General features: G+C 32.6%; 1 protein-coding gene across 1 annotated transcript; it reads right to left on the minus strand.

The window, feature by feature from the left end:
- Window positions 1-7,692: 7,692 nt before the first annotated feature.
- LOC145239848 (exosome complex component RRP4-like) lies at window positions 7,693-48,182 on the minus strand. Its single transcript, XM_080103400.1, has 9 exons — window positions 48,018-48,182; window positions 42,707-42,808; window positions 41,724-41,859; window positions 39,775-39,840; window positions 36,550-36,618; window positions 34,739-34,921; window positions 19,077-19,205; window positions 13,228-13,314; window positions 7,693-7,775 (listed from the first exon to the last, which is right to left on the minus strand). Exons 1-8 carry the CDS (start codon window positions 48,137-48,139, stop codon window positions 13,234-13,236), a joined length of 888 nt encoding a protein of 295 aa, XP_079959526.1. The 5' UTR covers window positions 48,140-48,182; the 3' UTR covers window positions 7,693-7,775; window positions 13,228-13,233.
- Between the last annotated feature and the right edge of the window lie 12,766 nt (window positions 48,183-60,948).

A 60,948-nucleotide genomic window follows, 5' to 3' on the forward strand; every position in this document is an offset into this window, starting at 1 on the left:
TGTATTCTCTGTCATTGAACATTTGATAAAGCAATAAATAATGTAAATCTTTTATCCGTCATCAGTTAATTTTCTTTGTTTATTAATGCTCTATCTAGAATATTGAGCATCCTTTTCAGATAGAATCTATTTGATATGCATATATATATATATATATATATATATATATAGTAGTTATCCACAGACAGACTGTTTCACTGTATAACTGCTCTTCAATGTGATTAAACTAGCACCCATCCCAAACCAGAGTTCGAACCTACAACTATCAAGTTGATAGTCGGCAGTTCCACCCTCTGGATCAATGCCCACAAACGACCTCCTCAAATGTACATTTATTTAAGCATTTGACCGCCGCTATTTACAGTATTCCATTTGTTTGTTTCTTTACGCAAGCAAGTAGCAAGTGAGAATACACCTCTCTGTCTGTGTGTATGTCTGTCTCTGTAAACGAAGGCATATTAGAGAGTTACCTTTAATATAAGTGTATTCACATAATTTGCATGTAGACATAATGGAAATAGTTCTGTGTTTCCAGTTAGTCCTTAAATGAGCTAAATACACTTTTCTAACATAATGAAATTAATCTATTTATAAGCGTTAGATTAAGAGTGTTAATATACATATGTGAATAGCTGAATGGGTAAGATATCTGACAGGATCAAAGTTGCTGTTAAAGTAAACTCTTCTTAATACAATGACGCATATGATACTATTCCACATTCTAAACCAGGCAATGCCAAGTAATATTGCTAGTTATGTATATATAAAGTTAAGTATCTGTATATGTTTATGTATTTGTATGCAAATGATTCATTCCTAAACTAATTAACCAATCATTATGAACATTGGAACAGAGCTGCTAGTTCTAAGCGTCTAAATGTGAACTATGTTTAATTTAATTTAAATTATGCAAAGAAAATTTAAAAAAAGGGAGCAGGGGACCCCTTTGTAAAAACTCCACTACCCCCACTTTTTGTAATATTTTAACAATAGGTATCAGATAGTAATTACTATTCCCCAAATTTCAGGTTCTTTGGGGCACTTGAAAGTGGTTTTAGGAAGGATAATATGAGGGCAACCTCCAATTTGAAAATTCAAATATTTCAGACTTGCCTTGAATTCGATCCATCAATCAAGCAAGATTCCTAGAATTTTAATTTTGTTGTAAGCTTAAGCCTTATATTTTAGATATTTTCTAGAATCAAAATTAGAATAAGGATTCTAGACATAAGTTTTAGTATCATTATATTTTAGTTTTATCTTCATAAGGGGACATAAAATTGGTACAAATCTGTTCTGTTCAGTAATTAATTTTACCCGTGCTTGGCATATATTCTTCTAGTATATAAATAATTAAATATTTATATCCACAGACATCCAGGTAATCACTTGTATTATATAATTGTTTTCATTAATGAAATATGCTGTATGTAAACGTTCTGTATATTAAAATTAAGAAAACTGAATTTACCAAATCGACAAAGAATGTTTCAAATTCAAACCTTTTTTCACATATTAAGTGGACTAAAATTATTAGAAATACAACAAGATATATTTTGCTAATTTGTTTTGTAGTCTATTTCCTTTTTAATTTTTATAATGGATGAATAGTATTCGTTCACCATTATAATTATAATAGATATTGCATCTGACTCCAATAGACACCATTGGTGTTTACATGGAAATATCTTTTATTTGGCTGAGCTGAAAAGAAATTAAAAACAGCTAAGATACAATTTTAACAAAGGGCATCACCCACCTTGGTAGATTTATTATCATATTGTTGGCAAGTTGAAGAAGTAAACGAAATACGTGTTGCCCAGCGTTTTAGTTCAAACTGCTCAGGAGGAAAAACCAGATTGTGTAGGTGCTGTTATTCCAATAATTTCTGTATTCCTACGCTAGGACCTTGGATTTTGCTGGTAGATTAATTACTCAACAGTACCTCTATTTACAGCAAAGGAAAATAGTGCATGAAAATATGTGATCACTACACTTTCTTTTCCAATTACTGACGCACTGGTCACTTTTTAGTTGATAGGATTTAGATCATATATTTTAGAACCCATAAAAACAAATAAGAAACATCTTCACACACTTAAAAAAAATAGGTACAAAAACTAGTAATGTTTTGTGAAAACAAAGGCTCCAGAAAATAAAACATTATTGGAAAAAACGGGTCATGTGTAGGTCTTTCAACAAGATCTGTCCAATTGACCTGTGAACTGATATCAACACATACAGGAACAAAAAAAAAAATACCCTCACTTGTAGTCATACAAATATTTGTCCCTAATGCATTCAGTACATGCTTCCATTTCCATATGTTCATTACGAATCAGACAAGGCCAGACAACAAGCATCCCTAGTCATCAACTAAAAATAATTCATTATGCTTAAAATATTAAGATGGCAATGCTGGCATACAATTTCATTTCACAGGCGTCGATTTTATAATTTGTTAAGTTTTGAGACATTAGTGTTGAACAAGATGGCGGCTTAGTTCAGATCAGTAACCAAGATGGCGACCAAGAATCAAATGCAGTCCGTCGCGTAGTTAACCTCTTAAGTTAAGTTTGCCAAGTGTCATAAATCAAGAGAAAGGTTATTCATATGAACCCAGGTTATCTGCCCTTACAAATTTTTTAAATCTCTTTCCACAACATAGGGGGCGTACTAGTAGAATCACTTCTTTTTCAATGATTCTTTATTGACTTGACATTTATTGATGCATTAATAAATGATACATGGATTTGGCTCAGTAGAAATAGTTTACACTGGTAAGGCGGAGGGGATAATGTTAAGCTAAATGTTTGAGCATTGAAAGAATGGAAACTAGTGTTTATTCGCATCAAAAATTACAGGAAAAATATTATAGCTCAATAGTGTTCACACTAATGTATTAAAGTAGTAGTAGTAGTGTGTGTGTGTGTGTGTGTGTGTGTGTGTGTGTATGTGCAACTCTCCTACAGCCCGAACCACTAGATCGATCATGACAAAACCTGGCATGATGATGCTTCCTGCCACCTAGGGATGGTGCACACCATTTACCAAGGTAAAGATCAAAAGTCATAACCTATATATATATACTCACCTACAGCCCACACCACTGAAGCGATCATGACCAAGCCTGATATGATGATGGTCTTCAACCTAGAGATGGTGCACACCATTTTTCAAGGTCAATGTCAAAAGTTAAAGTCGGGACTTTGCTGTATGCTTGGGTACCTACAGCAAAGTCCTGTGCAATTACAGGTATTTTTGCTAGTATTTATATAAAATCATAGAATTTCATCAGTTGAAATTGAATTGTTCATATATAATTCATCATTTCATCAGTTGAAATTGAATTGTTCATATATAAATTATCATTTTTGATGGTCTAAAGAAATAAAACACACACTGTTGATCTATTTTATTTAAATTGAAATGAATTTGAAAAGAAATCATTGACTCGTTATTTGTTTTTTGTTTCTTCTCAACAATTGAAATGGTTTCATTTGGAGGCTAGAAAAGGATGTTTTTTACTTGATAACTTTTGTATAACAAGATGAATATATATTTATTTATATTAAAATATACAAATAAATACACATTGGTCTTTATTATAGAGCAGAGATTTTTATTTTTTCGCTCAGAACAAGGCATATTGCCAATTGGACATAAATGGTTATTTTTGGGATCGTGTTTAACAGGGTACTGCAAGGAGTTGAGTAGCAAGGTATCTGTTCACAGTACGCTTAAGCTTTGTAAGTTAGTACAGTAAAGGAAGCAAGAAACAGGGAGGGAATTTCAAAGTTTAGCAGTCTAATGGAAGAAACTATCAGAGTAGAAGGCTTTCTATACAGTGAAGGAGTGGGATTTTGTTGCTAATCAGGTTGGAAGTATGTGCATTGAGGTGACACAATTACTATGAGTTTATCAAAACACATTCCATTAAAATACTTGTAAAACAGGCAAAGTGATGCAACATTGTGGCGATGGGATAGAAGTTGGAGCTGAACCGATGGCGCAGGATCTATTAGATTTGAGCCTCTTTTTTTTATCCTGCCTAAGAGTAAGGGATTATCAGGAGATGCACTAGTCCAGATGTGGCAACAGTACTCATGCCTGGGCGAATTATGGCTTTGAATCATCAGTCTCTTTATTGTTCTTGCACATAAACAAAAGAAGTAAACAAGTGAACTAAAAAAACACACTCAAAAAAATATATATTTATGTTTACACATAATATATGGAAGCAGATGTCTAAAACTTGCTAATGTATGGAAATGTAGGAACGATGGATATACCGATATGTGTAGAGGCACATGAAACATAACAGATATGGATATGACAAACAAGTGATCTTGTCTCGAACACACCTCAACAGAACATATCCAGTGATGAGGAAACCACTGCATGCCCTAAAGCAGAAAAGTAAGAAAAGAGAAAGGGATTTGGAGAAGCATCTTACTTTTCAGCAGTCAGCTCAAAACGGTAGGAAAAGAAAGCATGGCCGCTAAATTATACTTTTTTATATGGCTATGTTTTAGATTTCACCAAGCCATGGAAATTGAGATTAAAAATGTCAAAATTAAAAAATAAATAAACATTGTGAAGAGAAAAACACTCAACCTAAGAATTGCAACACTAAAATCTAATTAGTAGTTAAAATTAAATTAAATTAAATTATGGTGCCATTGCTGTCTGACAATGATAGATTAGCAATTTTTTATTGACCGAGATGACAAAGAGGTTAATAAACGAAACATTTAAACTGCAAACATTTTGGAGAGGCATAAACAACCAAAGAGCTAACGCAAAAAAAAAAATCAGTATATTAAGGAAATAATTAAATTAAAGCCTGAAAAGACTAATGAGTTAATTCCATAAGCAAGACAAGATGAGTGCAAGTCACTTAGCTTTATTATTGAATTGTCTAAGTATCAACGGGATGGGGGAGGGTGACATGAGAAATATTAATTACTGGAATAAATCTCAATCGGATTCAAGAATGAAGCACATTTTTTTTTTTTAATTTAGTTTTCATTATCTCTCTTCTCTCAAATCCATCCTTTTCACTTCTTCCATGTTTTTTCCTGCATATTTACTGTTCTCTCAAATGTTCTAATTCTTTTAATGTGACTATACCTACAAAGTCTCCTGTTTTATATCCAGATTTAATCTTCCTCTTAGATCATGAGATCTAAAAGTCTTTAAAATGTACATTAGACATCCATCATATAATTTTCATAACATTTCTCCTCATGCAACGCATATCCTCAATATTCATTGGCCAAGTTTTCCTTCCATACATCATCACACTGCATACGTCTGATAGACTCCCACTTTGGTCTACAATTTTGTTGAACTTACTCCATCCATTCGTAACTCTATCACACCAGCATCAACGATATCACTAAGCTAACAAAACTTATGAACAAACTCAATCGTCATTCAAATACACTTTCTTGCTCATCTATCTCCATTACACTTCTTGCTAATAAACTGGTTGTCAGCTCTTAACCAACTTGTAATTCTACTGCAATTCTTGTGTACTCTACAAGTATTTCAAAAAATTGAATTTCTTCCAACTTTCTTTCCCACAAAACTGAGCAGAGCGGGGGGAGGGGGGTAGTTCTTACCCACTGCAAGAACTATGACACCAGGGTCAGAAAGTGGGATTGAGAAGTCAGCACCCCAGAAGAGGAGCACTCTGACCTAAAAAAAATGCCTGGGTAACTCTGTCGACATTCCCCAGTAAAGGCACCTCAGGCAATAAACTAACCCTTTCTCAAAGAAGCCTGGGAGGGTGAACCTCCTAGAATGGCAGAGAGCAAGCATTACACAGCAATCAACGGGGACCAGATCATTACAGGTATGATCTAATCTGTTGATTTGGGGGGGGGGGGTAAAAATTTTTAAGTGAGCAGAGAGACTTTCCTCTTTTTCGGAGTCTTTCCAACTATGGACCTTTACTTTCCATAGCTTTCTTCCAAGTCTTTAATAAGTAGAATCTTCCGTTGTTTCATTATTTAAGCATTAAGAAATCAGTATGAAACATCTTTTTTAAGAATATATAATTAACTAACCTTGTTTAAAAGGGAACATTTTTTAAATTGTTTGTGTTCAAACTAGAGTTGAATATTTATCACAGTTTTTAATGGAAATGACATTGCCCATTTTTATGATGTGAATATCTTTCCACTACACATTACTAATATAATCGCATTTTGTCTGTAGAATTGAAGGGATTTGTTTCTCATTTTCTAAACTTCACTCCCATCGCACACATCAATCACCACAATTGCTCCTAAAGTATGAAAAAACAGATGGCCTTCCATCGATGTGCAGAGAATGGTGATGCAACATTAATGAGTTAGCATATCAAAGCATATGATGCAATATGTTAAAACATAAAAATAACTTTTTAATGACTTCAGTGTATTACTTTTTATAAATTTTAATTCCCTTTATATGCAATGTTTCAACCTCCTATTAATATTATTTCACTTATTTATAAATTGTCTTAATCCACTAATTATACTTTGAACAAATTATTTTCTTTTTCTATTAAATTATGTTATGATGTTATAAATAATTTAATGCATGCATCTGCATATGTGCTTAGAGCAAATTCACTGAATAAATTTGCAGTGCAATAAAAAGAACTAGCAATCGGTTATATTCAACTAATTCAGAAATTGAACATACAAACTTCTTTATCCAGTTTTGGTAGTTGCAAGTGTCCTGAACTGAGATGGGTAACACCAAGCAACATCTTGATAATGGCTGACAGGAAATAAAAATCTGATTTTTGGTGCAAGATATAATGGATTTACTTAAGGTGTTTCAAGTTATTGTACAAAGCATTTTAAAGACAATGCTGGAATATCACAAAACTTCCTGAACACTCAAATGGATCCATCTGGATTTTAACTGTTTGTTGATTGTTCACATTCACAAATTTTATGCCACTCCTGCAGATGTTGGATAGTGAGAGAATGTAAGATGCAGAAGATTCTGTTTGGGTGAAAAAGATCATGTACCAAAAGAGAGGGCACATTAGAAATAGTTAAAGATAATCAACTGGTGTTTACCAGTGATGGCTGTCATCTGTGGACATGTTTCTGTTCGCAAAGTTGCCTACAAAAGAAAAAGGTCAATGAAAAGTTTCTCAGCATCTTATACAATTAACCATCTGATTACAAAAAGTTGCAGGATGTTGTCAATATTCAGCATCTGCTTTCATTTGCCAAAAGATAGCTTTCAAACTACAATTAAACGCAAGACGGCTATACAGTAATATGTGGAATGCAAATAGTTATGAAAAAGTATTGAAGCCACTTTACTCTAACCTCTATCTGCTCAGATGTGGTCAAAATCTTAAAAACTGTAAAAATATAGTACTGGGCAAAGGAGGGGTGGGGGAAGAACACACAACGAGTAACATTTTTTTGAGTTTTCCTTCTCCCAGACTACTTAATAAGACTTGTAATTTAGTCAACTCTACTATTTAATCTGACATATGGATTCACACGTTTTCTAAAGGTATTAAGTGAAAGTGATACAGCAACTCCGATTGAACTCAAACACAACACACAAAGTTCAAACAGGTAAACCAATGCTCAACTTCCTTTCAATAGAAATGAGAATTAAAGTGAGAATCAAACGCAATGGTTTTAAAAAAAAATGTGGAATACAAAACAATTATTCATTTTAAAAAAAGTTTTTTATTTTTGTTTTAGTTCTTTTATCCAAACTTCTTTTATCCTCTTCCTGACCAAAAATATCTGAAAAATAAGAACAGTTAAACAATTTAGAAAGCCAAAAAATTTCTATGAAATGTTTAAAGAAAAAAAACATAAACGCAAGCAAGAGAAAGAATGGATACATTTTTAAGATGCATTCATCCAGTCTGTGCGTTTATCGACAAAAATGTTATTTCTTCATTGGCTTTTTGGCTAGGAGGAATGTGTAGTACATGTTCTGATACTACATTTCCTCAATTCAGACAATATTTTGTGAGCTTGGTTTTCTCTATATTAAAAGCCAATCTCATGAGCAGGCAAGTCAGGAGGGACAAAAATGCGATTTCAAACTTAAAAGACCAACACACAGAAATAACTAATAGAGATGCGATAATGCATCTAAAAATAGTACAAATTAAAAACTTAATTAAAATGAAGATCAGAACAAAAGAGATTTCTTTGAAGATTAAATTAATTATACATAATCACATTCCAGGAATTATATATATATATATATATATATATAAATATATATAGTTTTTCTGATGTTTATATAATTATATATAAATCAAATATGATAAATCTAAATATAGATTTGAAAGGAAATGGTTGTCATTGTTTGTCTCAAAGAGTGAAGATTTATAGTTAATTTCAATGAAAGCACAAATTTTAATGGTATCTTCTAAAATTAGATTTATCTCAAAGCACAAATTGCTTTTTTGACAGCCTTTACGAAATGCCTTCCTCCTTCAAAATATTTTTTTCTTCATAGTGAAGAATGTATGACATGAATGATGATCACGTAAAACATGTAATATTTATTGTGCCAATTTATTAATTACCAGCTGGGTTTGGCGTTGCTTCATAATTTCCTAGAATTCCTAAATGACAAAGGAACAGCAACCTACAATGTCTTTTGTTTCTTACTAAATCAACTATTACTTACTTAATCAACTATTTTAAATTACACTTTCTTTAATCTTGCTTGGGGAAATCAAAGCCTTAAGTATCCTGCCCCCACCTTACAATCTAACGCTTAACAAGTTTGGCAAAATAGAAATTGATTTCCTAAATTCAGTTTGGGTCCATAACTATTTTTTCATCCACATTTCTAATTAAACTTATATTGTAAAAAGCATTTGTGGTCTTTAAAAAACTCATCTTCTCTTATATATTACTGAACGGGAGGGGAGAGGGTAACATGCTTTTAAAGTTAAGTGTAGAGTTATTGCAATGTTATGTAGCATTACTTAATTGTTTGTAACATTCAGTGAGGGAATCTGTTTGACCAAATTAGATTAGCTGTAATCTTCTCATTGACACATTGTAATAGTGACATCTACTTGTAAAGTAACAATATAAGTTTGTGTCTCTCTGTTTCCTTTGGTTCTATAATGAAGTAAGAAATAATTTTAAAAAAAAAAAACATGAACAATATAGTTGTTCAATGGCTCATGATTTTTGATGCTTTATTCTTTTACTGCATGTAAAATTATAGATAATGAAAGCTTCCCATTGTCTGTTCCCCAAAAAGGAGGAGAACAAAGACAGAATTTTATAAAATAGTCCGAACCTAATTAGTCCACCTGCTAAAGAGATAGACTTTGCTATCCTCTTTGTCACACTTAACTTTGAAGTTCATTTTGCAGAAATTTAAATGTAATTTGTACAAATGTCCATCTGCCCAATTGCCTAGCACACTTGCTCACTATAAATCTGGCCCTTATCACAGCAAAAAAAAAAGAAAAAACTTTTTTAACTATCCAAACAACAGCATCACTTTGGCTCATAAGAAGGGGAAGTGAACATTATAGCTATGATTGGCTATACAACACTCATCACAGAAACACGTAGAAGTGTTGCATGCGATAACAGCTTTCATGGCAATGATAAGCCAGAACGGACTAGAAGTTGTATTTATTTGATCATATGCTGTGTAATTTGAAAGTTGAAATAAAAAGATCTGTAGCTTATTTCCTAACCTTGTGCATCACTGCATTGATTCTATTAACTTTTGATCATCAAACTAATCGCAAATGTTTTTTTTATGTTTTCAAATCATAAAATTTTTATAGAATCTTTGTTTTGAAAACAAAAATTTGAAAAGAAAAACATTATTAGTGATGGGACGATTTCAATAGTTTTCTCCCCAGTTCCAATACAGTTACTGATTTTGATTCCATTAACAAAAACAGCCAGAAGAACACAAACACAGTATAAAAGTAATACAAATTCCCTGACCCCTATCAAAAGAATTCATTAAATGAGGTGGATTTAAGTTAATTTTTAAAAATTGGCTAATAATTTGTTTAAGCAAGTTATATATATATATAATTTTGCGCTTGAACAAATTGTATAAAAAAATGGATATGTTTAGTTTTTTTGTTTCTCAGTGATAATTTATAAAAAAACAAAAAAAAGAACAAACAAATACACAGTGAGAAATTTCCTTTCATGTGATAGACAACAAAACAAAAAGATGATCAGAAAACAAATATATAACAATTGTTACCAAAGGCAAGATAAGTTACTCTCCTACCTACTTCGATAAGTTTTTGTGTTTTATCTTATTTTAAAGCATTCATTTACTTTGAAACACAATTGGTGTTAAGTTTTGAATTAGAACAAGAAAAAAAATGGCTGATATTAGACAGTCCAATGGGAAATCTCGATAATAAATCAAAAATCGAAAATTAAACATAATATTGGTAGAATGTTACATTTTTGTGCAATTAGTGACATACATTTATTAGGTAAATTTCTACCAGCATTTTCTTTTAGATTTTAGCAAATAAATAATTCAAAGTGTAGTGTTTGTTCTGGTACAACACTTTATTTTTTCTGTCCTCAGTCAGTGAAGAAGAAATCCTTCTAGACTGAGGTAATTTTTATTTTTCTCCCAATCTAGAATACTGCTTCTTGGAAAACTAGATTTTGTACATTAAAAAACAATTTTGTGTCTAAATCGGCTTCTGTGGAGAGACAAATAAGTAGGATAATGAATTAATAATATTCTTAACTAAATCACTACCCTCCAAAATTAGATTCCATTTTTTAGGTGATTATGTATGAACACTCTGAAAAACTTGGCAGAAAAGAAAAAAGAAAAATAATTATTTTAGAATTTAGACAAATTTTGTGTATAAATTTAATTATTTTCCCACTCACTAGAAAAATATAAATCGCTTAAAAGGTTGGTACTCCCCCCACCCTCAAAAAATGTACAGAATTTATCTCCGATAACTATTCCAAAACACGAGAATGACTCAGAAATAGGGGCCTCAGTTAAATTTACACATGAAACTCTAGATTTTTCAGAGTTTCCACACATAATCACCTAAAAAAAGTAGAATCTAACTTTTGTTTAGGGAAGAATTCCGCTGATGACTTTCGTCTACAACAAGTTTTTAGTAAAAGAATCTACAAGGGGTGTGCAATTAGTAATGCCCCTGATCCACTTCCCATAGCAGTAGAGAAACGAAACTTGGCACAGTTATTAGTCTTTCTCTACATAGGAACCAGAGTTATGCATTTCTCCCATCGTTTGATGCAGCTCTGGAGACCGTTTTTGTAGAACACCCCAAGTTGGTTCTCCAACCACAACGTGACTTCAGAAATCAAGGCTGTATTATCTGGGAAACGCTTTCCTTTCAAAAAAAACTTCATGGCTGGGAAGAGGTGAAAGTCAGAGGGTGCAAGGTCAGGAGAGTAGGGAGGATGGGGAAGGATTTCATAACCACACGCCCGTGCTTCTGATCTGGCGACATGCGAGTTGTGGACCGGAACGTTGTCCTGCAGGAGGAGGGTACTTTTTGCTGATCTTTCCCCGCCTTTTGATTTTCATAGCGTCCCTTAATTTCCTCAAAAGTGAAGCATAATAGACTCCTGTAATTGTGATACCCTTTACCAGGAAATCTGTCATCACTACTCCGTCCTGGTCCCAGAAGACTGTGAGCATGACCTTGCCAGCAGAGAGCTGCACCCTTGCCTTCTTTGGAGGTGGTGAGTCCAAGTGCTTCCACTGCATTGACTGGACTTTGGTATCTGGATCATAGTGATGGACCCAGGTTTCATTCTGTGTAATCAGTCTTTTGAAAAACTTTGACTCATCTTCTTGGCACATCTCCAAGCGTTCTCGCTTCTGGAATGGTGTGAGCAACCTGGGAATCAATCTGGCAGACACCTTATACATATGCAAATGGTCATGAATGATAGTTTCCATAGACCCTGGACTAATCTTGACATTTTGGGCTATTTGGCGAATATTAATGCGCCGATCTTCCAAAATGGCAGCCTCAACTTGACGGACAGATGCCTCATCAATGGCAGAAGGGGGGGCGACCAGGTCTGGGAGCTGTTTCCACAGACTTCCAGCCATGTTTGAATTCACGATGCCAGCGTTTTACAAGGTCATATGATGGGGCATTATCACCATAAGTTTCTTTCATTTCATCAAAAGTCTCCTGTGGTGTGCATCCTTTCAAATACAAAAACCGGATCACTGCTCGACATTCAACAGGCTCCATTTCACACCTGACTCAGTTCAAACACCTGTAAAACAGAAACCACAATTGGTTCAGAGCTGTAATTTGCCACATAACCCGTAGAGATATAAATCATTGCACATGCAAAATTTCAGCTAGATCAGACAACTGGAAGTGGGTCAGGGGCATTACTTATTGCACGCCCCTCGTATTTCTACATTTATATGAAAATATAAAACATGTTAATAATTAACTTTTAATTCATAAAACACATTTTTAATTGCTTTTAGATAGTTTTTTTTTAATACATACTTATATTTTTATGTTGACAGGCCATTTTTCAGTCTTTCACACATTTGTGTATTTGTGTCTTGTCAGTGGAAAGAATATAAACTATCAAAACTGTTTCAATAATATTAATAACCAAGAATTATTTTGATTATTCATTTTTATTACCTTTTATTTTCACCGCATCCACTTGTTATATATTTAGAACTTATTTTTTAAACCAGTAAATAGTAATCATACTAAATACTACTAATACTACTAAATAACAGGAAACTCAAAATCAAAAAAAAACCTGATGCCAAAGTGTGTTTCTCATAAAGGCATGAAAATCACTTTTCATACTTTGTAGCCACCTTTTGACTGGTTTGTCAATGCTGAATGTTTTTTTGTTCTAAGTAAAATAATTTATATTGTACTTTTGTTATTATGATGTATCAATATTAATTTTATTGGTAGATTCAAAACTATAAATATTCATCATTTTATCATCAGTACCAGCAATGGAAAATTATTAAGTTTAATATATTTTTAAAGAAACGTTTCTGGAATTGGAAATTAGGCTAATTTTTTTGATTTCAAAAAAGTTCTGATTTTTCTGATCCCAATCCATCATCTCAACAGTATTAATTTTTTCAAAAGGAACTCAACGTTACAAGAAAAAGAAAACAACACAAAATTGCAAATGTTTTGTAAAACAACCAATCATTTTCATTGATCCTGACCTTTAATCAAAATCCTTCTTGTTCCAACCGCAGCCGCGTTAATTCCACAATTTCATCCATCACTTCAGGTTTTAAGAGTTCTTTGATCTAAACAGAAAAAAAAAATTGTAGAATTACAACATAAAGTAAACTCGATTTTATAACTTTTTTTAAAAAACATATTCAACCCAACAAAACAAAGCGGTTTGCCACCGAGTCATAAGCAACTACTGTGAATGGGAGACAATGACTACAAGCAAGTGTTTGTTTACATTACATTTAAACTTCTTCAGTCAGTGAAGCAGGAAATATAGATAGAATTCCAAGGTCTAGCAGTTCGAGGAAAGAAACTATTAGAGTAGAAAACTCTCCAGCATTGAGGAAACCTCAATAGTGAAGGCATTTTGTTGCTTGTCAGGTTAGTCAAGGGTATTTACCTCAAGGAGGCACCAGCACTATGAGTTTGTTGGAGCACATTTCATTAAAATACTTGAATGCAACATTGCAGTGATGGGACAGTGGTTGGAGCTTGTTATTATTCCTAAGCAAAACTGTCATTGGACAGACTATTTTCCTGAACGAGTTCATAATTAAAGGATACTTTAACTTAACATCAAACTCCGACCCCCAAGATAACCATAGGTATGGAATATGTGCCTACATTAAAGATGGATTTTTATGTGGTAGAGACATCTCCAGAGAAAACCCTAAATTACTCTATATGTGCTTCCAGGTGACACTTGCTCACACCACTGTGTTTATATTTGCACTCTATCACCCCCACAACAGCGGAGTTACTATCTTTAAGAGAATATCTGAGAAAATTGACCACATCCTGTCTGCTCATCTTTTGGCTAACATTCACATTTGTGGAGACTTCAATGTTCACAATATGGAATGGTTAGCCCATTCAAACAAGACAGATGATGAGGAAAGGTTCTGTTATGATTTCTCCATTGCTTACGACCTCACTCAGATTGTTCATCAACCAACCCATGTGCCCGACATAGACAATTAGTATACAAGTCTCCCAGACCTTTTTCTCACAACTTGCCCAGAGCTATGTTCATCCTCAGTTCTGTCCCACTGGGATCTTCTGACCACTTGGTTGTATCAGTCGATAAAAACGAAATGTAATAAGTCCTCAGACATACATCTCCATCGTACTTAATACTCTATGGCTGACTGGGATAGCTTCCATAGATTTATATCAGATCTTCCTCTGCATTACATGTTTAAAAAGAATGTGTCCTCTATAGTATCAGACCTACCCATGATGTAATGGTTAATTGTAGATATAGACCACTTCATACCCTTCAAAAGACTCCAGCAAAAACCTAGTAGCTAACTGTGGTTCTCTCCAGAATGTGCTGCTGCCATTACGCACAGAAATCATTTTTTCCATTGCTTCCAACGTAATAAATGTACTGAGATTAAAGCCGCTTTCATGACTGTTCAGCAACTACTATAAAACAGTAATAAAGAACACGAGAGAGTTGTATGCTCAGTCTGTTAAATCCAAAGTAGCTGAGCAATGGCTTGGTTACCACCAGTTTGGCAAATAGCAAACAGAAGCATGTGCCAACTGAGCTGAGGTAATTTTGTCAGCATCAGACAAAACCAAAATCTTTGCCAAAAACTTTACAGCTAATTCTACCCTAAGATCATTTGTAGACATTTCTGCTGACAACACTACCATCTATGGCAACACTTCAAAGGCCAAAACGACCAAATTTTCTCTGATTCTTTCTTCTCTGATCTTGAGCACATTGTAGAATGGGGAAAGAAGTGGCTGATTAATTTTAATGCATTTAAAACCAAGCTTCTATCTTTACATCATCAATGCTCTGATCCCTGTTTGGCATCAACTGAAATGAATGGCTCTTATCTTAGGGAGACTTCATGTTTTGACAAACTTCTGGGCCTGACCTTTATTCTTGATCTGAACACATACATCAAATCCATTGCCAAGGTCACTCCAGTAGATATCTCATTACTGATGCAATTCTCTATCTGTATTAGAGCCAGGTATGTCCGAAGATGGAGTACTGTTGCCACATCTGGGCAGGAGCTGCTAGCAGCTTATCCTACCTTGTGAGAGTTCATAACCTAGTGGGGAATGCCCTTTTCTCTTCCCTGCAACCTCTTTCCCACAGAAGAGATGTTGCAAGCTTTGTCTCTGCTTTATTGTTATTTTCATAGCATCCCACATTCTCTCGCCAAACTTTCAAGAAAAACACTCGTCTATCAATAATTCCCCCACTCTTTATCTGTGCTTAAACCTAAACATGAACAAAGCTTCTTTCTTAGAACTGCACGTCTGTGGAACTCTTTAGTTTCTCTGCTTTCCAGCTAACTACAATATGGTTATCTTCAAGTCCAACGTAAACAAGTTCTTGATGAATCGTCCTTTTAAGTAATCCAATTTACCAAATTTCCACTAACGAATACTATGATATTGTCTCATTGACTAATGTACATCCATTAACTCTTATCCTCGGGTGACCTTCGGGCCTTGATGAGTGGTGACTCCTTTGTAAAAAAAAAAAAAAGCTTATTAGATGTGAGACCCTCTTTTAGGACTTGGTCCAATAGAGAAGTTAGTAGTTGGTACACCAGACTATATGAAGCAACAATGTTCATGGCCGAATGGTATTTTGTAGAGATATAGATTACTGTCAGGTGCGAGTATTTATCTAGTGCAGTAGAGGGAGCCCACCTTCTTTGCAGCAGCCTTTGCAATGTCTTCAATATATTTGTTCCTATTCATATTAACTGTGAATGTTTAGCTGAGGAGTTTGAATGATGAACTCTCAGCTAGAGTGTTATTAAAATCATTTTTGAACAAGACAATGATTATCTGTCGTTGATTCAAAATCTGTTTATCTTTGTAAATAATATGATAGTTAAAAAGAAAATCATAGTTAACATAAAACTCAGAAATGAGTTTTAATGATACACAAAAGATTTTAAACTAGAAATGCATCATGTATTCTGTCTTCAGTCAGAGGAGGAGTAATCAAAACATAAGAATAAGCGAAGTAAATATTTTTAAATCTATATATATAAAAAGCAAAATGTGTGTGCCATTTTGTGTATGTCTCGCAAAGGCTTCTTTCACACACGCTCCCGGGGTCGTTACTATTGCTTACAACTGTTTATATAGCCCCTAGATAATAATATCTACGATTTGGGAATGCGGGTCGCCTCTACATTTATTTACGTTAACTTTTATGAGATTCGCGCTATTTCTCTCTGTCGCCTGTTTGTCCTGCTTTTTAGTATAAAATAAAGTGAAACTAAATTCAAACCGTTCATTCTCGGCATCGCGCCGGGAAACGTCCAGAAGGAATCAGCTTTGATCAATGTGGGGACAAAGTTCACTTATATCAGACAATTGTTAATCAATCTGGACAATGGGGAGCTGGTTTCCCCTCCCCAACATCTGTTGGGAAAAAACCCAGTCAAAGTTGGGTAAACAAACCCAAGTTAACTGCGTGACTTCTATTTGACCTCATTAATTAGGTCAAATAGAAGCAGCAGTTAACTTTTATTGCTGTCACCTGTCAATAGTTAAATAAATAAATGCAAACGTGTTTCCCTTGTATGTCTCCGTGGCCCAGTGGTTAACATCGTACGTCTTTTTTTCACACTTTAATTTCTAACTTTGCCTCAAAGGTTCGGGTTCGATCCTCATACTCACCTACCAAAACTTTTTTTTTTATTTTAACGCCCACCCACCTCCAGAGTTTGGATTTACCCAAAACCACACACACCTCAAAACACCCGGGCATCGCCGGGTACCCCCTACTAGTATTAAATAAAAATTAAATATTATATAAAAAAAAGTTAAAACTTAAAAAAATCGAAAAAAAAAAAAATAAAAAAATAACTAACGTAAGGCAAACGAACAATGTTAAATGTAAAAATCGGAAAAACAAAAAAGAAAACAGAAAAACGAACGTTAAAACTTCTTTAAAAAATCTGAAAAATAAAAACAAAAAAAAAACGTGAAAAATGGCTTAAATAAGCCTGTTTCAATATTAAAATTTTAAAAATCGGTGAGTACCCGGTGTTGCCCAGGTGTTTTTGGGTGTGTGGTCGGTCGGGGTTGGGGGGTGTTAATGAAAACCTAAGAATAAGCGAAGTAAAAAAAAAAAAAACAGAAAAACGAATATTACGTGAAAAATAGCTTAAATAACCCTGCTTCAATATTTAAATTTTTAAAAAATCGAAAAAAAAAAAAAGACATCTCATACCACGATTCGAACCCAAAACCTTTAGATAATGACCCAGCGCTCTAACCAACTGACCTAAGATGACGTACACAAAATGATGTCATTTTTTAAACTCTGTAAACTAAATCAGGTTACGACGTCGTATGACGCATGCGTAGAAGCGACATTGTCATGAGAGGACGGATTTTGCTGACGCATGCGTTGTTGACCCCCCCCCCCCGTCGAAAATTGTCGATTTGAAGGTGAAAAAGTTAACGTTTTTCTTTCTATCTCTCTCTCTCTGTTTGCGTTTCTCTCTCTCTCTCTCTCCCACTTCGTCTTCCTTACTCTAAAGACTGTTACTAAAAAAGAAAATGGCGTCTGGCTGTTTTTTTTTTGTAAAAACTTTGATCGTTAATATTTTTTGTAAGCGCATTTTTTTTTTTACTTCACATTTTTGGCTTGTTATTTTTCATTTAACTATCGTATCTAACTATTTTGAATGTGCTAATAACTTTGATAACGTTGTCATAGCGTAGAAGTTCATAGTTTAGCTTGTGTGAGGGGTAAATTTTTTTTTACCGATAACAACAATTTTTAAATTCAGACTGCCATTAGAGCTTGCTGACGTCAAGATCACGTGACATGACTCAGCGGGTTTTAAATACAAATTGACCCAAAATAAACGGCCCCGTGTATACTTTATGTAGAAGAGTTGGCGCCCGTATTTTTTGGGGTAGTTATAAATCGATTTAAAAATATGTAATGTTTAACATTAAAATGTCACTTTTTTGGGGAGGTCCCCCCCCCCCTGCAGAAAATCGATCAGTTGACGCACTTCTGATGGTCCTTTTGAGCTAATTTTTCGATATTTGTCGTCCGGAGGGTGGGGCTTTAATATGATACCAAGTTTGTGAATTTTTATTCCGTTGGTCAAAAGTTTTTAGCAGACACACAAACATACATACATACATTTTCGTTTTTATATATATAGATGAGCGAGGGGTACCCGGCGTTGCCCGGGTATTTTTCGGGGTATGTGAAAAAAAACAGGTTCCCGTGAAAAAAAAAAAACAAAGCCTTCACGACGCGCAGTTGGAAAATAGTAAAGTGTTAAAAAAAAACAGGTGCGCGTTTTTGATTGATGTGATGGCGGTAGGTATTCAGCAGTAAGCATTTTGTGCGGGACAGTTTTGAATGAGGTGAATAAATCGGTTTGTTTGTTTTTAAAAACCCGCTCCCTGTTTATTAGGAGGAGCGAAATGAAAGCTACAGTCTGATATGATGAAGTCGACATTGAACAAACGTTACTTAGCTCTCTTGAGACAACTGGCTTTCGGCCTGTGATTAGAGTAGAGTTTCGCTTTTTTTTATACCGAAAACCGAATGTAACACGTGCCGATGCGGGAAATGTCGAATAATTAACGTTTGAAAGTCAATGAAATTAAATAGACAGGCGAGCTCCGTGGGTAACTCTGAGATATTACAATTTATAGATGATATAAAAAGTTTTAAGAAGTTGTGAAGCGAGCAAGCGCTTCTCTGAAAGAAGCCTTTTGTGGACATCGAGGAAAAGCGTACATACATACATACATTTTCGCTTTTATATATATATATATAGATTACAATTTGATTTTTAAATAAAAAACTTACTGAAAACTTTTGGGAATTTTCATAGGTGTATAGAATGCTTGTGTCAAAAATCATCATTTTGTTCTGGCTGAGGGCTAGCACACAATTCCTCATTCGTGAAATCACTTCACGATCAATGCGTGACACAGGCTACAAAAGAACCAGAAAAAAAAATTTTTTAATACGTAGAGACAGCAATAAATTTATACCAGCTCACATAAATTTTCCAAAGGTTTTGATCAAATTATGCAGTGAGGGACAAGACAAAGTAATATTAAGATGATAGCTGAATAGGGGAATATTTGAGAAAATGGAGCAAAGAAATACACGTTTTTTATAGGTTTTTATTCAAAGTAGATAGAACAAAAACAAATGTTTCATTTTTAGTAGGAGAAATGGAGTGAAGATCATTACATGCAGAAGTTTCAGAAACATTTAGTAGACAGAAAGTATTTCACCTTAGTTCAATCCTATTAGAAACTTAACTGATCTCATAAGAATAAGTTGTAAAAATTTGGTTTGTCTGTTTTAATGGCATATTAACCGTGTTTTGGGTTATTTAATGTATTTAATATTTTTTGCTAATCATGTTCTCCCCAAACAAAACAAATTGCTGCTGAGACATGTGAATTACAGACCATGCCTACAAGGACACTTTAAGTAGGGAGTTGAGCAGCGAGATATCTGTTGATATTACATTCAAATTTCTGCATATCGTTACAGTGAGGAAACAGGGAGGAAATTCGAGTCTTGCAGTTTGTGAGAAGAAACTATTAGAATACAAGGCTCTTTAGCATTTGAGAACTTTTACAGTGAAAACATGGGGTGAGGGGAGTAGTATATGTTTGTCCCTTATGAAACCTTTCTCTCAGGATTACCTTCTCCTTTGGGGTGAAGTAATCTTATATGTGTTCTGCTGATATATCATTTCCCCAAGCATTAACTCCTTCTTTTTAGGAGGAGGCTGGTAGTGCAGCATAGTTTGCCATAATGCCATCCTCTCAGTCATTACCTTCACCTTTGGATTTCAGTGTAGTATCTGTTCATTCATCATGATAGTATCCTCCCAAACAAAAATATATGATTGAAAAGAGCAAAGATTTTTGCTAGTAACAGATATTTTGTTTGTGATAGCTGACTAATTAAAACATGCAAAAAAACGTCATCTTATTTGAATAGAACGATGGTTGGTGATATTTCCTCCTTATTTAAATATGAAGCAGAGTGTTAATACTGTCAAGAGAAGAGTCTATTAGACAAGCATGATGCATAAAAATGACACCTGGCCACTGAGGGTTGAGGATATGTATTGCATGAAAATGATATGGTGGATGTGTAACAGGATTAGTTTCGATGGCACCCAGAGGAAGATTAAATCTGGGCAGGATGTGTGTAGAACAGGAGACTTTGTTAGTTTGATCACATTGAAAGAATCAGATTGGCCTATGTAGAGCAGTTGAAGTATCAGCATCAGTTGGCAAGGGAAGACAAAGAAAAACATGGGAAGAAATAATAAGGATGGATTGGAGAGAAAGAGGGATAAATAAAGACTTGGCCAGAGATAGGTTAGTTTGGAAGTCAATTTCTAAAAGTTGTCCAGCACTTGTGTTGTGTCCTGAAAGGGTCATTAAGAAAAACATGGATATTGGTCAGAAAAGGTTGTTTGTATTGAGAACAAAAACAGAATATACACAGAACAACAGTCATAACACTTAACATTAAGACGGTATACTATCAGAGCTTTATTCAAACAACTGAAGTGCCACACCAGTCGGTACCTCTCGGTATATTTATACAGTTCAGAAGAGTTGATAGTTTGCGCATGAGTGAGTCCCCACAACATGCTAGCATGTAAATCAGATATCAACATCAATATAATGATGATGATGTTGATTATTTTTAGATTTTATAATGATGATGATGTTGATTATTTTTAGATTGGCATTAAACTGGATCCATAGCCATTATATATATATATATATATATATATAAAGATATGTGTAAATTATTCTTATAAAATGTAATTTTACAATTTGATTTTTTTAAATAAAAGTAGTAAAATATTGAAAATATCAAATTTAATTGTATTTTCAAATTTCTTAATGGCAACCTTTGCAAATTTTGCACAACAAACTTTGTTTTTAAAATATAAAATATTGACAATTATAGTAAATTAACATTTATACTTTTATTCTTCAGACTTAAATCAATCTGAGAGTAGATGTTAAAAATCTTATTTTAAAAATGTTTAATTTCTTATCCAATTTGAACAAAACAACTCATCACCTTGATTTCAATCTGACTTGGCATGTAGAGTTATTGGCTCAGAATCTGTTTAAGTTATATAAAATTGACAACACTAAAAATATAATGGTTTAAAGAAGTCATTTTGCATGAAAGTGGGCACTAATCAAAATCTTTAAGAAAATCAAGTTATAAAGTTTTAAATGATGCATCAATTCAGTCTTAACAAAAGGAATGAAAGAGTTTTTTTTGGAGGGGAGGGGGGTCTTCATCTCAATAGAGTAAAGCATTCTTCATGGCCCGCCCCCCACACACCCACTACCCGACAATCCATTGTGAGCAAACCTGAACAAAAGGAAAAAAGACATAATCCTGCAGTAATGTCCCCTGATCTGCATAACGGGGCATAATCACATTCGTGAAAGCAAGGTGGGTTGTGCTAACGATGAGGAGGACATTCACCTAGGTAATTTGGAAGATTTTTATGTTATGCTGTAGAACAAACAAAGAGAAAAATATTATTTCAGCAATTAAATAATTTATGCTCACCAAATGGCATGAGCATTGTAAAAGAGTGAAAATGGGCACATTATGAGGGATGTTAAAGCTATTAAGGATTGAATTAAATGCTTTATTTATGTGAGGGAGAATTATATGTGGCTGATACACATTATGTCCATGATGTTTAAGGCTACTTATACCTTTGGAAATTGTAAAGAAAAAGTACATTACTTTATAGCATATGACAAGTTATGACAATGTTGAAATTAAATAAAAGAAAAACCCGTTATCGAAAAAATTAGAATTCAATAATTTCCAGATGTCTTTTTTCGCTTTTTTATTTTTACTGGAATAAAAAAAAAAAGAGAAAGAGAAAATTTATTTTATAACCAATCAAAATGAACGATGAATTATGATAATGTTGTTAGACAGACTGAAAAATCTCAGCTGTAATTTTACTTTACCAAAATTAATTCCATTCTCTTCATTTGGAATCATTTAAAAGAAAAAGAAAAGAACCCATAATATTTGAATTAATATCATAGTGTTATTTTCACAATGTCCTTTTATGGGCAAAGTAAAAATTATAGAAAGCAATGAAGAGTAAATCTACTCAAAGAAGCAGCATATATGCTGGGTAACAATCAGCTACTATGCAGAGCTAGTATAGAATTTAACACAATATTGGGATAATAAAGTCACAATAAAGTGTGTGTGTATATATATATATATATATATATATATATATATATATATATAACTACTTATTTTACTTACATAAAATTAATCTACGAAAGTATAGATTTATGCGTAAACTTTAAGTATTTACTTCAAAAGTGCTCAATACGTAGGTAGAGCTAGTTAGTAATTTATAAAATATATATATATGGCGATTAAGCTACACTGAATATTCCGCGTTTCATCCACTCTAGGATTCTTCACGCTTATTATAAGCCTGAGGAGTCCTAGAGTGAATGAAACGTGGAATATTCAGTATATATTTTATATATATATATATGGTCTTTTGTGACTTTATCTTTCACTACACCGATGAAGACTGAAGGATCGGTCGAAAATTATGTACATGTAAAAAAAGTTTTTAATTTTTTTTCATATTATTTTGTATTCCTGCACGTCACCAATTGAAAACGAATAAAGAAAAGTTATAAGCTTTTATACTTTTCGTATTCTTTTTTATACATTTCCATTCATATATCTTTCATTGAGTAGCAGGGACAATTCCTGTTTGTTTCGCTTGCAATCCGTCTTTTTTCTTTTTGGCAGGCTAGTGTTCAAAGGTTCTGTTCGAGTGTGAAAAGAAATTTGCCGTATTCACAAACCTTTTTGACTTTCATAAGTCATCATCAGACGAGTAATGAAAAAAGAAAAGATTGCGTTTGTGAGTTTAATCAAACAAGGATTAAAAATTGTTTAAAATACTTAAGCGTGCCTTCCCTTTCATATTGAGCCTGATTGATAGATTAGTAGGACTTCAATAATTGTGAGGCATAGATCACAGTGTGAGATGGCTAAAATGGTGGTGTCTTTTATTAGTATAGCTCTAAATTCAGTTTTGGTAGTGTCGTGTGCTCTGAGGTGTTGGTAAATCAAGTTATTCAAGGAACACAAGTAGCATGTTAGTCTGTGAGAGATACTGGTTCTAGTCATACTGATGTACATGTTATTTTTGGAGACACATTCTCCTATGGGGCATTTAAAATATTTATATATATTATATTTATATTTATTAAAGCATTTATTTTTATAGATATATACACTACCAAAAGTACCCGTCGTTGACTGGGTTCAAAAACAGCCTACAGAAAATGGACTGATTTATGAAAGTATGATAGGTTATGAAAAGGAAGGGTTGTAAAGAGATAGCTTCGAATTTGGGGGTATCAAAACCAAAGCAAAATATGATGAAAGTAAAAATAAAATAGATAAACCCCATAATTTATTATACTATACCTGTTCACACTGAAACACTTATCACAATATTCTGTGGATCTATATTAAAAAACCTTGTTAAACTTTGTGACATATTTCCATTCTATGGAAGTCAGGCGCAAACGAACACCCCATAATTTTATCATACCATATTTCTTCAAACTGAAACATAATTATCAAAGTATACTTACGCAGATAGATATGAAAAGTCTTTATTAAAGTTTGTGCCTATTTCCATTCTATGGAGGCCAGGCGCGAACGCAGACCCCACAATTTTATTATACCATCCCTATTTCAGTTAAAACATACTTATCAAAGTATTATTATGTACATCTGTATCAAAAACACTTGTAAACTTTTTTTTTAACTTTTAAATTTTTTTATTTCCATACTTTGTGGACTCCACAATTTTAATGAATCATCATTATGCCAGATAAAACATACACATTCCTGTGTCTCGATACATCTTCTATCATTATATGTGATCAGTTTTCTATCATTATATGTGATCAACCATATAGGAGCCTATTCGTGACCAGACACACACACAGACGTTCAGCTTTATATTATAGATATATATATGCTTTAATAAATAAAATATAAATACAATATATATTTTAATTTAATTATATTTTAAAAACAATATATAGTGGTCAATAAGTAGTGTTCTACAGTAGTGATTAGTAAGATTGTACATCTAAAAAACAAGAATAAGGTTCAGACTCCCAAAATTCATACTAGAATTGTCTGCAAGGACCAGCAGTGCAACCAATAATACTATCTTCCCAAACAAAAATACATGATCGAAAAGAGCAGAGATTTTTGCTAACAGATATTTTGTTTGTAATATCTGACTGATTAAAACATGCAAAAAATGTCATCTTATTCAAATAGAATGACGGTTGGTTAAACATATATTAAGTATGGTGATATTTTTCCCTTATCTAAATATGAAGCAGAGTATTAACACTGTCAAGGGAAGAGTCTATCAGGCAAGCATGATGATGCATGAAAATAACACGTTGCCACTGAGGGTTGAGGATACTTATTGCATGTAAATGATATGATGGATGTGTGATGTGAGTTTTAAAAACAGTCTTAGTTCTGATGGTACTCAGAGGAAGATTAAATCTGGGCAAGATGTACTTGGTAAAATTCAGTCATAAGTGATACTCTTTTGCAGGTTAAAAGTTCACTATCAATGCAGATGACATTCAGAATACAAGCGTGAATTAGTTAGCATTTTTATGCGATCATGGCTGATGGAACAAGAGCATGCTACCCCAGTGGATTAAATAAAACATTGTGAAAATAAGACTCAAGATGAGAACAGTAGTTCAAATAATCTAAATAGAAATTATTTCAAAATATTAGAAACATAACAGAAGATTAACTTAAGATTCAATCAAAACAAATGTTTTTCAAAGGTGATTCAAAGAAAGGTGAATCCAAAGTAGTATCAGACAAAAATGAGAATAATTTTGCAGGATATCTTTGAATTTTCTTTTTGTTTTTACATTCCAAGAACAAACAAAAAAAAAATTGCCCTTGTAAGCAGGTAAGTAAATAGGGGTTTATTGAAATACTTTTTTTTTAAATTTTAATATATATTTTTAAAGCATAAATTTTTCCACCTGCTTTTCATTTTAATATAAAGAAATTTTAAGTTGCTGCAGGGAAATGTGACGTTTCCTCCCAGTACACTGTGGTGGATCCTCAACTAGATCAACCGATCTGATTAAAATATGGATGACTATACCGATTTTGATGACATTGTGTTCTAAATAGAAACATTCATTTTGAACACGGAATATGAAAGGATAGAAATTTTTTTTGATTTTCATTCAATCCCGGACAACGACTGGTCTCTATGCTAGTTTTATATAAACCCAGAAATATATATATATATATATATATATATATATATATATATACACACACATACATGTGCACACACACGCACACAATTACTGACATGCATGTCTACAACAAAATTTTTATATTGAGAGAGACAGACAGATGGAAGAAAAAATGAAAAGGTTAATGTTGAGTTTGAAAGATAAAAATCCATTGGATTTCCCATTGAAGGAGACATGCTGTCCTGTGAGTTTGTAGGTAACAGGTTGACTGAACAAGTCAAACTATGGTTCATTGCTCTCATTGAAAAGTTCTTTAAATGATCTTCACACAAAAAAAGATCTCAATGTTTTCAGGCTTTTTAGAAGTGCAATGGGGAAAGGAGGCATGTGAAAGTAGAGCGAAAAGTCATTTTTGCTTTTTATCACAATAACGGACGCTTTCAGGGTTCACTCCAGCAAAAAAAGAAGAAAAACAGTCGCAATATCGAAGAAACAAAAGAAACAGAAAAATTCAAGTCACATGTGGGAATTTTGTGTTTTATAATACAATATTCAGCATAGGTTTGCACTGCAATAAACATTTTTTTTTTTTTTTTTACTGGAGCAGACCTTTATTCAAACAAGTGCATTGATCGTACTTATAAAACATTGGCTGTTTCTATTCGACATTGGTCAGAATAATGAAGTGATTTTCTTTCTTTGCACATGTTTTAAACTTATGATGAAAAAGAAATTAATTTTAGTCACAGGGTAGACAAGTCTTATATTCATCAAAAAAAAAAATATGAGTTGTTTCTTTTGTTGATTTTGATTTTTTATGATTATTTAAAAATGTTTTACAATATCGGTTGTGTGGGCCAGACTTAGTAATCTCTACTATTATATAAAAGGAACTGTGTGTGTGTGTGTGTGTGTGTGTGTGCGAGTTCGAAAATGACTGGGTCGATTTTTATGAAATTTCATATGAAATGTTCCTGACAGTGTTCTTAAATTTTGTATTTGAATGACTTCAATAAGTATCGATAATCGAAATAATCCGATGAAAGAAGGAAGATGCGATTTTGACCAAAGTTAACACTTTACACAGCCTAACATCACAAGTTCATTTTAGAAGTTTTATTACCACACAAGCCAAAAGGCCCGACATAAAATCAACAGTAGATTCTTTGATGTGACAGGATGCATTCAAAATGAATGTTTCAGTTTAGAACACACTTAAAGCATATTTGACTTTTGCATTTTTAACTTTAATTCAAGCCATTATATATAAAAATAAAGGTTCTTTATAATGCAATGTAAACTACCATGTGTTATGGACTAATTCACAGCGGAGAGGCATGTGAAGCTTCCTCCCAGTGCACTGCGATGGATCCCTAACTAGAGCAAGCAAACCTCAGTTGAATGCGCAATTATTAAGGAAATTCAACACAAAACAAAAACAAAGAAATTGGAATTTACTTTGCTTAGCACGAAATTGTCAGTTGCAAATTTTTCTTCATTTTCAATTTTTATTTATTTAACACAAATACCATACCATTGTTCCTCGTTTGATCAAAAGGGAAGGGAGATAAGAGTTGTTTGCACAAGCAAAAGAGGAGTAGAATTTTAACTGCCACTATTAAGGCATGGTGGACTCTCACAAGCCATCGAAAAAGTATGCGTGATGAAAGCATTTTATGTAGCAAAAGAGAATTCAACACAAAACACGAGAGAGTGATTTTTTTTCACAATCAAATCAACATTTAATATTAGATTAACTTTTTTTTATTTACCTCACAACAAATTATAACTTGATTTTTTTTTTAACTTTTATTATTACATTCAAAATATTACTAAAGTTAATTTGTGTTTTTTGGATTATTAAGACTATCATTCTTATCTGAGTGTGTTCAGTTTCAAATTCTGTACACATTCCAAAGTTTGATTATTAGTTGCTCAAGTTCAAAAATATACATATGAAGAAGGTTGGCTGAAATATTATGAAACTATAACTAAAATAATAATAGTAGACCAAATAATAAAAATATATCATCAGATAAATTATTTTAATTTATCTCTCTTTCTATATATATATATATATATATACACACATGTCCTCTAGTCATATATATATATATGCATATACACACACACACGTCTCCTAGTCTTATAAAACCAATGTGTAAGGTGAAACGAGAAAGCAAATAGCAAGTAAGACTATATTAACAATTTGAAATGAATTAAAAAATAAATCCTTCAAAAGTTCACCTAAACCCTCTAAAAAGTCAACAGTAAGTGGGATTTTTTTGTAGGTCATCAGCAATAACAATTCATATATGAAAAGTTAAATTGCTAACATAATTTTATGATTTTGTATGAATATCAGTGCAAACATTGACGGAGAATAAATTTTTTGTTTTCATCATTGTTGTCAGAGAGTTTACACTTGTATATAAATAAATTTTCATCAAAGTTTAAAACAAGATTATTGATTATGAGATGACTAAAGAATCACCAATCCACAAATACGCAATTTCATTAACCAATAGGAGAAATCTCATAAACTAAATAATTGAAATCAGCAAGAAAAGGAGAAATGCATGAACACATTTTTTGTCAATTAAGTTTCAAGAAAATGTTTTTAAGAAAAATGATTATATTAGGCCTCAAAAATTTTTTAAAAACCTTTGGTAGTTTAGATTACTGGATCAACAATGCTACTCCTATAAATTTGTGTTTTTTTGTGTATTGATATTCATATTAAAAACCCTTCTTTCTATTTATTTAAAAAGAAAATACAACTTTGTTATATATGAGTCCTTGAATTGCATTTATTTACAAAAGATCTAGTTAATTTGCATATTCTTTTTAACATTCATTTTAATTAATTCCTTATTAGTTTGTTTATAGGATGATCATCTTTAGTTAATTGTTACGTGTAATTATATTCATGCAGATATTCTACATGATCTATACTTGTGTAATATTTGTGTAAAAAAGCTTATAGTAAACACAAACCTCTTTCTATATATATTTATGTATTCGTATATATTTTTGTTTAAAAAATTTTGTTTACCAAACTCCTCCGTCAGTTTTTGGTCTACAGACATGAAACTTCACATATAAGGTATTCGAACCCATGTGAAACTTTATATTTGGAGAAAATCGGTATAAAAGTGTGAAAAGTAAAAAAATGAAATTAGCCAGGTGAAGGTCAAACGACAGCATTACAAATATGCATGCATAACGTAATAGCTATTGGTTCATCTTTTAATTTTTAGTTTTGCAGTAAACACATCTTCATAGTACAGTCATTAACATCAAAGGAAAAAGTAAATCACAAGCTACATGTTTTTGTTTTGATTCTCGGTGGTGGCACACAAATCATTCTTTTTTGAACTTTTTAAATCATTATTATATATTGGGTCCAACATAATATAATAATAAATATGAAATATGCATTAATCAAAATATCATATTTAAGTGTATGCCAGGGTGGCCTGCTAGTGAGTGTGTGTGTATATATATATACACATACATAGTGAGTATATGCTAGTGAGTGTATGTGTATATATATACACAAACATATGTGTGTGTGTGTGTGTGTGTGTGCACTCAGTGATTCAGTTAATTATAAAGAATGTTTTAAAATATAGACAACATTTTTAATTTAATAATTATTAAATAAAAACCTTTTTGGCTTGAGTTGAACTTATGTTAAATTGATGTGAAAAACTCGAAAGAGAAAACTGTCATTTTGTTTTACCTTTTTTTATTGCTAATTTTTTCAGGCTGTAAACACCTAAAAAAAGTAGAATCTTTTTTTTTTTTTTTTTTTTTTCGTGGAGGTGGTAGTATAGGTTACAGAGCTTCAATAATACTTAAATACGTAAGTCCTTTAATATAAAAAAAAAATTGAAAGAATACAACAATGTAAAGAAATTTTTAACTTAAATTGAAAATTAACTGGAAACATCAATTATCAAAAACTATGTTTTATGAGCCATACTAAATTATTATGCCACAAATATTATTTATTCTATCGCAACTCACAAAAAACTGCGTTCGTAATAGAAAGAATAAATCAATAAAATTATGTTTATTATATTTGATACCTGTGTAATCTTTGCTTATAATATACAAATGGTATTGTAATAAAAAACTAAAATGTTAAGAAAACAAATGAGTGTAAGGGAAATAACTCTTGCAGAATTTATTTTCTAAAAAAGTATGTTTATGAAAAATCCACTATTTGACCTCATTTTGCTGCTCTAGCCACAATTTATACAAAGTTTTAAGTGGTTCTCAAATGCTGGTCAATGGACCACCAGTAGACAACGGTGATTTTTTTTTTTTATACATTGTTCACAGGACGTTCACAATATAAACTAGGGGCACCTGTGGAAATTCCACAGCGTCATCTTTCATATGTAATATATTGCTGCTGAGTATTCTGTGCACGTTCAGGGTAAATGGAGACCGAAGGATATTATTTTATCCCTTTTGTTAAAGCTGAAAGTATTTGTGTAAGTAATCTAGTTAATGTAGTGTTAGAATATATCTGGTTATCATGGTTTATTTTCAATATCTTTATAAGAGTCTGTGACATATTTCTATTGCATAAACAGCCAGCGTGAACAGAAACTCCACAACATCATTATGCCATCCTTAGATAGAACAGATACTACCCTTGGATCCTAGTAAGAAGACCAAGAATATATATCTTAGTTTCACATACAACCTAAAAGTGACATTATTTTTTTATTTTAATTTTTTTACATTGCGTCTTTGGTGATTGGGAGATCCTATTTTATCAAAAAGGAGGACAGAAGGCAGCAACATACTACAAACATTAAATTAGCATCTCTATATACTAATTTAATGTTCGCGACATGCCCACCTACATCAACCCCCCCTCCCCCGATAAATAGGATCTCCCAATCGAATAATTTATAATCTAGAAACTGTGACGCACGTACATACGTACATTAAAGGTACTACAGTATTAACATGTAGATAATTATTAATAGAAGAAATATTATATTGTTACTTTTGTTATCAGAAAAATAGTTTGATACAGGTGCCAGATTTTCCAAAAACTGACAGTCCAGCATCTCTTATCATTTTATCCATGCAAAATCAGATGGTTTTTTGACACTGTACCTTCTGGTTGTAATTTCACATTATTTGAAATTATTTATTATATTTGTTGTTTATGTTTGAATCAACATTCACCTGATCCGGTTCCATTCATTCTTGCTACAGCATCCCTCATAAAGGTTGACCAAGCCTGACGATTTGAAGTCAATGATTGGGTGATCTCTAGCCATTCACTATACTGCTGGCAAACTCTATAGATTCGTGAGATCAAGTTGGGTTTCAAGTCAAATTTAACTGTCATTAGCTTGGCTTTTCGTTGTCCACTACATTGCTTTTTCGAACCCCGTAGAGAACCTTGATCAATTGTTTCATAGATGAATTCTCCTGGTTGATGCCGAAGACCCTGACCTAACTCATAAGGATGATTGTTGGAGAGAGTTAATCTTGCAGCAGAAACATACTGTATTGTTTGAGATGAAGTGCGACACGGAAGATGTAAAACGGGTAGTGGTTATTGAAACTCACTGTTCATTCAAACTTTGATGATGCGCTTTATCTCAGATTTTGACTGGAGCCAGGAATGGAGTTAGCAAAAGGTATGACATGCAATGTCAATTTACATTTTGATGTCAGCTCTACCTTGAACTGCGATTGTGATGATAACATATTTGAAACTCAACTTCTCCAAGAACATCACCATTAAAGATGATAGGTGTTTTTTGTAGTTGAAGCAAATATTTTTGTCTTCAAGACATTTATTTTTATCATAATTGTTTATTTTATTTAGACAAAAAATATACATTCACAATGATACATTTTATTTTTACAAAGATAATAGACACAAAGTTCGTATTTTACCTTAGCTATAAAACCTAAATCCCATTCTGCGATACATGCTGAAGCTCATTACTAGCAGACTGGACATCAGCAAATGTTTAAGAGAGTAGTGAAATCAACGTGGTTTTCATCCAAGATGTGGCTGCATCGATCAAATCTTCATCCTCGGATGAATCCTTAGACATTGTTGGTGTTTCCAACAAAGGAGAGGCATCTGTTTCATTGATTTTAATACGGCATTTGACTGTCGACTGCACCACCCTCTGGAAGGTTATGCAAGCAGATGGCAACATGCTTAAACTTTCCAAGTTTTCTTAAAGCAGACTACCACTCATAATTAATTTTACAATTAAACAAATGGACCTGTCAGGCTTACAGTTAATTGTAAACATTTCCCTTTATATTACCACAAGATAAATTCTTCTCTATAATTAATTGTTTCACATGCTAACTTTTTTAACCCTAATTTTTAAATTCAACCCAGCTACCTCAATATATTAGCTTTAAGATATAAAGATAGATAAATCATAAAATTAACTGATATTAATTATGATCCATCAACATAAAAAAAAAATGATTAAATAAAATAAATAAACTTTAATTAGTGTACGTTAGATGCTAGTATTACTTCCTATAATATATTATCTATCTAACTGTTAAACTTAACTCTAATAAAATGTATACTAACAACTTTTATAAATTGGATATATTAAAAAAAGATGTAGTTTTAATCTATTTTATCATCATTTTGTTGGAAGTTTGACTATTTTATTTATACTGAGAACCAGTATAAAATATTTAGAGTAGATTAACCTATTATTATATAAAACTTAAAATATTAGGCTTTTCATAACAAATGTTAGGATTTTACAATTAAATCCTTATTTTTACTTCAGACTAAGTTTTTATCAACAAATTTAACCAAGATTATTTTTAACGAAACTGGGCATAAAACATTCAAGGACATATGTGCATTAACTTATAGACAGATTGCAGAGTTGAAAAAGCCTCACTCTCTTCCACCTTTCATAAATGGCTTTCAGTTGGCGGATTCATTATTTCCGACCACATGACACACGTGCGCATTTTGACATAATTTAAGTAATGAAAGACACCTTCATTATAACTTATTAAACAAGCATCCCCTTAAAAAAATGATGCATATCTAGACATTTAATTTTAAGAAGTGGTCACGAAAACATTCTTTTCTTCCTTTTCATCTCTTCTTTCTATTTTTTTTATTTTTTTTTTTTATATTCGGTTTTCATTTTCATGAAATGACTGGCCTTGAGCAAAATCAGAGATATATTGCCACCCGACAATGTCTTAAGACTGAAACAGTAGATTTATTGTAGTGAATTATGGTAATTTTGCTTACCTAAGTTGAATAAAATTATATATCTCTCATAACATATATGTGGGTATAATATATAATATATATATATATATATATATATATATATATATATATATATATATAGTGGGTATAAAGTATATATATATATTGTGGGTATAAAATATATATATATATATATATTGTGGGTATAAAATATATATATATATATATATATATATATATATATATATATATATATTGTGGGTATAAAATATATATATATATATATATATTGTGGGTATAAAATATATATATATATATATATTGTGGGTATAAAATATATATATATATATATATTGTGGGTATAAAATATATATATATATATATATTGTGGGTATAAAATATATATATATATATATTGTGGGTATAAAATATATATATATATATATTGTGGGTATAAAATATATATATATATATTGTGGGTATAAAATATATATATATATATATATATATTGTGGGTATAAAATATATATATATATTGTGGGTATAAAATATATATATATATATTGTGGGTATAAAATATATATATATATATTGTGGGTATAAAATATATATATATATATTGTGGGTATAAAATATATATATATATATATATATATTGTGGGTATAAAATATATATATATATATATATATATATATATATATATATATATATATATATATATATTGTGGGTATAAAATAGGTATAAGTTTAACATTTTATATACTTTACATAATTACTTTAACTAAAATCTTTTTTGTTTTATTTCAACCTCTAAAACATTGACTTAGTAAAGAAGTTAGAAACATTAATTTTCGTTTCTCCAATTGACCAGTTAACTATTTAATAGTATATCATTCTTGTGATCTCTTGGTCATACTGAATTCTATGACAAGAATTCATCTAGTTTAGTGGAGTATCCAGCTTGTTGCTGTTACTATAGGAAACATTACTTGCAGAAGGTGTGCTATTCTTCATATAAACCAGTGTAGACTTTATTTGAACTTCAAATATCATGTTCTTTGGAATATTTAATCAGGGTTTACTTGTAGGGTGAAGTATCTTCATGCCAGGCTTCCTTGATAAACCCTTGTACAGATAAATCTTACACACTTCAGGACAGTATTTAGTTGGCATTCAAGTTTTTTTCACTAAAATCTGAATGCTAACTTTTATGACAAATAAAGTTTTAATTTAAATGCTTTAAATACTAAATCGTTTATTAATTCGAATGTCTACACGAGTTGTTCCTATTTACAATGTCTCCCCACGGGACAGAATTAGACACCGGAGTCGTTTTTTAATGTGGAGAAAAGGAATAAAAATAAAAATTGTCTCAGTCATTTCTCCTCCACTGACATAGAACAAGAAATTGAAGTGCAGCATCTGAAGAACAGATACTACACTTTGATCTTGACCTGAGTTGTTTCTTTTTTTTTATAGCATTACAACCAATAAATTCTTTTCACCCTTGTAAGCAGTTGGCCGATATCATCTTATTGCCACTTAAGTAGTCAGCTAAATAGGTATAGACATCTCTCTATAATAGTGACAGCATCAGTCTCGTTATAGAAATAGTGAATTTTTTTTTCTTTCCTTCTAATTGTTGCTGTAATAATAGAACTTTTAGAACAATTAAAGAGCACAATAACTCCATTATTTGCTCTAGGCTACATCTTAGTTTTTGATGTTATTTATTTGCTGCAGTTGCAAATCTATTTCATTATTTCTTTTTTCAGCACCATTGTCCCTCATCAAAAGAGAGAAAACCTGATCAAAGAGAAACCCAGAGAAGAAATAACAATTTTTTTTAAATGAAGAAATTTGAAATTCTTACCTCCAAATCTTGTTCATAACCGCCTCCAGTAGCATCCTCAGTTTGTTCTGACAAGATGGGGGAAATCCAGATGTAACCATTATTTCCGAGGATGATCTGTGCTCCACAGGGAAGATTATGGAAATGTGTCTTACGACGTTTTACTAAAGATGGTGATACTGTCACTAACGTCCCCTGACCAAGCTGGAACAAAATAATTTTAAAACTTGTATTCTTCACCAATAAAACACAATATTGCAAAAAAAAAAAAAAAATGTACATATCGTCAACAAGAATGTAGAAAAGGAGATAATTAAAGTGATTTACATCTGTTCTGCTTGAGATTTCAATTTTATACAAAATGTCCATCAGAAATCTGTGTATACTGCTTACAAGGTGTAGAACATGGACACAACTGAGTTACTTGTACAATGCTTCCTTGGAAGGAGGCATCCTAAATACAAACCACATGACTTGGTCACTTATCATCAAAACTATGTTTTGTATGTTGGAAATGTTTCCCAGGTAATTCACAAAATACAATACATGCACAGCTGAGAGAACCTTTGATAATTTTTTTCAAAATAAAAGTCAGAAAATGGATAAAAATTTTCAAAAACTCATCTTGAACTTTCAGCTAAGTTTAGTTAACTTCTGAAAAGATTGTAAACATAATTCAAAAAATGAATTTTGAAACAATCACATAAAATAATTCAGTTAAAATGACACAAACATGAGTCCATGAAGTTGTGATCACAATGTCTGAAAGTATTACAGTCTATTATAGACATTTAAGAGTGTGAAAACCTCAAATATATTTCAGTTTGTTGAAGGAAAGTGGTTGTAATTGAATACAAAGTTCTATTTTAATAATCATTAGGACTAGTCAACAAAACACCTCATCCAGGTGTATAAATAAATTGCTGGGAGTATAATTGGTGACAGACTAGCATCCTGTCAGGAAGTTGGTTTGGAGTATCTGTTTTGTTTTTCTATTTAAAGATTTGCTAAGAATGTATTATACATAATTACTGGGTATATTATTACGGTGTTATTTGTACAGTTTCAACTATGCAAATTATTATTTTTCATTGTCGTATCTTCATGAAAACAGTGATAACATTCCATTCTTCTTTTTGCAAAATAATTGATTAGAATAATTTTGGATCTTCATAACTACAGAAGAAATTTTGGATCTTCATAACTACAGAAGAAACAAAGAATGTTCCTTGAAATCCACACAAAATAAATTTCAGACTTATTCAGTATCGGCAGAAAGATGGTCATGAAGAAATTGAAAGGTTCAGGATTAGATTACAAGGCAACATCAGAGAGGAAAGCATGACCAACAATCTAATGCTGTCAATATGCCAAAATTCATTCTACAACATTTTGTTATGTTACACCACTTTTTCCCTAAGGAGCACAGACTGAACATTGATGTCTATATCTGCATTTTGATGTAGTGAAACCCTAGATTGATGAGGTAGTTATAGATAGGTTGTATATTTAACAGTAAAACTCAACACTCTGTCATAGCAGCCGGAAAACTGAAACCAAGATGTTAGACAACTTTGTCAACCACACTTCATGTGAAATCTGGCCTCCCAGTATGCATTAGGAATATACTCATGGCGCAGCCAGGCTACACTTGTTACCTTATTACCCAAGATATCCCCACAATACATCATGGCCGCACTTATACTCAGAATATGACGATAGTGTTAAATGAAAACAGATTCATCTAAATAAATATGGAAACATTTTTAAAATGCTGCTACTAAAATCAACTACAAAATAATTTTCTGAACCTGAATAACTGGAATACTCACCTTTCCATATTTAAGACTGCGGGTGTGAAGTGAGAGTGAGCCATCCATGAAAAGAGACTGAACTTCTGCCTCAGACAATTAAGGAACAATAACATTAGATTGAAGAATAAAACATTTCTCTATTAGAAGATTCGGTCCAACAAGAAAACTATCCAACCCCGAAAGCGGCTTTAGGAATTGATAATTGTGAGTAGGAGTGGAGTTGTAACAAGATTTGCTGTCAGGAATGTAATTACTTGTCACAAACTATATTCATAAGTGGTCAAATTTTTTTTCATTCATTATTTTCAATCCAATCATATTAATCATAAACTGTCGCATACAAGGTAAAAATATCAGGTTTATGAGAAACTGGTGCAGTCTATCCTTCTCTCCAGGGTACATGGGACTATCTTAGGCCATAGTAAGCAATCCATCTAGTGATGGTGTCACGATAAAAAATACCCTTGATAGCCTTGGCGAAGCATCAAATATTCAGCTACCGACAAGATTTGAATTACACTACAAACTCGTGTAGTGAGTTCAATCTCAGCTACAGCTGTGCTGAATGGATGGTCTCATAAACCCTTATCCTCAAGTGGCTTTTAACCTTTATATGTGATGACTCATCATCAGAAAAGAATCTGAGGACACAGACTCAATATATGAGCATTTAGGCAATCACTTCTCAAAATCAAACAAGCCTAAAACATTTCTCAGGAATTGATGATTTTTCCTAGAAATTTACCCTTTCGATATTAAGACACTAAAATACCTACTTTCAAAAAATAATATACCTAGAATACCATTTGAGAATCGAAGGTAGATTTGCAGAGAACTGTATTTTATCAAGAAGTCCTCATGTGATGCTGCATTTTTTTTTTTTTGCTAATGAGTAATCACTAATTAAGGTCATTCAAGGACAAGGGTTAATGGTTTGTTTCAAGTGAATAGTGAGAAAAACACCTTGAGGATTGCAGGTCATGATTGGATCTGAAGTTGATTACTTTATGAGATGGTTCAACAAGAATTTCTTAACATTAGACTTGAAAACAAACCTGCTATTATCATCTGGGAAGAAATCTTAGTATCGCCTGTACACAGGATAGAACCTTCAACTTCCAAAAAGTTATTACTTAGAAACTAATTATAACTTGGCACTTTATCCATTGCGCCACAGATCCATGCACCTGAAGAAAGTTAGAAGTTGTATCAACCAAAATATTATGAGATTAACAGCCAAGATGATAACAGTAGTTTGAATAATCCAAATAATGCATTCCATATTTAAAGCTGTTGTTCTCATCTTGGTTGTTGCCCTGGAGAGTACAACAGCCAAACTATTGTGGACATAACAACCAAAATAAGGACAGCAATCAGAAACATGTAACTAAAGTAAAGGTTGATATTTGCTTTGGTATCTTTTTTGGTTTCTGATTTAATTTCACTAACTTTTAGAGTAGTATTTTCAAGTATTTTGGGGGGAAATTTGGCCGTTTGTTTGGTGTATAAGTTTTCTATAAGTTCATAGTACTTATCTGTCAGAAGATTTTTTTTATTTTTGCATAATTATATTTTTCATGTATCCTTCGACTATTGTTTTGACATCTAAGTAAGGTATATTCCTTTTGCATTTTATTCCTAAGATTTGTTTTTCATATTTTCAGTTACATGCTAATTATAATAGAATGACATGTCAATTAATGTAATCTAGTAATCATAATATTTTAATCATAATGTAATATATTAATCATAATGTAATATGTTAATCATAACATAATATATTAATCATAATGTAATATGTTAATCATAATGTAATAGATATTTTTTTTTTTATTATTATTACATTTTCACCCCCAAACAAGGCATATTGCCACTTTGAAGTAGGGGGCTACTATCAGGGACCTAAGTTGCAGGGGTACTATGTAGGGAGTTTAGCAGCAAGATGTCCGTTCATATTACATTTGAACTTCTGCATGTCAGTACAGTTGGGGAAGCAGGAAACAAGAAGAGAATTCAAAGTCTTGCAGCTCTAGGGAAGAAGCTATTAGAGTAAAAGGCTTTCTTACATCTATGGATCTCAACTGTGTAGGGGTGGGACTTTGCTGCTTGTCGGGTTTGTCGAGGGTATTTTCGTCAAGAATGTACAAGGGCTTGTAGTTTGTCAGAGCATCCACCATTAAAATACTTGTAAAACAGGCAGAGGGAAGCAACATTTCGTCATAATGTAATATGTTAATCATAATGTAATATGTTTATCCTTATGTAATATATTAATCATAATGTTATATGTTAATTATAATGAACTATAATGAGTTACTAGTGCATCCTTTGAACCAAACGTAACTCAGCATTCGCTTGGCTTTCCTCTGAAACATGATATCAACAGCTGCTGTTTAATGTAACATGGCAATCAGATAAAAAGCTCCCACTTATTCCAAGTCAATCAGCAAAAAAACATAATCCACCCGCTTTTATTTTAACTTTTTTATCAGAAAATACTTTTTAAAAAAAATTAAAAAAAGAAAACACTATAACCCGGATACCCCTAAAAAGCAAGTGAAACTTTAAAATAAAAGAAAGTTTGTTCCAATTTTTCTTCATTAACAAAAAAATACTTGAAAACAAACCAATTTTCCTTCTTAAAAAAAAAAAAATATTACATTTTTAAACAAACTTGTTAAAAAAAAAACAAAAAAAAAACTCATTTCTTTGGACCTTTTCTTGAAAACATTTACTTAAAATTATTTATTTGACAAAAAAAGCACCCCAAAAATTAATTGAAAAATCGCTTGGTAATAACGAAGCTTCTTTTCTTGACAGTTAACAAAAATTATGGTAGTTTTTTTAATGCAATGATATGTTAAACATAATGTAACGAAATGTTCCCTTTTTTGTTTTAATTTTCTTATCACTTTGTTTTTGCTGAAGATGAGACATTCTACCGGATGCCAAACATTCTCCTGTTAGTTTAGTTACTCCAACCGAGAGATCTTTTTAAGATTCTAACCGTCCCTTTAAGTGCTATTGTTTGTATTTCTCTTGCACTTGGTTCACCTGGTATATTCACCAGATAGTTTTGGAAATTCTTTTTCATTAGCCCGGTTGCTCCTAATGATGTGTTAACTGTATGCTTGCTGAGCTTGTACCAAGATACTCAGTTGCACAAGAGCAACAAGCAAATGGTTACAAACTCCATAAACGCAGACCATATTCAAATGGTCAGTTCATTATATAAAAGGATACACTAATTAAATCTCCTTCTTTTAAATAATGCCGCATCATTTTTTCATCTTCTTCTGATCGACGCCTCTGTAAAAGGGAACAAAATATATAAAATTTTAGAAATGTTTTTTAAAAATAAAAGGACAAAGTGTTTTTTAGATATGAAGAAAATTTATAGATAGCAATACAATGCAGACGTGTAACGGATCTACACGAATTGAAACAAATTAAGACTTACAATATTGGAATGAGTCATGCAGATTCATTTTGATTAATACAATATTAATTGTATTTTTGCTTTCTTATTCTTTCGACTGTGTCCTTACTTGCATCATTATAGTTGATGAAACTTCCTTAGCATTTGATATTCGGAAAAATTCCCATTTTTCATGTTTTAGGAGAAACATTCCTCTCCTAAGAAAATAAACGAAAAGTTCAATCCATCCAAAGGAAAGAAAACATAGGAGATTTTCGTTTCCTTAGATGAAGTAAACTGTTTTTCTTTATCTTTCACCATTTCGGTTTTCTGCATTATCAACTTTTATAAATACATACTCATAATAATAAATAATAATAGTAAATATTAGCTCTGATAGGACCTACGATTGAGCATTTTTATGTTCTTTTTTTCAACTTGTGATATGATTATATATATATATATATATATATATATAAAATTAGAAAGAGTTTATTATTGTTATTTATAAACGCACATCAATGACTTAGCACTTATTTAATTTATATATATATACACACACATATAAAATATATATATATATATATATATATATATATATATACTAGCAAAAGTACCCGTCGCTGACTGGGTTCCAAAACAGCCTACAGAAAATGGACTGATTTATGAAAGTATGATAGGTTATGAAAAGGAAGGGTTGTAAAGAGATAGTTTCGAATTTGAGGGTATCAAAACCAAAGCAAAATATGATGAAAGTAAAAATAAAATAGATAAACCCCATAATTTATTATACCATACCTGTTCACACTGAAACACTTATCACAATATTCTGTGGATCTATATTAAAAAGCCTTGTTAAACTTTGTGACATATTTCCATTCTATGGAGGTCAGGTGCGAACGAACACCCCATAATTTTATTATACAATATTTCTTCAAACTGAAACATAATTATCAAAGTATACTTACGCAGATAGATATGAAAAGTCTTTATTAAACTTTGTGACATATTTCCATTCTATGGAGGCCAGGCGCGAACGCAGACCCCACAATTTTATTATACCATCCCTATTTCAGTTAAAACCTACTTATCAAAGTATTATTATGTACATCTATATCACAACCACTTGTAAACGATTTTTTTTAATTTTTTAATTTTTTATTTCCATACTTTGTGGACCAGGCGTGAACGCAGACCCCACAATTTTAATGAACCACCGTTCTGCCAGATCAAACATACCCATTTCTGTGTCTCGATACATCTTCTATCATTATATGTAATCAGTTTTTTTAAAATAGTGAACCATATAGGAGCCTATTCGTGACCAGACACACACACACACCACACACAGACATTCAGTTTTATATTATAGATATATAAAGATATCACAAATGACAATATTCTAAAAGTTGATACTGTAATAACAGGCAGAACGATTAGTATTTACTTGATATAAAGAAAGATGACTCCATAATACCTAGTGCCAAAATCATTGAAATTATAGGCTTTTGACAGGTTATAGCGTGATGGTCTTCTCAGGAAAATCAGATCATATGGAAGAATACATAACGTCATTACATCTTTCTTAAGTAAGAAAAATCCAGGTTATCCTCGACAGTCATACATCTAAACAATATGATATAAATGCGGGAGTACCTCAGGAGTTGTTTTATTGTAATATATCGATATAACATTAGTTACATCTAAAAATATTGGCTTAAAATATTTGGAAAAATATAAGAAACTAGAACTGAAATGGTTATTAATGTCTTACAAGTTCTCCACCGGGTAAATTGACAGAGGACAACATCAGAATAGAATCCAACTTGGAATGAGTGTCAACTTTCCACCGACGCTGACCAACTTCAATTATACGACCAACAACAACATCACCAACTTCTCCATTATATCTGAAAACAATAAACATGGAATACTGTTAGATATTAAGATCAAACAATTTAAGAAAATAGCGAGAATATTTTTAAATAAATATGTAAAAATTTGTTAGATGTAAATCAAAATAAAATTACCCAAATAACATTTAAAATTGTTCCTTTCTCATTAAAAATGTCTAAGAAATTTACCAACACCTGGCTATATGATGAGATCCAACAAAAACTCTGACACACGAAAATTAAACACACATTGTCTAAATAAAGAAACATTTATCAGGAGAGCATTAAAAGAATCTCTAAAACTGACAGATAATGTGACCTTTTGTAATCTCTAAAAGATGGTAGTATCTGGAAAGGTTTGCCTCCTGCAATAAAACAGATACTACACTCTAATATGAAGGCCAAAAATGTTATATCTACATTTCAATAAATATTTTGGCAAATGGTATTATTGGCAACATGAAAGATTTTAAAAGAAATATAATTGTAAAATTCATTCAAAACAATTTAGTTTATCTACTCATGTTGATATATCTGACATTTTAAAAACAATAGAAAATATAAACGTGAAAATACCGTTAGGATGTAGTTGAATTAATGAAGGACACTAATATGGAGTTTAATTAGGAAAGGAAAAAAAAACATTCAATGGATGATTAGTTTCTACTAATGGTAACTTCACATACTTATATTTTTGCTTTTCTATTAAATATTAAATTATTTTTAATGCAAATACATTACTCATAAATAGATAAACCAAAATAAATTGTTTAGCATGAATTTCCCAGTTATATTTCCCTTAAAATGTTGGCAATGTCAATTGTTTGCCAAGATTTTACAAAGAAAATACCAAAGCATTCACCTTGTTTTCAAAGGTCGAACACAGATCAATTTGTTCACTCTGTCGACCACACCTGCCACCGATGCATGTAGATTATCATCTTCCATGTAAGTGCCATGACCACTGGAAAAAAATAAAACAATTTTGAAATGGAGAAAAAGGATCATACCAAATTAATAGAAAAGATGTTTTTCTTTTTTAACTGTTTTTTTTTCCAACATAAAAAGTACCTCAAATGTAAATCCATTTTATTTACACAAAAACAAATATATACATCTTAGTTCAAGAAATGATAAAAGAAAATTCTGTTTATATGTCCATACTATAACTGGAAATGTGTATTGAAACAAGAATTCTAGGTATTGTTATGAGTCACAATGTTATTTATTCATTTTGGAATTCTTAGGGAAGTTCTTAAAAACTGAAATTTGTAACTATTGTAATTTACTTGATAAATGATGAAAAGTTTTTATGTCTAATTTTTTTATGAAATTTAAACTATAAACAAATGTCTCCAAATTGTAATATTTCCAAAATTTAAGAAAAATTCCAATTATTGATTTCATTGTGAAATTAACTCTTAAAAATTTAAGATAACATGAATCATGAAAGCTCTATTTTCAAAAATATTTTGTCATGTTTTTGACAGATTATGTTAATGAGGAGATTTAATTTAGAATAGACAAACTAGAAATGCTTAACAGACAAGGAATAAGGAGGTGACCTCAGTGAACAAAGGAAAGTTGAACATTAGAAGTTATTTCCCTACAAGAGCATTGTGTTCCCTTTTCTGGCCGATTATATTTGTGGTTCCGTAAGAAAGACACAATGCTGTATTTAGTGGAAATAAAATATACTGAAGAGGAAAGTAAATACAACAAATAAAGAATAAGGTTATACTTCAGTCCAACTGCCACATGTGCATGATTTGTGCTTAACTTGTGTGCTAACACCAAGAGACATATTCTCCCAGTCTTTATAGTAAGCTGAAGAGTTCATTATTATCCATATTTATCCATAACATAACACCCTGCCTCCAAAACCTTAACTCCACAGGATCTAAGTATTGTTTATTCCTAGGGTTTACCATGATAAAGTCTAGAGATTTTCGTTTGGGGCCACAGACTATGTAGACCATATATCCAATCATTTATAATTAGATTTAAGGTCTGCATTTCTTTAGTAATATCATCCAATAGTTTCTGCCAGACATCCCCCAATTCCATTTTGCAAGTTCAATTAATTTAGTATTACTATTTAGGCGTTCATACAAAGAAACTGAAATGTTAGAAACTGGTATAATCAAACCAACTTCACATTTGTCAATCTTACTTGCACCTCTGATTGATATTAGTTTTTGCCTTTTTCTAAAAACTTTAACCTCTTGTTTGTATTTCAAAATAACTTCCTTTTGAAGCCTCTCTGTTTTTTCTGCTTAGATTTTAATTGTTGTTGCATTATTTCTCAATGTCTTTTCAAATTATACGTTATTCTTTTCAATGTCTTTCTTGATTTGCTGTATGCACTTCATTTGATAAATCTTTGATTGTTTTTCATAGACAGCTTGGTTTTGTAGGGATTTCGCATGGTACTTTTTTGTTTGTTAGAATTCTTCAACTACATATTTTCTAGTCAAAATTGTTCAATCAATGTCTAAATGAGAAATGCTTCCGAACACCTTGGAAAATGTCAATATTTAAAAATAACAGAAATTAGTCTTTTGCATCTCAGTAAAGACCAATTATTCTTTTGTGCGTCATAAGTTGCTCGAATCTGTGTTAAATAGAGAAACTGTCAGCCACCTCAGTAAAAACCTACTTAGTGATAAGCAATATGGTTTCAATCCTGCGAGATATACAGCTGATGTATTGACTGTAATTTCACATAGAATTAATGAATCTATTGACAGGGGTTTCCTCTCTCTGTTGATATATCAAAGGCATTTGATAGGGTTTGGCATAAAGGTCTACTTCACAAGATGTCCAGCTATAGAATATCTGGAAATGCCTTCTCAACACTCAAATCTTTTCTCTCTGATAGGTTTATACAGGTAGTCATCAATGGACAGAAGTCCAAAGCTCAAAGTATTTACGTCAGTGTGTCTCAAGGATCCATCCTAAGTCAAACTCTTTTCCTTATCTTCATCAATGATCTCCTAAATCACATCTAAGTTCATTTGTCGACATATACGCAGATGATACTACCATCTATAACACACATCAAAGGACAACAACAACTAAGATATCTCCGAGTCTCTCTCCTCCGACCTAAAGCATGTGGTGTAATGGGGCTGTAAAGGTAGCAGGTTAATTTTAATACCTCAAAAACCAAGCTTCTATCTTTTCACCATAAACAGTCTCATCACCACTTGACCCCAATTGATATGAATGCTTCTCATCTCAAAGAAGCTTCCTGCTTTGACAAGCTTCTGGGTCTGACCTTCACTCTTGGCCTGAAATGAAAAACTTGCATCAAATCTGTTACCGAGGTTGTTGGGAAAATGGATGCGTCATTCTATCGTTCCAGAAGTTATCTCACTCTCAACGCAATCATAAGAGCCAAATATGTCCTAAAATGGAGTATTTGTTGCCACATTTGGGCAGAAGTTGCTCAGAGTACCCTATTATGTCTTGATAGAATTCCAAACAAGTAAGTGATACCCTTTTCTCTTCCCTGCAACCTCTTTCCCACAGAAGAGACATTACAAACCTGTCTCTGGCTATCTTCAAATCCAATATAAACAATTTCTTGTTTATCCATTCCTTTAAATAATCAAATTCTACCCAATCTTCATCACTAACGATTACTATGCTGTTGTCTTGGTGATCACTCCTTAACCCTTATCCTCAAGCGGCTTTTAAGATGGCAATAGATTTGTTTGAAAGCTTATTACTAATTTTAAACTTAAAAGTAGTTTTTTAAAAAAAAGATGGGCTAGGGTTAAGTTTGGGGTTGTTGTTATTTTGTGTAAGCTTTTATTATCTTCTAAGCGTGAAATTAGCAAATAGCTTCCAAATAAATCAGCTGCCATCTTGTAATAGGACTCGAATGATAGGTTAAAAGTAGCAATAACAAATTCATATCCAATAAATCTTTTACATGTGAAATTGGCAGACATAAACAAGCTATCCCCTACATGTAAATAATTTCCTTTCCACTTTTTTAAAATTATTTTCCGGGGATTATCACAGGTCACTGACTTAACTGTCAGGTTACCAAAAAGAAAGATTGAAAAAAATATATTAGTGATCACTTTTTAATTATAACGTTCTACTAAATTGATCCCTCATGTAAACGAAGGTGTCGTGGGGCAAGAAAAACTATGTTCCCTTTTCCCCCACTCCACTGTTTCATACAACAAAACAGACATGCGGCATTCCAGCATGAGATAGAGAGAGAACGAAGAAGAGAAGAGAGGATGAATAAATCCGCTTAACAACAAACCGAAAGTGAGGCAAGTTGACCTACTTATGTCCCTCTTCTCCAGCATTCCCGCTTTATTTGCTTTGATAAACGAAATATAATAATTAATTTTTTATGATTAAAATCTAAATGATTGTCCTTTTGTTTTAGACGGAATTAATTCAAATACAATTATCGAACTTCTAAACTAAGTTTGATTTGTAAAAATTTCGTCTGGAATTAATGACCTTCATTTATTCATTTCCAGAGAGCGACGTCATTAGTTTGACTCTGTTGCCATAAAGAAAATGCTTCTCGGCCAAAAATTCCAATCCGGCTAGGGGGCTAAGAGTCCCCCGAATTGAGAGATCCAAACACTGCTGAAGAATCTCATGCAGCAGCCACAGCAACAGTAATCTAAAGAGCCCTTTTCAGGCCTAGGTTCCTATGAAAGACCTTCCCCTTTGTTTTATTGCCTGTCGCCTCCTGCAACTTCCAGTGATCCTGCAGCCTCAGCTTCCTGCATCTCCTGCCTGCAGCCTTCAGCTTCCTGCATCTCCTGCCTGCAGCCTTCAGATTCCTGCATCTCCTGCCTGCGGCCTCAGCTTCCTGCGACTCCTGCCTTCAGCCTCCTGCAACTCCTGCTTGCAACACCCAGCCTTCCTCCGGTGCAGCTCGGTTCTGCTTTGCAGTCTGCTGCCTCCCTGTTCCAGTCCCGGACATCATTCCTAGAACGCTCCAGTGTCTAGACCCCCGGTTCCTGTCCGATCCAGACCAGGTCAAGACTTTAGACGATCCTAACATCTAGTCTCTAGTTCCTGACGTCCAGCCGATCAATCCAGACCAGGACAAGGACTCTTGATCACCCTAACATCTAGGTTCTCGTTCACGATTCCTGATCCAGACTACCTGTATGGTCAGCTGACTACTCCAGACCTGATCAACATCTCCAACGTCTAGCAGACCAGTTCCTGAGAACAACTCTCGTTCAGACCATATTTATATTCAGATGAATAAAAAGGTGATCTTTCGTCCTTTAAACAAACATCCTGTGTCTGTCATTCTTTGCATATTCACCGTTTTTCTGCCTGCATTAACCTTCATAAAGTTGTTGAGTCGATGGTCTCCGGACGAACGACCCCGCAACAAAGGCGATGAAATGGGACAAAGTAGTCCCAGGGGTTCATACCATGCAAACGGTAAATTTGCAACGGGTTTGGTTATCAGATTCGTTGTCAGCGATCTCAAATACCCCTAGAAAACCAAATTAGACTAGTCGGTGTTCTGTTGTAACATAAGGTAATATTTACCGAATAGGTAAGAATAGTTATAAAACCATCCTCTCCCCATGTTAAGAATGGCTTTCTAAATAACGTTATTGTTTCAGCACGGTTCAATAAGTGCACAAGTACCGTTTTTTAAACAAAACATCATCCACATACGTTCTGACATGTTGTGTTTAAAATGAACCTTTAAGTCAAGTGAGAGAAGTCAGTTTTTCATACAGAATTGGTCGCACGACTTCTCCACATTAAAACATGCGATTGTCAATGACCTCAAATACCCCTAAAAAACAAATGAAAGTGGTCGGTGTTCTGTTGTAGCGTAAGGTAACATTTACCGTAAACTGCATCATTTTTCGTAATTTTTTTTAATTTATAACACGTAAATACGTAATAATGTTTTCACCAGAAATGCGTTGATTTTAAAGCTCATCAATCTACACAAGAACAAAAAAATATCCCTTTTTCTTCTTTACTGCACAACAATTACCATATTGAACAAGGAACAAATGTAAACAGTGAAACATTTGATTTTTTTTTTAGAAACTCACGCCGTAGAAATTGACAACACAAAACCACGTGGATGAGACTAACACGCAAGGTTGAGACACTTTCTTTTAAAAAAGTTTATAACAACATGGACTCACCGCATAAAACCAGTGTCTGATGTAATTATATCACCGGGAGTGACCAAATTATCGAGTCCCTGATGATCTGGGTTGACATTTGTAGTTCGAAGAGAGGCAACTGCAAGTCGAATATCCGCCATTTCTTCACACGATTACGTTTGTCTTGAGTCGTCATGAGGAGACCAGTCAGCGACATTTGATCTTTAACTGAACGAGTGAGGAAAATAAGAATAAAACAAAAATAAACAAATCAAATGTAATAATGGAGGGGAAAAAATAAGAAGACATAGTTTTGAAAGTTGGTTTATCATAATATTTTTGTAAGTTTCCGAATACTTTCGGATTGTATTTCAAAGATTAAAGCCTTAAGTTAATTTCGAAAAGGAAAAACAATATTTGTACACGTGAAAAAAAAATGTTATAATGAAAAGTGTTTTCACGGCGACATTCGGAAGCTGACAAATGCAGCTAAATTTTAAAGTTAAATAAATTCATTGTAAACATCGTTTGAAGATAAATATTAGTTTTCTGTGCCTATTTCAAAATAATTCGTAAAGTCCTAAGATATTGAATTAAATTTTTAAAAAGTCAGACACCTTGTTTGTACAAAAAATAGCTTAATTAGCCCCCAAAAGCAAGAGATTCTGCCTTCGTACAAACCAAAACGAAGTCGTCTAAGAATGGGTTCTACAGAAGCCCAAAAGTCGAAAAGCTGTCTGAAAATGACAGTAGGTAGTTGGTGGGGTGGTAAAGAGTGCTAGTTTTCATCACCCCCTCCCAGCCGTGCATTCATATTGTGAACGTTTGTATAATTTTTATCTTTTGTTTTTTGTTGTTGTTGGTTTTTTTTTTTTTCAGTTTAATTATTTTCTGTGTTCCTGTTTTTAAATTTAAAAAAAAACAAGTGACCCCGTGAATGCATAATGAATGAGGCATAAAAAATGACTAAGTCCAGCATTTGCCCACCTATCCCCAACCATTTAGCCCCCAAAGTCCCAAGGGAACGTCAAATCCTGGTGAAAATGAACAAACGGTGAAGTTTTAGGCCTAACATAGATTCGAAAAAGTTGTAACAAAACAAATATATAACAAATAAAAGTTATCAAAGGAAGATAAGTTACTTTTCTACATAACTGGATATGTTTTTAGTGTTTATATTTAATGTAACATGTTTATTCAGCTCAAAAAACATACAGTGTTTACTAATGTATTGGAAAATTTAAAGTGGAAGCCGACTCTCTCTTTGAGGTGGTAAGTTTGGGCAAATGAGTTATAAATAAAAAACCAGACAAAATACTGTTAGAAACTCGCTCAATATATGTTACCGTGACATAGACTGACATATATTCGGCGGGTTTTTAACAGTATTTTGACTGGTTTTTTATTTATAACTCCTTTTCCCAAACTTACCGTCTCCGAGAGAGAGAGTTGGACGCCATTTTGAATTTTCCAATCCATCGGTAAATGCTGTATGTTTTTCGAGCTGAATAAACATATTACATTAAATATAAACACTAAAAACATATCCAGTTGGGTAGAAAAATAACTTATCTTGCCTTTGATAACATTTATTGGTTCTATATTTGTTTTGTGACAACTTTTTTGAATCTATGTATACAGTAAAACAAACCCTAAATTTGAGTTCAGCACCATGCAAAACTGCTAAATAGAAAAATTTGGACAAATCTGGTAAAATAGTCTCAAAAATGGAGTGTTTTATCAGCCATAAAACAGCACTTGTGGCACACTCATCAACATTTATCAAGAAGTATAGACAAACAAAATTATATAGAAATCAGTTAGTTACAACTTTTCAGAAAGTTTTATAAAAATCCAAGGCATTAATTTTTTTTTAATAAGCACAAAAATGTCAAGTCTAGCTATTTTAACCCGAAAGGCACCGGCGGAGGAGAAGGGCAGGTCGATTTGCAACTTTTTTCAGAAAATCAACATCGCACTGGTGATGATAGTTGGGATTTGATGTGATAAGAACATATACCAAAAATTAGATTCCCATCTTGAACAGAAAATTGAGCATTTAATTTTAAAAATTGTGTAGAAAAATGCTGAAAAATCCTTCATTTTCATAGCATTTTTCACAACACTGACTTTAAAATTTTACTATTTTTATAAAAAAAAAATCAATTAAAATTGATATATATATATATATGAAATACATTGAAAGAAAAATAAATACATGAATTATAATTTTAATTATGAATCACAACTAGCAAAATACCTCAACTTTTACTGCATTGATTAAACCAAAATTGTAAAAACAAGCTAAGTCTTTTAAATTTCACATTTCAAAAAGATATGTGGAGATGTATTACACAATATAACAACTTGGGTTATCCTGACGCTCCGCACTTCTTTGTTTACCTTGGAAGTGACGTCAACCAAATCTTATAATACGGATGTCTACAATTGTAAAAATAATTTGTTTTATTTTTCTTTCATTTTGAGCTCCTTTTTTCTCCCGTTTAACTTTTTTTTTCTCCCATTTCATTTTGAGCTCTTTTTCTGATCCGGCGTTACCTTTTATAGGTACTCCTGCAGTCCTGCACTTTACAACCCAAGCTATTTTTTAACGCTATTATTTAGAAACCTATTATTTAACATGGGGAAGGGAGGGTGTATTGTAACTATTCTGTACTTTCATCTAACAATTCAATTAAAAAAAGGTAAATATGAAGAATTACTCCACCCTCGAAAATTCCTTTAAAATTACCACTCTTAAAGGTTTTCGGGGTCGCTGAAAACGAAAATAACGTTTAAAATTACGGCAAACGAGTAGTTTCCCAGATATGAAGAAATGTTAGTTTTAAAAAGTGGGGGATCACTTTTCTATAATAATTTAACGTAAAATGATCACCCACTTTTGTGGCCACGATTTTTTTTTGGTTGGGGGGACTTCCTTTCTACCATCGGAAAATTCTTTAAAATTACCTGTTTACATTTGGTGGGAAGCGGTGTAAAATAATAAACAGTTCTTCTGCTTGATTAATGTCAGCACGTTACTTATGTTAAAACGGTTAATTAAACTGCATAAGCACCTGTTAAAAAACTATACAAGTAAAACAAAATATTTTTTACTTGTAAACTGGTTTATTAATTGTAGAAAACAAAAACAAGCGGGAGAAAAAAGAAGCTCAAAATGAAAGAAAAATAAAACAAATTATTTTTACAATTGTAGCCATCTGTATTATAAGATTTGTGTGACGTTACTTCCAAGGTAAACAAAGAAGTGTGGAGCGTCAGAATAACCACAACTTGATACAAATTACAGAACAATGTATTTTAATTTTTTGTTAGAGGCAATAATATAAACTTATAATAGAACTAAATTGTTCTGTATAATTTCCTTTTGAGGAAAATGAAGGTCTAATTTGCTAGCACGATGATTTTGTAATAATGTGTCTATTCTTGCTTTTTGAGAAAAATCAATCAAATTTGACCAGTTTGTGGCTGCAAAATTGATAGCAGTAATCTTTTTCATTTTTTTTTTTTAGTTGTTCACTATTTCTGGAAAAAACAACACAAAAAAAAACAATTATTTGAAAACACTTATTTTTTATATTTTTGCGATGTAATATGAATAAAACTAACTATTGTTTGGCTAAATTAAGAAAACTAATAAAATTGAATGGATAAATATTTATTTACCTAATGGACAAAATCATTTGAATGCCCTCTTCTGGATAAATATTTATTTACCTAATGGACAAAATCATTTGAATGCCCTCTTCTCTCATATCCAATTCATCTGAGTTTATCATCAATATTAGACTATATTTTCCAGAAGTAGTGCAAAAGCACTATATTTTGAACTGTTTAAAACAGTAATTTAGATTTCAGTTAACTGTTTTGTTCTCTGAATCATATTAAAATATATTGTTGTTGGTTAAAAAAAAAAAAAAAACATTGTCGGTTTTGATCTCAAACCAACTAACTGCATACACTTGGATGATAAATTTGACCAGAATGTTTAATTTATCATAGTGTTTGAGGATAGACAACACTAGTCCATAAACACATTAATGTTGTGGCTTATGTTAGCCATCTTCCTTGATTCAAGGACCCAATTTTCTAAGTTAATTTCTTCACAAGAAATGCCAACAGCATACTCAAAAAGTAACCTCTGGTCTTCACACTTAAATTAGATTTGTTTCTTCTGCTGTCAGATAATGATGATCGGGAGGGATACTAATTTTTAGAATTCTACATGAGGCAAATCTTGATAATTATTGATACAAAGTTTCCCCAAAGGACCAGTAAATGCTGTTAGGCTTTTTCTTGTTCCATCAATTAATTTAAAAATTGCTGTAAATGGCAGTTCTTCTAGTGGAACCTGAAAATTGGAAAATTTGCATGTTTAATAATAGAGCCAGAATATGTAATAAAAACCAATATATTATTTTATTTTCCACAAAAAGGAACATAATTGCAGGTGAATCTATAGAATTAATTTTACCTCCTTGTTAGAAGGACAAGTGCAGATTATGTGCCTTGTTTGACAATTTTCTGTCTTGCACTTTACTGCAAAGTCATCACATCTCAAGGCAGAAAGTTTACAGCTGCAAGAAGATATATCAAACAGTCTGTCTAGCTGTTCCTTCATTCTTTTCACTTTGATTGCTGCAAGAGATTTCCTGTCAAATGTTTGGCCCTCTTATAGCAAAATATATTGACTTTTTGTCCTATATAATGTTACCTTAGCAAGGGTATTTGTGGATTAACTGCTTGCCGAATACTAATTATTTCCTTGGCAATTAACTTAGAAATCTCACTATTTTTTAAGTGGGATAACTGTTTTTGAGGAAATAACTAAACTGGATGACTTGTCGTGAAGTTGGGAGTGCTGTTTCATCCAAATGACAAGGTGGACCAGCAAATTTTGTGAACCACACGTTATAACTGAACGTTGTGCTTTTACTGACATTCTAATCTGAAAAGTAAAATAAATGGATTATAACTGGAGGAAACTGTATTCCCAGTTTCATACGTAAAAAAATAAGTGCTAGTTATAAGAAATAATGAAAAACTTTGTAGAGTTGAATTAGATGTATTGAAGAGAGAGGACCAAACCAAATCAGAGGCATAGTAGTGTTTAGTTTAGACATTTTTAGCAGATTTTAGCTCCTCCTTCGATAACATGAATTTATCCATAAAGAGATTCATTCTTGCTGTAGCTGTGCCATTTTAAACGAGTGTTTAGTGTTTAGAGTTTGAAAAACCAGTGCTTGTGCATCTATGTTACTATGCTATTTTTAATAGTATTTTCAAGTTAAATTTAATTTTTATGAAATTTTTGTTTATTAAATTTTTAGGTGAAAGTACAGAATAGTTACAATACAACCTCCTTCCCATATTAAGAATGGCTTTCTAAATAACAAAGTTATTTCAGCAGAATAACATAGATGCACAAATAACGAAAAACCTTTAAAGGAGTTTCCTTATTTACTCGTATTAATCTTTGTGGGTTATCTGATTTAAAAACTATAATTTTAGAAGAAAAACACTGCTTAAAAACAATTACTCCCTAAAAATAAAAGAAATTAAAATTTGATACTAATTTTCTGCAAAGTATTTTTTATTAAGTAGAAAAACTTGAAAATTTACGTGGTTATGTTTCGTAAAGAATGTGTAGAATAAAATTGTAGTGACTATTTTTTTTATATATATAAAACAGGAGTATTACCATATTTTAATAAAAATTTCAAATAGAATTTGATGTGAAATATTAGGTTGGTGCAAAAATAATGTTTTTGACGTTCATTGGAACGTCAAAAAATGACATTGTGTTTGTGTCAACCTAATAGAAAAACACATTAAAAAGATAAAGCAAATATGTTTAAATTCACTGCAGACACTTGAAATATAATAATATATATTTTAAACAAGTCTTTTTCGTTTTTGCTTTCGAAATAATTAAGCCTAAATCGTAATGTTTTCAAATTAAATAATAAACAAACGTTAATCTTCAATATCAATAACGAGCATGTTTTGCGACAGTGAAATTTTAAATGTTTCCATCCCAAAAAAGTTCCTGAAATAAAAAAGCGAACGTTGGTCGCTATTATTTAAAAAAACATAATTTTGCCTTTACACTTAATATTTATTTTATTGATTCATTATCCTCACTCATTTTATTAAAAAATGTCATTTGAAATTTTCTAAATAACGATTCCATTTTCTTAACAGTACGGATTGTTTTGATGACGGGACTTCTTAACAATTCACTGAAAAACTTTTAATCGCTTCAATTTTTCAACTTTTAATGTCAGCTCCTCAAGCAAAGATAACGATTTTGAGAAAAATATTTCGTGTAGGTCTTTTCTATGTCAAACCCCAACTATCATCACCATTGCCTCTCTCACCGGGGTTCCAAAATCGACCTGCCCTAGCGGAGGAGGGGCCAACCGGAGTTTTCTCGGAAAATCCGTTCTGTTACTTTTTTTACTCATATCATGTTTAATGTTTGTGCGCAATTTCAAAAAGTTCCCAGGCGGAGTTATTGAGAAAAATGCGAACAGACGAACGGGCGAATGGACAAGGATGAATTTCCGACCTCCTTTTGTCAGATTACATAAAAATTATATTACGCCGAAAGTTTGACGTTCATTAAAACAAGGAAAATATTGGAATCTTACATATAAATATTACACGAAACATATAATCTAAAAGAAAAAAAGTAGAAATATTTTTTGCAATTATAATTTTTTGTGTGAAAATATTAAGTAAACAATGACAATTTAATTTTTAAATAAATGATAATTTAATGATAATGAATTCAATGATAATATCGGAGGACATTTTTTTTTTTTTCTTTTTTTTTAGTTATGTCGAATTCATTAATACTGACTTTGGGGGCTTTTTTCGTAATGTTTCTGAAAAAAATATTTTTTCTTTTTTATTGTTATAATTTACGATGCTTTATTTTTATTAAAAAAAAAAAAAAAAAGCAAAAACAAATTAATTCATTTTTTTTTTTACTACTGAAAACCATAACTTTAGTAAATGTATTTTTGTTTAAACAAAATAATACATTTCCACTAAGATTCAAATAAAAATAATGGGTTCATATTATATTCCATGATCATTATTTCATTAAAATGCGTCAATTTCCTGATTTTTGGTAAAACTGCTTAATTATTAAAATAATATAACCTTAAACAGTTTGACTACTTTTAGTAAAATAAAATGGAAAAGTAAACGAATGCCTTTTAGGGACTCCAACCACAGCCACCGATAGCCACGCTTTAATGCTCACTGTAAAATCGTTGACGTCATCATTTTGTGCATACATTCAAGATCGACGAAATGATCCAAGCATTGATGGAATTAATGTCTTTTTGCTATTATTTTGTTTTGTTAGTTTTGATATTTGCACAAATATTTATTAAAAATATAGATGTATTTGTAGCGACTGCTATGTCCAGCCGGAATAAATGACAGGCAGGAACATTTCACAATGATCATTGTTTTGAAACGCCTGTATGTATTAACGACACATAGAAACATCTAGAAAACATAGAAGGGCTCTGACAGGTTGTTTTTGTGGATCATTTTAGCTGATATCCCACCATGCAGGGCTTTGATCATGTCCACAAATGGTTCAGAGACTCCAAACTGATCTAGGACTGACCACATTGCTGTTCTTGGAACACTGTCATACGCTTTCTCAAGGTCGTAGAATATTAGGAATATGGGTTTTTGTTCTTTTGATTTTTCCTGTAGTTAGCAAGCACAAAAAATCATGTCAATGGTTCTTCTAGATGGGCGGAAACCACACTGGGATTCAAAAATTATGAGATTCATGTGACAAAAGAATGCATAAGAACGCACCTGGACTCTATGGCCTTTACTTTAAAAGCAGTTCATTATGAACCAGAAGCTGCCAATAATAACATCGATAAAGCGAAACGAAAGGATTCTGCAGTAACTTTATTAGAATTTCAGTCCCAAAGTCTGCCAATTCTTGACGTGGATGAAACCAATTTTAATTTCCATCTTTGAAGAAGAGAAGGTCGCTCTAAAAAGGGCACAAGGTGCACCAGAATTGCAGCCAGATCCAGGGGAAATAACATCCAAGTTATTGACTGTATAAGTAACAATAGATTAATTCATCATAAAATTAGAAGAGGCTCTTTCATAAAAGAGGATGCAAAAGAATGGGCCAGGGAGTGCATTAGGAAGACGAATGGAATTTATGAAAAGGGTTTTATCTTAGTTATTGATAATGCCCCTTGTCATACTCCAATTGAAGAAGGTGTGAGGAAAGATGAATTTTCACAGCACCAAATTTTAAGGCTTGCCTCCTAAAGTCTAATGTTAAATCCTATTGTTTTAATATTAGTTTTTGTCTTTACTCAAATTTAGAGTTGAGATCATAGTTTCAAAGCTAGTGATTGCAATTCATTCAACTAATTTTATTTAGACAGCTGTAAAAAAGTTTTTAAACAGAAATTGTAGAGACCCAAAAACTTAAACATTTCTCAATATTTTCAAATTGGAAATTAATATTTCTTAAGATTTTCTGTTCACAAATGCTTATTTTGCATTTATGTGCAATTATCCTTAATTCCATCATTTTTTAATTCCATCATTTGTTTATATATTGCAAACTTTATCTTTTTGACTTCCATTAATAGTTTTATCCATTTTGCTTTCTCTTTTATACAATTTCTCTGTCCATGTCAAATCAGAACAAATCCACACGATTTCATCAACAATTATGCTAATTTTTCATCCAAATTTTTTTTTGTCTTATATCTGGGGCTATGGCAAGAGAATATTCTTTTCATTATTTTAACTCTTGAGTATATATCAGGTAGTATCTATGTTTTTAGATAGAGTGATGCGGTTCTCGATTGATTAACTGTGTCAGATATGTACTCGAGGGTCAAAACAATAAGAATATTTATAAAAAAAAGTAGTTACCTCCCTTTGTTCAAACTAATTATATCGACCACTTCTCCTTTCTGAACACCCTATTTTGATTGGCTAGGATGAAGCTCCTTGGCCAATCAACAAACATTTAATATAAGCAGAATTCTGGAAAAACAGATTCGCCCTCTTTTTGAATCAATCGTCGGCCTATAGACAACTATGGAAAATCTCTCCTAAATTTGCCGCCGAATTTGATTGAACTTTTTCAGGGAGCCGTCCAAGACTTTTGGACGATAAAGAACTTTTTATTGGACTTCTAAAGCCGCAAACACAATTAGTTTTGCAAGAACCTTTTCTTTGTAATATTTTCAATTTAATATACATAATTTTCTCCAATTCTTGTGTGAGTTCAGCAATCTTTATTTCTGTATTTCCCAACTTCCTACTTCAACAAGACACCAGCTCCCGGCAATCGCCATATATTCTCTTGTCATAGCCCTACTTATTTCTTGCTATCACTATCATCAATATTTTGCTGACTTACTCTTCAAGACAAACAGCTCATATGATGTTCGTTTCTTGAGTTTGGTTTCAATTTTAATAATAAAAAATGGATTTCTTCAAAAATGTTCCTCTGTATTCTCTTTTAAAGTTGAAATAATTGTTTCCTATAGTTTTTTCACTGTAATGTACACTTTTTTTTAAATAGTTAATTTTAATTAATAATAGTTTAACTTTTTAATTGCTATGTAATGTACTTTCAACAATTTCATTATCGCTCCCTTTCGCTATTTTATTATATTATCAGTCCAGCTATTTAGTTTTTTTCTCTATGATTTTTATAAATTTCAAATTTCATATATATATATATATATATAATATATATATATATATATATATATATTATATATATATATATATATACACACACACACACAGTAAAACCTCAGGATACAGTATTAAAAATTAGTAACAAAATATAGTACAGTGTATAATACACGTGTATATAATCAAATAACATAACACTGTAAGGCGGGGCAAATACCGTAACATTGTATTCTACATCGTAACCTGAAAAAAAACTGTATCCTAGAGCTACCATATTTCGGGGTTCTACTGTATATATATTATGTTTAGGATAAATTCTTTGAGTTCATCAATATTCGTTACTCTCGCTTCCTCTTATTTGTCCCTCAGTCCTCATTTCCAATGAGTGATGTTTCTGACAAAGGGTGAAGAAAAAGCTGCTCTCCAGGACGGCAGTACTTCGTGAACAGTAGCCTGAGATATCGGAAATTTTCTGTTCCTATGTCTATCCTTGTGGCCATGTCACTAGTAAGGGTGCTGGAGGTAAACGTTTTATCTGGGCTGACGTTATCCACCTGATAGTCAGGGACCCGAACCTTGGATTAACCACTAAGGAGGCTGCCCTATAAGCAGGTGCAAAATATTGGGGCTGCTGTATTGCCATCTGGTGAATGGACTCTGGACCATGCAGTAGTTTCTAGCGGGGCCTCTCGATGCCATACTAGTGAGTAATTGTTACAGCTTTACCTTATGGCTACAAAAAAAAAAAAAAAATTTTCTCTCTTACTTTCCCTCTCTGTCCTGCTCTAACCAAGTCCATTGACCTGTTCCACAAATCTCAACATGAAATATCTCCAGAAAGATAACATGTGTGAACCTAGAACCCCATCCTCCAATGTAGACCCCTACTACAATGTCTCCTTCTCCAACATCAGGGGTCTACGTTCCAACCTTCCAGAGGTTGAAGCCCAATTACAGGAGACAAAACCAGACATATTCTTCCTAAGCGAAACTGGCATAAGGCCGACAACTTCCCTTGATGAATTCATAATTAAAGGATACTCCTTGAACTTAACATCTAAATCTGACCCCCAAGATCGCCATGGACATGGAATATGTGCCTACATTAAAGATGGCTTTTCGTGTGGTAGAGATATCTCCAGAGAAGACCCTAATTTACCTTATATGTGCTTCCAGGTTGCACTTGCTTACACCACTGCATTTATATTTGCTCTCTATCGCCCCCACAACAACAGAGTAACTATCTTTAAGAGCATATCTGAAAAAATAGACCACATCGTGTCTGCTCACCCTTCAGCTAACATCCACATTTGTGGTGACTTCAATGTCCACAATTTGAAATGGCTGGCCCACTTTAACAAGACAGATGATGAGGGGAGGTTCTGTCATGATTTCGCCATTGCCTATGACCTCACTCAGATTGTTCACAAACCCACCCGCAGTACCCAATACTTTCAGTCAGTATGCTAGCCTTCTAGACCTTTTTCTCACAACTTCCTCTGAGCTATGTTCAAGTTCCGTTCTGTCTCCTCTGGGATCTTCCGACCACTCGGTTTTAGCAGTTAAGATAACAACGAAATGCAATAAGTCTTCACGTGTACCTCTCCACCGTACTGTATATCGATACTCTATGGCTGACTGGGAAAGCTTCCATACACTTATATCTGATCTACCCATGCATTCCATGTTTAAAAATGATGTGTCCTCTATAGTTTCAGACCTGACCGAATGGCTAATTGTAAGCATAGACCGATTCATACCATCCAAAGAATTCCAACAAAAACCTAATAGCCAGCCATGGTTCTCCTCAGAATGTGTTGCTGCCATCGCGCACAGAAATTACTTTTTCCATCGCTACCAATGTAATAGATGCACTGAGACTAAAGCTGCCTTTAGGACTGCCAGCAACCACTGTAAAAGAGTAATAAAAAATGCAAGAGAGCTATATGCTCAGTCTGTTAAATCCAAAGTAGCTGAGCAGCGGCTTGTTTCCCACCAGTTTTGGCAAATAGCAAACAGGATCCTGAACAGAAGCGTGTGTTCTATCCCAAACATCATCAATGGACCTTAGGTCATCTCGTCAGCATCAGATAAGGCCAAACTATTTGCCAAGAACTTTACAGCTAATTCTACCCTATAACAGACAATACGCTCTGCAACATACAAATATCTGTGCATGAGGTCACCAAGCTAATCAAGAACCTTGATTCCAGTAAAGCAACTGGCCCTGACGGCATTCCAATCATTGTGCTGAAAAAGCTTCAACCAGAACTTGCCTTAAAGAGAAGTGCTTCCCAACACCCCGGAAAACCTCATCAGTATGCCTTGTATTTAAGAATTCAGGTGATAAGTCATCTCCCTCTCAGTACAGACCAATAAGTCTCCTGTGTGTCATGAGTAAGCTGCTGGAATCCATATTAAATAGAGAAGTAGTCAACCACCTCAGCAGAAATAACCTTAGTGACATGCGATATCGTTTCCGTTCTGCTAGATCTACAGCAGATGTGCTAACTGTTATATCTCATAGGATTAGCGAATCTCTTGACAAAGGCTTCCTCTCTAGGGCAATTGCTCTTGACATATCAAAGGCCTTCGATAAGGTATGGCATAAGGGCCTACTTCACAAGATTTCCAGCTACGGTATAACTGGAAATGTTTTCTCGATCATTAAATCATTTCTCTCCGATAGACTCATAAGATTAGTGGTTGATGGGCAGAAATCAGAGGCCCACAGTATTAATGCTGGAGTCCTCCAGGGGTCAATCCTAGGCCCAACTCTCTTCCTGATCTGCATCAATGATCTCCCAAAACACATACTTAAATCATTCATTGACATCTATGCTGATGACACGACCATCTATGGCAACACATCAAAGACTGTAAATAAAGTTCTCTCTGATTCTCTCTCCTCTGATCTCGAGCGTGTGGTACAGTGGGGGAGGAGGTGGCTGGTTACTTTTAATGCATCTAAAACCAAACTCTTATCTTTACATCATCAACACTCTGATCCCCATTTGGCATCAATTGAAATAGGTGGCTCTCGTCTAGAGGAAGCTCCATGTTTTGATAAGCTTCTGGGTTTGACCTTTACTCCTGACCTGAAATGGAACATGTACATCAAGTCAGTTGCCAAGGTCGCTGGAAAAATGGTAGGATCCTTCTACCGCTCCAGAAGATATCTCACCCCCGATGCAATTCTCTATCTGTATAAAAGCGAAGTACGTCCAAG

This window comes from Euprymna scolopes, chromosome 19 (assembly GCF_053919585.1).
Source record: "Euprymna scolopes isolate OS-2025 chromosome 19, ASM5391958v1, whole genome shotgun sequence".
Lineage (NCBI taxonomy): Eukaryota > Metazoa > Mollusca > Cephalopoda > Sepiida > Sepiolidae > Euprymna > Euprymna scolopes.

Excerpts from the sequence above, each read along its gene's own strand:
- LOC145239848 (XM_080103400.1), bottom strand. The coding sequence starts at position 48,139 with ATGGCGGATATTCGACTTGCAGTTGCCTCTCTTCGAACTACAAATGTC. Across the intron at positions 41,860-42,706 it reads GTTCGACCTTTGAAAACAAG|ATATAATGGAGAAGTTGGTG; the intron begins GTGAATGCTTTG and ends TATTGTTTTCAG. Across the intron at positions 19,206-34,738 it reads GTTATGAACAAGATTTGGAG|CCTGTGTCACGCATTGATCG; the intron begins GTAAGAATTTCA and ends GTTCTTTTGTAG.